Source organism: Humulus lupulus, chromosome X (assembly GCF_963169125.1).
Source record: "Humulus lupulus chromosome X, drHumLupu1.1, whole genome shotgun sequence".
Taxonomy (NCBI): domain Eukaryota; kingdom Viridiplantae; phylum Streptophyta; class Magnoliopsida; order Rosales; family Cannabaceae; genus Humulus; species Humulus lupulus.
In genome coordinates, this window is record NC_084802.1 from 3872928 (window position 1) to 3945016 (window position 72089).

A 72089-nucleotide genomic window follows, 5' to 3' on the forward strand; every position below is an offset into this window, starting at 1 on the left:
CATTATTGGACTGTTTTGGTATGTTGTTGGGAGTAATTTTCCCTATTTGCAAAGACCAATATGTAACAGTCATGAATTAATGGTCACTTTGACTGAAATTATAGAACATACACTATAGCATTATCTCCAATTTTACACTCATTCTCTTCAGAATTTTACAGCATTAGTATAAAAATAAAATCCATGATTTTTAATATAAAGCTACTATTAGTCAATAGCTAATATATGTTGTAAAGAGTCATGAATAAATGAGTAACTTTGACTGAAATTTAAGCCCTAGTAAATTACGAACTAATTTTGCCCCAAAAAATAAATGAAATAAAAGCTTATTTGTACTTTTATTTTGTGTTTGTTGGCACGTTGGTTTTTTTTTTAAACGAATTGCTCTCTAATTTTTCGATTATGTTACTTTGCCAAATGACATTTTCTTGATAATTTTTTTTTGTAAAATGGTCTATGCTGAGAATTTTTATTAGGTTATCGAATGTGTCTGGAAGACTCTACCAAATACCTATTTTTCGATTTGAGTATAAATAAGGGGTACCAGTGGTACTCAACACCATAAGTGTTGGTATAATGTAATTGGTACAATCTAATATCGAGTGCTACATATTTTAATTTAATAAATAATATTAAGTATATTACTAACCAATCATAAAATACTACTTTATATGGTGTTGAACATTTTTTTTAAAATTTATTTATTTAAACCTAACTCTCTTCAAGAAATTTACAACAAATATGATTATATATATTTTGATCCCTATTTTGAATCTATGTGTGTTGGCAAGTTATATAAAATGAAATATTTGAGACTAATAGGCCAAATATTTATATATATATATAAACTAACTTATCAATATTCAAAATATAGGACCAGCAGTCATAAAAATAAATATATTTAATAAATAAAAAATAAATAAAGAAGAGAAGAGAAGACAGATGCACAATCTAGAAGCTTTTTTCTTTGTATGTGCATAGGTCATTTTATTGCGTACTACACATCTAGAATTCTAAAAGAATATTTGGTACTATAGTCCGGTTTGGCAAGGTAGTGATCTTGACCTTTCAACATTTCAATGAAATTGCTTTACACAATCGATTACCAACTAAAAAAGAAATACTAAACAAAAATTGAATTTCATGAATAAAATAATTTCTGTTTTTTAAGATAAAGAAGAAGAAGAAGAAGAGGTTATTAAATTAGATATTTTTTTTTATAATTATTATTTGAAAGAAAGAAAGAAAGAAAGAAGAAGTCAAGAAGTAGGCCACTCTATTATTCAACATTCTAACATAAATGACAAGTACCCTTAACTAAAGTTTTGTGATTGAAAATATTGTTACTATAAAGATTAAACTATAATAAGATTATATATTATTATTATTATTATTATTATTATTATTATTATCATATAATCATATAAGTACAAAAGTAGTAGTTGGTGAAGAAAAAGTAGTACCATGAATGAGGTCTAAGCCTTCAATTATAAGTATACAAAACAAGCCACATATCTCAACCATTTCACTTTCTTCTATTTGTTTTTCTTTAAATGTTACAAAACTTAAGCTTGACAAGCAGCAATTAGTTTAGAGAAAAGATGGCATGGAATTGCATAATCCCAACTTGTTCAAAGGCCAAAAACAACAAGGTGGAATCAGCAAGAGAGGTTTCAAAGAAGCCTTCTTTCCAAAGGCTATCTTTTTCGGATTTAAGCGATCCAAACTCGCCCATGCTGGCTGACGATATATCGAACTCTCTCATTGGCTCGAATCTTCATGTTTTTTCATTAGCTGAGTTGAGAGACATAACCAACAACTTCGCGTGGAGTAATTGGCTTGGAGAGGGTGGTTTTGGCCCTGTGTACAAGGGATTTTTCGGCGAAAAGTTTAGGCATGGCTTGCAGCCTCAGCCTGTGGCTGTCAAGCTACTAGACTTGGATGGCTTGCAAGGAAATAGAGAATGGCTGGTTAGTATTACAAAACCCTTTTACTCCAATTTCCTTATAATGTTCATATGAAAAAGAAAAAAAGTCATGTTTTGGTCAATTATGTGTTGATGTTTTTTGTTCTTCTATTTTAGGCAGAAATCATCTTTCTTGGGCAGCTAAGGCATCATAATCTTGTTAAGTTGATTGGATATTGTTGTGAGGAAGAGCATAGGCTTCTTGTGTATGATTACATGCCAAGAGGAAGCTTAGAAGACCAGCTCTTCAGAAGTGAGTTACTCACTTTTTTCTGCTGATATATTGATTTGCAATCTAGTCCTTTCACTTTTTAAAAATAGCAATTCAGTTCTTATTGTTTTCTATCTTAATAGTTTTTATTGTTAACTTTTTATAGGGTAAAATTGGTATTTTTAAAGAAAATTATAAAAAAGCACTAATAATTTTGTGAAAAAATAAACTATAAGAATTTAATTGGTTTTATTTTGAAAACTCAAGAACTCAACTGCTTTTGTGTGTGTGTGTCAAAGAGTAGATTACCAAAAAGTGTAAAGCAAAAAGATATTTTATTAAAAACCCATTATTATATTTATTCTATTTTACCATTTTATAACATAATTTTTTATTTTATTTTATTTTTTGCCAAATTTGCAGGGTACTCAGCCACCATGCCATGGTCAACTAGAATGAAAATTGCTCATGGAGCAGCCATGGGATTAGCTTTTCTTCATGAGACAGATAAGCCTGTCATCTTTAGAGATTTCAAAACTTCAAACATTTTATTAGATGCTGTAAGTTTTTTATTTTTTATTTTTCATTTTTCAATATGTTGACATTATTTTACAATGCATAGAAAAATAGGTTTTGACATTAGTAATTTTTTTTAATTGATATTTCAGGACTATACACCTAAACTTTCAGACTTTGGACTAGCAAAAGATGGTCCTGAAGGAGAAGACACACATGTTAGCACTACACATATAGTAGGCACTAAGGGATATGCAGCCCCTGAGTACATCATGACCGGTAAAGTTTAATTTTTGTACAGGAGTTTCACTTTAAGCCATACTGGTGGAGCTGTCAGTGTTCTCGACCTTTGAACAGTTTTCGGTGTGATTTTTTTTTATGACCGTTTTTATTGTATCTATTTAGAGCATTAGCACGATTTTTAGAAAATTCTGAATAGTTTATTGTATCGAAAACTAAGTTCAAACATATTGTTGCTCGCGTGATTAATTTTTTTTATGTGCGTGGAAAGCAACATGTTTGAACCTAGTTTTCGGTACTGTAAACTATTCAGAATTTTCTGAAAATTTGCAGGATGCTTTAAACAACTACAATTTACACGGTCATAAAAAAATCGCGCCGAAAACTGTTCACGAGTTGAGAATACTGAAAAGCCACACCGATAGAGTTTAAAATGAAACCTTATAAGAGAATTCTCCTATAAATATATATATTTCATAACTTTAAAAATATAAACATAAATTGAGTAAATATTGAAAAGAGATATTTTATTTTAATGTTATTGTTTATAAAAATAATTTTTTTGTTGTTGGGTAAAGTAGCTTTCTTGACATATTGTCCAATATGTTTGAAAATGTTTCTAGTGTGTCAAAATTGCTATATTGTAAATAAACAATTAGTAAAACTAGACTCTTTTTTTTTGGCATTTTGTAAAAGAAAAAAAATAATAGTTATAAAATAGTCTTCTTTTGCAATCTTATTTTGTAAAATAACATTATAAAGCATTCTTTCCGACATAAAATCAAGTATGTCAAGAAAATTTCTCATGAAAAAAAATGTTAATTTACAAAAGAAATCTTTTTTTAAAATTTTTTTGTAAAGCACCACTAATAAATGTGTCACATTTTTTAAAACTTGACTAATTCAATTGAAACTTGTATAAATACAGGTCATTTGACTACCAAGAGTGATGTATATGGGTATGGAGTAGTTCTACTAGAACTTCTAACAGGTAAAAGGTCAATAGATAGGAACAGGCCCAGTAGAGAGCAAAGCTTAGTAGATTGGGCCAGGCCTTTTCTCAAGGACCCTAGAAAGCTTTACAAGATTATGGACCCAAAACTTGAAGGCCAGTTTTCAGCCAAGGGGGCCCAAAGGGCCTGTTCATTGGCCTACAAGTGCTTGAGCCGCCGGCCCAACTTTCGGCCCACTATGACAGATGTAGTGGCTATATTGGAGCCTCTTCTAGAGTTGGACGATTGGTTTTATGTGCCTTTTGTGTACATTGCACCACCTGATCATGATGAGAAAGTTTCTTCTGTAAAGGAAGATGTGATTGAAAGTAAGGGTGACAAAGATGGCAATGAAGATAATGGCGGTGGTGGTGGTGGTGGCGGCGGTGGCGGTGGTGGTTGGCGGCACCGGATTAGATCAACCATGTCATTTGGGAATTACTTGGATGTGTCCTTGTACAAAAACAGATTAGTTGCTTCAAACAATTGTGTAGAAGTTTAGTAGGGCAAAAAAGGAAAGTTCAAAGAAAGATAAGTGTAATTTGGTTTTGAGTTAGGTTATATAGTATCAAATTTATGGAAAAAATTAGCACTTGATGGATTTAATTAGTCAAGCTAAAGAGAATTATATTGATTGTTGACAAAAAAACCTACCTTGCTTCTAAGAAGTTTGGAAATTTATGATTCTCACTATTGAGATTGTAGCATAAATGCCTTTCGAGTTTTTCACAATTTGACATTTCTTCAGCTTCTAAGAAGAAAATATTGACAATCAAATCTGTAAGTTTTATATATAATAACAATTAAGTTCTTATTGTTTATTTTTTTCACAATTTTTTTATATTAGATACAAACAACATGCAATATGCACGTTTGTTTAGTTTTATTTATAGAATTTATTAATTATTTTTAAAAAATTTATATTAATGTCATATAAATTTTAAATAAATATCTTATTTTAATTAAATAATTTATTTATTTTTGTTTTAAATTTGAGAGTGACAACAAGAGATTATATATTATATGTTTAATATAATATTAAATATTATACGTGGATTTTAAATTTAAGTTTATTGCTAGTTTTTTTTTAAAAAAAATTTGTTGCTAATTGACATTATATTATATTATATATTTAATATGACATTATTATGTTAAGTGAGTTTAAATTTAATTAAATTTTATTTAAGTTATAAAATGTATGATTTTATTATTTTTAAATAATTATCATTGTAAAATATCTAAAAAATATCATATTTTAATTTGTTTAATTATTTATTATTTTTAAATAATTATCATGGTAAAATATCTCAAAAATATTACATTTTAATTTGTTTAATTATTTATTATTTTTAAATAATTATTATTGTAAAATATCTAAAAAATATCCTATTTTAATTTTTTTAATTATTTATTTTATTTTATTTAAGTTTTAGCATTTACAAACTACCATTAAATATAAGAATATTTCATTAAAGTTACCATTAAAAATAAAGCCATTCTTCTCAATTACTAAATTATATATATATATATATGTGTATAAAACTTTTTCTGAGTACTTTGGCTAAAAATAAAGCCATTTCATTACATATTTTTGCAAATTAGAAAGTTCCACAACCATTTTATGACAAAATCAATATAATAAAATTTTCTTATGTTTCTTTGAACTTGTTAACAAATGTATGTGCGTGTGATAATTTTCATTAGTGGATTGGCGAAATCATATCCAAATAAATTATAACTAATATGATGATATACAATTTCAACTCCATAATTGATTCAATACACTTCATTGGATATATATATATTTATATATAAGGGGCTATTATATTCGTTTACATAAATTTCCAAATAAGTAACAACATAGTCTTGTAAGAACAAATCAACAATAGCTTAAAGCTTAGAGATTTTTTCTTAAATATACATTTTTACGGTTTTCATTTTTTTTTCAAAAAAAATTACAGACTCAAGTTTTAAAAAATATGATTTTCAAAGTTTCATAATTACAAAAATATGATTTTTAGGAAAAATAACTAAAAATCACATTGAAAGCAACTTGAAAACAATTCATTGGATCGAAAAAAAAAACAATATATATCAGAACAATTAAAAATCAACTCCAAAAATACCTTAAAACAAGGTAAAAACAAAAATTAAAAAGAAGACAAAACCGTAGAAATGTAAAAATTTCCTTAAAACTGTAAAATTGAAAAAAATAATGTTTGTTCGTAAAAACGTAATTTTTTTTTAGCAAAAATAAGTATTTTATGTAAAAATCTCTAAAACTTAAGCAAATACAGAGTAGATTCCAACCAAAAGAAGAAAAGACGAAGAGGATGATAACCTTGTGACACATGGTGGAGTATCATAATTTAAAGAAAATATACATACACTATATAGGGAAATTTTATGGTGGAAGTGTCATTATTGTCCCTACTCGTAGGGAGGTCTCTGTTTTAATCATGTAGAAAAATTATAACTCTTTTTTTTTTTGTATAATACTGTGTATTGTAGTTATAGCAATCATCTTACCAATTTTTGAGAAATTTTAAATAATTTATCACGCCGAAAATAGAGTTCAAAATAACAAGTTATATACTTTAAAAAAAAACATGTGTACAATTGCCTATTTGAACTTTGTTTATTACATCATAAATTATTTAGAATTTCTTAAAAACTAATAAGATGACTGATATAAATATACCGTAAAAAATTTGGGTTATAATTTATTTATGTGCTAAAAATAAAATATTCCTACCAGTGAAGCCAAAAGTAGCTTCCCACTATAAAATTACCATGTATACATGTTATATTTTATTTTTTAAGATTGAAAAACTACCTCTCTAATTCTTTTTTATCACTTTTTTTTTTATGAAATTTTAATGTTAGTGTGCTTCCATTGAAATTTATTCAATAATTTTTTACATGTGACATTTTATTTTGGGAATTTACTTATTTGGTACCCTTTGTTTTTGGAAAGTATCATTCAGGTACGTTCTGTTTTCAATAATGCTCATATGATACTTCGTATTTTGAAAACATATATATATTGATAAAATTTTGTCAATATGACAAAACTGTCAGCAATTATATATAATTTGTAACTCATGTGCTTGAGAGTAATTGAATTAAATTGGTAAAATTTTATTAATTAAATTTGAGTTTAGAGTACCAAATATGTACGATTTTAAAATGCAGGATACCAAATATGTACGATTTCAAAATGCAAGGTACCAAATCTGCATTATTTGTAAACACAGCGTACCAAGATGATACTTTTCAAAAATACAGGGTACCAAATGGTTACCTAGCCTATAATTTACTCTCTAATGAAGTTTTAATGTTAGTGTGCCTCCAATTGCTAGGAGTGGTTGAAAAAAGATGAGTAAATTAGTATAAGATATGATCGACCAAACCATTAGACCACTCAACCCATTCACCATTCTCCTTTTGCAGTTTATGAATGGTATTTTGGCGCTTACAAGCCGAAGCAGCGGCATGGAAAAACTTGCTATTAAGGTCCCCAGCTTTGAGCCAAAGTTGCTTGGACCTTTGGCGCCAAAAACTTCCTTCTGGTATAAAGTCTCCATAAGATCAGCTTCTGCAACCTTAAATCTATGGATAGATTGTGTATCACGACGACTTTTCAACCTTCGAATGATATCCTTGTTCCGTTTTATCCTGCCTTTAAAATTTCATGTAATATCTTTTGCCCAAATCATCAAAGTGTGGCTATAGTGATCTATCTTATCATACCAATTTTGCCCTGAATGAGACTCCCATGAACTGCTAATAATCTGACCTCAAACAGGCTCTCTCAACCAAGCATTTTAAAAAATACGGACTCAAGTTTTCAAAAATACGATTTTCAAAATTTCACAATTAAAAAAATACAATTTTAAAGAAAAACAACTAAAAAATACATTGAAAGCAACTTAAAAACAATTTACTATATAAAAAAAACTAAAAAACACAAAAATAATATATATCAAAACAACTAAACATCAACTCCAATTTTTTTTTTAAATAACATGAAAAAAAAGACAAAACGGCAAAAATGTAAAACTCGCTAAATGTGATTGTGCTTTAATAGGAAGAAGGTTACTTTAAATCCAAATGAGCGCACATGTGCCTCTTCATATAAGATGAACTTCGAGGGACAAGATGGTCCCTGAAACCGCCTTAGCGGCGCGTCGCTGGGTAGTGTGCGCCGCGGTGCGTGTCTAGTAAGGAAGAGTCATGGGGCTCTTTGACTTGGGACAAGTCGCGGCTTTAATTGAGAAAAATGGTCGTAACAGGTTTTGAGTTATGGGGACTCAAACCTAAGGGCCCGGGACTGATTCTAAGAATTGGTTTAATAGAATTAGGGGTCCCGGAGGCTAGGACTTGGTCCAGAAGCCTTTAATCACTCATTATTGATGGAATTCCATATTCTAGTTGTGACTAGGTTACCGCTAGGGGATCAGAACAGGGATCATTCTCGATGGTCATTCTAATTTACTTAGCACTTGGACCTGAAGTAAGAAAATTTCACCCAATGTGTGTTATATGTGCTTAAGACTTGGCCGGATGATGGGACATGGTTAAGGTTATGCTTGGACTGTTTTTTTAAACATGTGAACTATGTAATGCATACCTGCGATATCTAGTGTATGCTTATCTTGTTATTTGGTTAAAAGCATTGACAATAACGCACTGAGTGCTGGTCAACAGGCCGGGGTGACTCTATAGTCACTGATACAGGGCAATGGGTCGTAGTGACTCTATAGTCACTGGTACAGGGCAATGAGTCGGTGTGACTATAGTCATTGATGCAGGGCAATGAGCCAGGATGTCTCTATTGTCACTTGTCTGGGTTGAATGCATGCACGAGTAGAGTTATTACTGCTCGGTATGCTAATTATGCTTCTTCAATGTGTTATTAACTACTCATGCGCATGTCTAAGTTTTCTTACTGAGTCTTGACTCACGGGTGCTTTGTGGTGCAGGTAAGGGCAAGGGTAAGCTGAACCAACCATGTGTTGGAGAGCTTCGGTGGCGGTGTGCATATATGCGGTTGCTCAACCACCATGGTCAAGGTTTATCTTAGAGGAACTAGGGTTGTACCCCTGTTTTGGCTCTTAGTTCGGCTTATCGTGTATTTTGAGTTGTATATACCCTTTTAATGTTTAATTTTAGGATCCCGTGTACAGACTGAAACTTTTTAATAAAAGTCAATGTTCCTTGACCAAATTTTTTAACCCTAATCCTTGAATTATATTCTAGCTACACGCTTATGTCCAAATGACTTGATTAGAAAGTCTAGCACTATTTAAAGTACAAAGTGTAACGGTCTTGGCTATCCAGGGCGTTACAAACTTGGGTTCATAGCTGCCATGATTTAAGGGTTCCTGAAAACTAGCTGGCCATGTACACTCTCCGCTAAAGATAAGCTAACCTCAGGGTTAGGTAATTATTGATATGATTATGTGTTTGCCTACTTAATTAATATATGAATGCTTTACCTGCGTGCTAGTATTGAGAGCACGATATCTGGACGTACTGTTGAAACATGGTTTATTAATTGATTCATGAATGTTATATATGTGTTATGATATTATTGTTGTGTTGTTGGGCTTTGTTTGTGGGACGGTTCTGGATATGAATATCGTGCCTAATGTTAAGTCCTTGACTGCAAACAGATTCAGAGGTTATGTACTCAGGGTAGTCAATTGGATCTGAGGCTAGAAATGATAATCTGGGTAAGAACCCTCCGGCTGCCCCTTGGAATTAGCAACAAATGGTTACAGATATGCAAGCAAGATTGCAGGGGCAAGAGAAAGAGATCAAATGGTTGAGACAGTAGGTTCTGTCAGGGAGCGCTTCTCCATTTGTTTTGCCAGCTGTGGCAACAGTTTTGGCTCAAACCTGGGATTAAAAACCGATGGGAATTAATGAATGAAACATTTCTGAAATATTACCCTCCAGTTTTTTAGGGAGGCTTAGACTCGTTCAAAGCTGAACAATGGATGGGCATGATTAGCTCCACCCTTGATTATATGGGAGTGATAGGCAATGATAGGGTGGTTTGTGCCATGTATATGATGTGGGGGATGCCCGAACGTGGTGGGAAATGGTATCCCAGACCCAGAACGTTATTATGATGGGCTGGGAAGAGTTCAGAAAATTATTTAATGAAAGGTACTATTATGATGTAGTTCGAATTGCAAAGACGAACGAGTTTATGAATCTGGTTAAGGGTAGTATTACAGTGACAGAATACGTCAATAAATTTGATGGAATGGCCAAATGTGCTTTTGATCTGGTACCGACAGATGTGGCTCGAAAAGAGCGATTCATTCAAGGGCTGAATTCTGAGATAGCCCAGGGCGTCAGGATCGCTCCAATACACGAGATTTCAACCTATGTTCATATGGTAGGAAGGGCCCATGCTATCGAGGGTGCAGGGAACGAGATATGGCGAAAAAGTGCATTAGGGCGCGAAGCCTAGATAATGGTAACTTCATTTGTAGAATTAGGTAGGGACGAAGGCCCTAGTGATCAGATAAGAAAGGCCCCCGACTTTTTTACAGTTTCAGGCCTAGATAGGTGGTCTCGGGGTGTTCAGATGGGCTGCCAAGACGTCAATGAGAATTGGAGGGATTATCCAAAATGTGTCAGATGCAGGAGAGGTCATCTGGGAGAATGTCGAGCAAACACATGTTTTCTATGTGGAATAGTTTGATACCTCAGGGGGGATTGCCCGAGGTCAATGAAAGAAGAAATAGAGAGGGCAGATAGCCTGACTCTAGCTCGAGTGCCCGCCTTGATACAGTCGGAGGCTGAGGCTAGTCCCTCAATAGCGACAGGTCAGCTTCCGAATTCTCAGCTTTTTACTATAGTACGGATGGGTTGTGGTATTAGGTATCTTATTGTATCTGGTAGAGAAATAGACATGTTGTACAGATTATGTGTTTATCATACTGTGAGATTTGGAACATTATTATCTATTGGGAATTTGTAATCTCCAAGAGACAAGTCAGAATATTACTAGTAGAGGATTAGTAGTAAGATTGCTTGAGCTGGTGTCAAAAACTTTGACATGAGTGAGTATAGATTGGTTTGCCAAGTATGGAGCAACTAGAGACTACATGAAAAGGACGGTGACTTTTGAACCTAAAGGTAAGGTTCCCTTTAATTTGTTGGCACTATGCATAGACCTCGTATATATCTAATAATAGTATTGAGAGCTAGAAACCTATTGTTGGGTGGCTGCACAAGATTCCTAACTAGTGTGGTAGGTACCATTCAGGTCGCGTTGGTGGGACCAGAAGAGACCAGATTTGCCTGCAGGTTATGGATGTGTTTCTAAAATATCTACCAGGATTGCCGCCACATAGAAAGGTATAGTTGTGGTTAAGTTGGTACAAAGGGCTCTAGTATCAAACATAAAGATATTGAATATTACTTTTCCCATAAAAGACTTTCACCATGTATATATACAAATTTGCAAATCAGGGGTTTAGAACCTCAATCTTGGGTGACAAACCCCAAAACCCTATCATCCCATAAGGGGGCGGTGGTTAAAATTGATTGTTAAGAAATATGGTTCAATTCTTATTTTTTGTATAGTAGTAAAAAAATTTGATTTATTTTAATTAACTTTATTTAATAAAATTTTAAGATTTTTTTTTGGACTTTGGAGATATAGATTTGAATTTGGGACATTCTTTTTGCTATAAAAAATGCAATATCACTATATTATGTCTGTGACCATATTTTTTTTACTTATTGAAAAGAATAAACTTATTATAACTTTTTTTTTTCCGAAAAGAAATATGTTAATATTAGAATAAGGCTAGACACACTTAAAATGCATACAAGCTAAAATTAAATTAATTTATAAATAATTTTATTCTTAATATTTATTGATTTTTTTTTTACTTGAGATGTTTTTGGGAAGAAAAAAAAAAGAATTAGTATTAGACTCCAATAGCCATATTAATATTTACACATTAAAATGATGACAAATTCAAATATAAATATTCACAAATTTAAAAGATAAACTAACAACAAAAAAAAAGTTCTAAAATCAGCGAAACAAAATTATTTATTACAATTTAGAAATTTAAAATAATTCTACACATCTCGATAAATTCAAAATATAACATTCTAAAAAATAAAATAATAAAAAAAAGCTTTAGGCTTAGGCGTTTGTATATGAAAAGTTACAAAAAAGCCAGAAAGTAACCCGACAAGAGATCGCCCTCCCTAAGTTAGTGCTATGGTGTAAAAATCTCGTGAATTCAATACTTTTTTTTTCTGTCTGCTATATATATATATATCAATTTAAAAAAATAAAATAAAAAACCCTAGTATATATATATATATATAAATACTAAACGATCTCAGCTACCCTTTCATACAATCATAAACGATCTCAGCTGCCCTTTCATAAAACCCTAACTCTCCCTCAAATGGACCACAAAAGATTAGTGTATAATGAGAGAATTAGGGAAATGCGAGTCATTGTAGAGAAAGAGCTGCAAAATATTGAGAGAGAACAAAATATGGAAAAACAGAGAGTTTTTCGTGCAGCACTGAATTCTTTTATTCGTATCTTGAAAAATCTCATGGAAAGTAACATATTAGCTGTTGAAGCTGTGCTATCTGTTGAAGATGGAGCACAAAAATAGATTTTCTGTGTAAGCTTTTTTCTTCTTGCTACTGTTTCTAATTTTAGCTTAAGATTATATATATATACATGTATATATATATATGTAAGTGGATAGTGTTGATTTTACTGATATTATAGTTTCTGAATATGAGTCGAATATATATATGCTTATTGAAGACTTGTTATTGTAATTCTCTTCAAATATTGTAATGTTGAACTTACTGATACTGTAGTGTAGTGCTGAATATAATGTTTTAGCACTACAGTATCAGTAAGTTCAACATTACAATATTTGAAGAGAACTACAATAACAAGTCTTCAATAAGCATATATATATATATAAATATATTCGACCCATATTAAGAAACTACAATATCAGTAAAATCAACACTATCCATGTACATATATATATATGTATAATCTTAGTGTAAAATTAGAAACAGTAGCAAGAAGAAAAAAACTTACACAGAAAATCTATTTCTGTGCTCCATCTTCAACAGATAGCACAACTTCAACAGCTAATATGTTACTTTCCATGAGATTTTTCAAGATACAAAGAAAAGAATTTAGTGTTGCACGAAGAACTCTCTTTTTCTCCATATTTTGTTCTCTCTCATTATTTTGCAGCTCTTTCTCTACAATGACTCGCATTTCTCTAATTCTCTCATTATACACTGATCTTTTGTGGTCCATTTGAGGGAGAGTTAGAGTTTTATGAAAGAGCAGCTGAGATCGTTTAGTGTATATATATATATATGGGATAAGATGAAAATTAGCAAGTTTAATGAGTTTTTAACTAAAATTACCTCCTAAATATTTTTAATTTAGTTCTACCCATTTTTATCACAGACAATTCCAAAAATACCCTTGACCACATGGTTCTCTTCTAAAAACAGTATCAACAGATTATAGGAGTATAATAAGTATATTGATTGAAATAGTGGATATTATAGTAAAACTTAAAAATTGTAGATAAAAAAGAAATATCTTACCTAAAAGTGGCTGCTGGATCTAATTTCTATTATATATATATATATATATACTAGGGTTTTTTAGTTTACCTTTTTAAATTAAATTAATTTATAAATAATTTTATTCTTAATATTTATTGATTTTTTTTTAATTTGAGATGTTTCTGGGAAGAAAAAAAAGAATTAGTATTAGACTCCAGTAGCCATATTAACATTTACACATTAAAATGATGACAAATTCAAATATAAATATTCACAAATTTAAAAGATAAACTAACAAAAAAAAAAAAAGTTCTCAAATCAGCAAAACAAAATTATTTAATACAATTTAGAAACTTAAAATAATTTTACACATCTGGATAAATTCAAAATATAACATTCTAAACAATAAAAAACTTTAGGCTTAAGCGTTTGTACATGAAAAGTTACAAAAAAAGCCAGAAAGTAACCCAACAAGAGATCGCCCTCCCTAAGTTAGTGCTATGGTGTAAAAATCTCGTGAATTCAATACTTTTTTTTTTTCTGTCTGCTATACATATATATATATATGTCAATTTTAAAAAATAAAATAAAAAACCCTAGTATATATATACTAAACGATCTCAGCAACCATTTCATACAACCCTAAACGATCTCAGCTGCCCTATCATAAAACCCTAACTCTCCCTCAAATGGACCACAAAAGATCAGTGTATAGTGAGAGAATTAGGGAAATGCGAGTCATCGTAGAGAAAGAGCTGCAAAATATTGAAAGAGAACAAAATATGAAGAAAAAAAAGAGTTCTCCGTGCAGCACTGAATTCTTTTCTTCGTATATTGAAAAATCTCATGGAAAGTAACATATTAGCTGTTGAAGCTGTGCTATCTGTTGAAGATGGAGCACAGAAATAGATTTTCTGTGTAAGCTTTTTTCTTCTTGCTACTGTTTCTAATTTTACCCTAAGATTATATATATATATACATAGGTAGTGTTGATTTTACCGATATTGTAGTTTCTGAATATGGGTCGAATATATATATGCTTATTGAAGACTTGTTATTGTAGTTCTCTTCAAATATTGTAATGTTGAATTACAATAACAAGTTTTCAATAAGCATATATATATTCGACCCATATTCAAAAACTACAATATCAATAAAATCAACACTACCCATGTACATATATATATATATAATCTTAGGGTAAAATTAGAAACAGTAGCAAGAAGAAAAAAGCTTACACAGAAAATCTATTTCTGTGCTCCATCTTCAACAGATAGCACAGCTTCAACAGCTAATATGTTACTTTCCATGAGATTTTTCAAGATACGAAGAAAAGAATTCAGTACTGCACAGAAAACTCTCTTTTTCTCTCAATATCTTGCAGCTCTATCTCTACAATGACTGACATTTCTCTAATTCTCTCATTATACACTGATCTTTTGTGGTCCATTTGAGGGAGAGTTAGAGTTTTATGAAAGAGCAGCTGAGATCGTTTAGGGTTGTATGAAAAGGCAGCTGAGATCGTTTAGTATATATATATATATATGGAAAAAGATGAAAATTAGCAAGTTTAATGAGTTTTTAACTAAAATTACCTCCTAAATATTTTTAGTTTAGTTCTACCCATTTTTATCACAGACAATTCCAAAAATACCCTTGACCACATGGTTCTCTTCTAAAAACAGTATCAACAGATTATAGGAGTATAATAAGTATATTGATTGAAATAGTGGATATTATACTAAAACTTAAAAATTGTAGATAAAAAAGAAATATCTTACCTAAAAGTGGATGCTGGATCTAATTTCTATTATATATATATATATATATATACTAGGGTTTTTTAGTTTACCTTTTTAAATTAAATTAATTTATAAATAATTTTATTCTTAATATTTATTGATTTTTTTTTAATTTGAGATGTTTCTGGGAAGAAAAAAAAGAATTAGTATTAGACTCCAGTAGCCATATTAACATTTACACATTAAAATGATGACAAATTCAAATATAAATATTCACAAATTTAAAAGATAAACTAACAAAAAAAAAAAGTTCTCAAATAAACAAAATTATTTATTACAATTTAGAAACTTAAAATAATTTTACAAATCTCGATAAATTCAAAATATAACATTCTAATAAATAAAATAATAATAAAAACCTTTAGGCTTAGGCGTTTGTACATGAAAAGTTACAAAAAAAGCCAGAAAGTAACCCGACAAGAGATCGCCCTCCCTAAGTTAGTGCTATGGTGTAAAAATCTCGTGAATTCAATACTTTTTTTTTTCTGTCTGCTATACATATATATATCAATTTAAAAAAATAAAATAAAAAACCCTAGTATATATATATACTAAACGATCTCAGCTACCTTTTGATACAACCCTAAACGATCTCAGCTGCCATTTCATAAAACCCTAACTCTCCCTCAAATGGACCACAAAAGATTAGTGTATAATGAGAGAATTAGGGAAATGCGAGTCATTGTAGAGAAAGAGGTGCAAAATATTGAGAGAGAACCAAATATGAAGAAAAAAAAGAGTTCTCCGTGCAGCATTGAATTCTTTTCTTCGTTTCTTCAAAAATCTCATGGAAAGTAGCATATTAGCTGTTGAAGCTGTGCTATCTGTTGAAGACGGAGCACAGAAATAGATTTTCTGTGTAAGCTTTTTTCTTCTTGCTACTGTTTCTAATTTTATCCTTAGATTATATATATATGTACATGGGTAGTGTTGATTTTACTGATATTGTAGTTTCTGAATATGAGTCGAATATATATATATATGCTTATTGAAGACTTGTTATTGTAGTTCTCTTCAAATATTGTAATGTTGAATTACAATAACAAGTTTTCAATAAGCATATATGTATTCGACCCATATTCAGAAATTACAATATCAGTAATATCAACACTACCCATGTACATATATATATATATATAATCTTAGGGTAAAATTAGAAACAGTAGCAAGAAGAAAAAAGCTTACACAGAAAATCTATTTCTGTGCTCCGTCTTCAACAGATAGCACAGCTTCAACAGCTAATATGTTATTTTCTATGAGATTTTTCAAGATACGAAGAAAAGAATTCAGTACTGCACAGAGAACTCTCTTTTTCTCCATATTTTGTTCTCTCAATATTTTGCAGCTCTTTCTCTACAATGACTGGCATTTCTCTAATTCTCTCATTATACACTGATCTTTTGTGGTCCATTTGAGGGAGAGTTAGGGTTTTATGAAAGGGCAGCTGAGATTGTTTAGAATTGTATGAAAGGGTAGCTGAGATCGTTTAGTATATATATATATATATGGGATAAATTGAAAATTAGCAAGTTCATTGAGATTTTAACTAAAATTACCTCCTAAATATTTTTAGTTTAGTTCTACCCATTTTTATCACAGACAATTCCAAAAATACCCTTGACCACATGGTTCTCTTCTAAAACCAGCATCAACAAATTATAAGAGTATAATAAGTATATTGATTGAAATAGTGGATACTATACTAAAACTTAAAAATTGTAGATAAAAAAGAAGTATCTTAACTAAAAGTGGCGGTTGGATCTAATTTCTATTATATATATATATATACTAGGGTTTTTTAGTTTATCTTTTTAAATTAAATTAATTTATAAATAATTTTATTCTTAATATTTATTGATTTTTTTTTTACTTAGAGATGTTTTTGGGAAGGAAAAAAAGAATTAGTATTAGACTCCAGTAGCCATATTAACATTTACACATTAAAATGATGACAAATTCAAATATAAATATTCACAAATTTAAAAGATAAACTAACAAAAAAAAAAAGTTCTCAAATCAGCAAAACAAAATTATTTATTACAATTTAGAAACTTAAAATAATTTTACAAATCTCGATAAATTCAAAATATAACATTCTAAAAAATAAAATAATAATAAAAAACTTTAGGCTTAGGCGTTTGTACATGAAAAGATACAAAAAAAGCCAGAAAGTAACCCGACAAGAGATCGCCCTCCCTAAGTTAGTGCTATGGTGTAAAAATCTCGTGAATTCAATACTTTTTTTTTTCTATCTGCTATACATATATATCAATTTAAAAAAATAAAATAAAAAACCCTAGTATATATATATACTAAACAATCTCAGCTACCTTTTGATACAACCCTAAACGATCTCAGCTGCCCTTTCATAAAACCCTAACTCTCCCTCAAATGGACCACAAAAGATCAGTGTATAATGAGAGAATTAGGAAAATGCAAGTCATTGTAGAGAAAGAGCTGCAAAATATTGAGAGAGAACAAAATATGAAGAAAAAAAAGAGTTCTCCGTGCAGCACTGAATTCTTTTCTTCGTATCTTGAAAAATCTCATGGAAAGTAACATATTAGTTGTTGAAGTTGTGCTATCTGTTGAAGACGGAGCACAGAAATAGATTTTCTGTGTAAGCTTTTTTCTTCTTGCTACTATTTCTAATTTTACCCTAAGATTATGGGTAGTGTTGATTTTAGTGATATTGTTGTTTCTGAATATGGTTCGAATATATATATACTTATTGAAGACTTGTTATTGTAATTCAACATTACAATATTTGAAGAGAACTACAATAACAAGTCTTCAATAAGCATATATATATTCGACTCATATTCAGAAACTACAATATCACTAAAATCAACACTACCCATGTACATATATATATATATATAATCTAAGGGTAAAATTAGAAACAGTAACAAAAAGAAAAAAGCTTACACAAAAAATCTATTTCTGTGCTCCGTCTTCAACAGATAGCACAGCTTCAACGGCTAATATGTTACTTTCCATGAGATTTTTCAAGATACGAAGAAAATAATTCAGTACTGCACGAAGAACTCTCTTTTTCTCCATATTTTGTTCTTTCTCAATATTTTGCAGCTCTTTCTCTACAATGACTGACATTTCTCTAATTCTCTCATTATACACTGATCATTTGTGGTCCATTTGAGGAAGAGTTAGGGTTTTATGAAAAGGCAGCTGAGATTGTTTAGGATTGTATGAAATAGTAGCTGAGATCGTTTAGTATATATATATATATATGAGATAAGTTGAAAATTAGCAAGTTAAATGAGTTTTTAACTAAAATTACCTACTAAATATTTTTAGTTTAGTTCTAGCCAACATTTTCATAATACATTTATTTATTATAAATCAAAGTTTTAATACATAAAATGTACAACTTTACAAATTTAAGAAATAGTAATGGAAAAATAGTGTTTAAAATATGATTTTATGTTTTTAATGAGATTAAAGAAAGAGAAACTTGAGTAGTCAAGTATTGGACCCAAATGTCATATAATTTTAATTGGGGATTTTTATAAAAATTAAGAAAGTTTGGCTAAAGGGCTTATTTGAAAAGAATTTTAGTATTTTGGGTCCAAGTGTAATTTTTAAAAATAAATAAATAAATAAATAAAATAAAATAAAATAAAATAAAAGGCTTCAGCCTTTCATTTTACCCGAGCCCCTCTCTCTCTCTCCTCAGAAAACCTCTCTCTCTCTCTCCCTCTCTCTCTCTCTCTCTCTCTCCTCTGCGTATTACTGTTGCCGACGACGCAGGAGTACTTTCCGGCCACCATTTTTAGCCACGCGCCGGACCGTTGGATTCAGAGGCCTCCGAACTATCGACCCACGCGGGAATCTAGAGCTCACTCGCCGATTAAACGCCTCAACCACTCGATTTAAGTTCGGCCACCCCGCGACTTCAAAGTTGCGATTCGGCCACCTCGGGCATCCGTTTGCCGATCCGTCACCACCATCGTGCTCCTCGTGTTGTGGGCTTCAAAACCCAATAACTTGTTCCTACATCTATCATAGTTGGGTGGTGGGCCCACCACGAGCCACCGCGATCCACCGTAGACTGACGGTCGAAACTTAGTGTTCGAGGTTCCGAAGTACGTTTTGAGTCTCAGAAAATCATCGTTTGACTTATTGTGGAACCCGATCATTTTGGTATAGTTTCTTTAACCTATATATTGTGATTTAATTGTGATTGATTAGAGTAATTGTTATTATGTGTATTTATGGTATATAATTATATATTATTGATATATGGAATATTTTCTGTAATTTACTGGCTGTCTGGGATTATATATATTTTTTATACAGGTTTTGATTTTGGAATTGTCCACTTTATAGCCGTTGTGCTGTCTAATTTTCTAGAAAATATTAGATATTAAATAAAGTATAAAAATACATATTTAATTGATTTTATATTAATATGGAAATTATTATGATTAAGTAATTTTAATTATTATTGTTATTATTTTGTTAAGTAAATCAAGAATACAGATTCATATATATATATATATATGAAAAGTATGATTTATAGTAAACCTATTATCTAACCATTATTATTGTATATTAATATTTGAATATTAAAATAATATCAAATATTAGTTTCTTACAGTTATTGATATTTGTAAGACCAGTGAAGTTTGGAGAAAGTATATTTATTATATCACTGGAATTGATATTATGACTAATTAATAATAATATAAATATTTATATTTATATTATTATCATTATATTGATTATTACAACTTTATGTTAAAAATATGATTTCTTTTATAAAATGACTATTTGAATATATACATCCATATACGTATTGCTATTGAAGTATTTTGTTATTAATATCGAAATAAGTTTAATTATAGACGATAATTATTATTTTTGTTGGGATTATTATTATTATTATCATAAGGGTACATTATCTTATGAGCAAGGTTTAAAGCATGGTTTTATATGAAGAGTTATTTGCATTACGTTGATAATAATTTATTATTATCATTTATATAGTTTCTGGTATTATTAATATACACTATCAATAGTGTATATTTATGATTTTGATAGAATTTAATAAATGATGTGCCTTGAATAGGATTTGTATGGATTTGATTGATTGACTCTTGGTGAGGAATTTTAAAATAAGCTAAGGACCTAAGGTAAGTAAATCTCACCTTTTGTGCTTAAGTGTAAGATGCATGACTACATTGATTGTGTACATCTGATGAGTTAAGTATGGTATGATGATGATGCATATGATAAGTATGTGAAGAATGGTTATATGAACACCATAAGGGTGTTGTGTGATATGTAATTGATGAATTCTGTGATATGTGAAAGATGTCTTACTTGGTTAAGAATGATATGAATTATGTGCAAGTATGTGTTCTTATGTTGATGGATATGTGGATTACTCTATGTTCATGATTTGTTATATGTTATGATATATGAAGCGTTTAAGTTTTTAGGCTGGAAACCTTAGACCTGAGCCATAGCTCTACGTTAAGGTATAACAACGCCACCAACCCAAAGCTTCATGTATTATGACTAAAGATGTTTTGAGTTATATGAGATGTGATACAATGCCTTGATTGAATACCATCAACATGAATCATGAACATGAACATTGGCATTTCAGCATCAGCATGTATGCATGGCATGTACAGTTATGTGATACATTATTATGTGATATAAGACCATGCATATGAATATGAGAAAAGTTATGAAATGCCTTGAAAAGTCTTATGTAAAGTTAAACATTTTAATGACACAAGGCTTAAGCAAAGTGATAATAAGATGTTTAAAAAGGGTGCCACTGTTTTGATGAAGCAATCAAGTAAGTTCAGTAAAGAAGACGGAAGTCTATAAGACTTATAGTGGCTGCCCACTAGTGTGGGCTAGGTCAGAGTTGACCATTCAGATATGTTTGCCATGTTTCCGTCTTTCTCCTCCATATGTGTAATAAGTATGGCAGCTATGGCAACGATGAAATGAGTGTTATGATGAGCCTAGCTGAGATGATGGCTAGCCGGAGGAGAACCCATGGGATTCTATATGATATGTGTAACAAGCCCTGCAGGCATTGGCTGAATCAAACAGTGTGCACAAGTGATATTGGGCCCATAAAAATGTGAAACTAAAAGAAAGAGCATAAAAGTAAAGTTTGAAAGTGCATGAGCAATAAATGAAATGCATAAGTATATAAGTCAGCATATTAGTATATGTGCACTACAAACTCACGACATTCATGTGTATGTGTATGCATGAGATTTGCTTACTGAGCGTTAGCTCATTATGTTATTTTCCAACATTTTTCCAGGTGTGGCTTTAGCTGTTGAGCAACTTGTGGAGCACGGACTCAGTAGCAATGCAATAATGGTTTAGAGTTTTCATATGGCTGCCTTAAATTTAAAGTATTCATACGTGTAATAATTTCTTCTAATAAGTTTATATAAAAGTTTAAATTTTTCTGTATTTCTTCGTATCATTTTATTTAATTCTTTTGGTCAAGTGCCTTACATACTCGTAAACCCTAGAATTATGAGTATGTGGCAGACGTACCCTACCTTAGGGACGTTACACATATGGGTTCAATTTTAATTATAAGGGCATTTTGGTAATTTGGCCCGTTGAGGGCGTGATTGTGTATTTTCATGCATGTGGGTGAATTATAAATAATACCACATGATATGCGGATTGGTTCGAGCCATTCGGCATGAGACGATCATGGAAATGCAAGTTTTCGGTCTAGTCAAAACGGGATTAAGTTCGGGGCTCTGGGTGAGTCTCGGGATGTTTAAATGATTAGAACATTGCCGAGAATTAAGGGTAACGGGATAAGAATTATTGGTATTTGAGAATATTGAGAATAACGGGAAATAGAAGGTGTTAATTATAATTAACGAGATAGGCGTGAAATGACGCTTTTACCCTTGGGGGTCTTTAGAAGCCTTTATTTAACCTAGGGGCAAAATGGTCTTTTCACCCCTAAGATTTATATCAACTCAAGGCTGTAGAAACCTTCAGATCAAAACAGAGCATCTTCATCATCTTTCTCCCTCACCCGTGCACCATTTCTCCTCTTTCTTCCTTTTGATTTTTGAGAACCAATTTGAGGCAACAAGCTAGGAGAGCAAGGCTTGAGGACTTAGGACCTTGGTTCAATCAGTGAGGGGCATCCAAATTAAGCTTGAGGTAAGTTCCAGCCATTAGTTTTATGGTATACTCTGTTTTGGCTTTAGACTTTCAGCTTGTGAATTCTTTGTGGAAAGTTGGAATTAATGGAGGTTTTGGTTGGTGTTAACTTGGGTTTTGATGAGGGTGTGTTGTAGAAGTTTAGGGGTTGAATTGGGTGTTTGGATGATGTTTGGGATTGGTTTGGAAGGTTGGTTTTAAGGAAAAACGCAGGGGAAGAAAACTGGTTCTTGTTGTTTTGCGTAAAGGGCCGTGGCACAGCTATGGTGAGCCGCGGCCTGCGTGGTTTTCTGGGGGAGATGAGCCTCTGTCTGAGGGGCGAGCCGCGGCGCGGCTAGGGAGGGCTGCAACCCACAGAGGCATTTTTGGCCAGAAATAGGTTTTTGGCTTGGGGATTCAAGCCTTAGGCCTCGGGATCGATCCTACTACCCGGTTTAGTAGGATTTGATGTCTCGGAGGCTAGGTTTTGGTTTGGAAACCTTTGTTTTCATTTTCATTGATGAATCCTATATCTTGGTTATAACTAGGTGATTGTTAAAGGATCAAAGAGTTGATTATTCTCAAGGGTCGTTCCTTTACTAATTCTTGCTCGAACCCGAGGTAAGAAAACTGCACCCCATGTGTGACTTGCATGTCTATTTATAATGCATGTTGGATGTTTAAATGTAAACATTGATAGCATAGTGAATGCTTAGCAATCTTGCTCATTTACATATGATTATTATTGAGGCATGCTGGAGAACTAAGTGTGATGCATGTGATGCTTGAGAAACATGTGATTAGGGCATGCCATGAATGACGAATATGAGATTGATCAGAGCTTGAGTCTCTATGTTTGTGCATGATCATAATTATGCTATCAATTGTTAAGTAAGCATGCTGAATGCATACGTTTGAATATTCGACATATGACATGTGTTTGGTGGCAATGCTTACTTATGCATGGTACTGACTCATTAGTCATAATTGGCAAAGGTGTTAGTATCAACTGTGAAGCTGTGACTCATTGGTCAGGTTCGACAGTGGTACTGGGCACTGGTCACACGGTGCTGACTCATAAGTCAGGACAGCCTTAGCGTGTTTAACGCAAGCCATCAAAGATTAGATCTAATCGATATCCTCATTGAATGACTCAAAGAGCATTAATGCCGGACCGACCTCAAGTTCGATGAATATTATAAGCGCTTGTGTGACTTACCCATCAATCACTCATCTGTTAAGTTAGAGACTTACCCATCAGTCTCTCATCTGTTAAGGCTAGTGACTTACCCAGCAGCCACTCTTCTGTTTAAGCTAGTGACTACCCATCAGTCACTCATTTGGTTAGAGCCATTGCAGGAAAGCCCAAGTAACGGTGTCGTTACACGGCTATGGGCACTGAGCCCCATAGTGACTTGTTTGGCAGTCACGCATTATGGTTTAACAAGACCTCAAAGTGATATTCACTCATCTGATCAGAGCTATATGCTCTGTATGATCATTTTGATCATCATATGCATGGCTTTGGGTGCTGAGCCCCGTAGTGACTTGCTTGTTGGTCACTTAGTATGTTTATCAGAACCTCAAAGTGTTGAAACACTCATCTGATTAGGATTGACTTGATAGTCATCCAATCAGAAGGGCAGGATTTCTTATCCTGGATACCCCAGCATTTTTTGAACTCATTTACATGCCCGAATAGAATTATGTTTGTTAGGCATGCCAGATATGATTTGATATCATGATATGACTGTTTATGAGCATATGAGTTTTCTTGCTGGGCTTCGGCTCACGGGTGCTTTGCGGTGCAGGTAAAGGCAAAAGGAAGCTGGACCATCCTTGAGTTGAAGGGCTTAGGTGATGAAGTGTACATATGTAGCTGCTCGACCAATACTTGGACGAGGTTTGAAAGAGGAACTAGGGTTAAACCCTATTTTTCCGCTTAGAACGACCTGTTGTAAATACTTTCTTGTAATAGACCTATAAATTATATTTTTGGGATCCCAATGTATATAGTAAACGTTCTAATGAATTGTTATATCTTAACTAAAAAATTTAATCCCTAAACCGCTAATCATACTTAGTTACACGTTTATGTCCAAATGACTCGATTAGCGAGTTTAGCACTGTTTGCAATGTGCACCGTAACGGTCCCTGGAGTTGGGGCGTTACAGTGGCACAATGTTAGGTGATGTTAAAATATCAAGTCCTCACATTAAGTCTCAACTCACTCAAACAGAATCAACAGAATGATAGTTACAACAAATTCAGCTCAGCCCAAAAATACCCAAAATAATAAAAACACCCTAAACGGACACCCGAGTGAAAAATTATGTGTCTTGCAAGAATTTCATCGAGCACCATCGAGCCACCATCGAGCAAAGTCATTTTTTCATGAAAAATCATGATTTTGAAGGCCACATCGAGCTGGCATCGAGCACCATCGAACCAGTCGATTTTCTGCAGATTTCAGAGTTTCAGATCTAAAAAAAAATCGCAAAAAAAACCCAAAAATTATGGCCAGATCTATTCAAAATACAATATTTAGTGTGGTGGTGGTGTTGGTGGTGCTGTGAGGTGAGAGAAAGTGAAATAAGAGAGAGAGAGGGGAGAGAAATAACAAGTGAGAAGTGAGGGGGAGATGGTAAGGGTATTTTGGGTAAAGTGCCAAAAAGTAGCATTATTTTGAAATATTTAATATGCCTAGTTTTTTTTATTTTTTAAATTATAGCCTTTATCAAGCATACAAACTGAAATTTCCCCCTATTTTATTGATTTTTTAATTAAATTAAATGATCTAATTGAGTTTATAAAAGGAGTGCTTAGAGAGAAATCATAAGTTAAGATTGTGAGATGAAAGACAAGCTTGACAAGTGACAAGTCAAATTTTCTGATAGGTTTTAAATTCTCTCTAAACACAAGTCTTTTCCTAAGTCTCTTTGTTATTTTCTCTTATTCTCTCTGTATTTATCTCATTTGTTGATAATTGCCCACACTAGTCTAGGTGATTCTAATGATACATTGGAAGATTATGAAGAAATTAGAAGAACAGTTCAGTTTCTTGAGAATACTCTGGGACAGAAATGATACAAAAGTTAGAGAAACTGAAGGAATTGCTCTTTCATTCTGCTGCGTATACTGTAAGTATTCTTATCTTTGTTTCTCTTTGAATTCAATTTTAGAAACATATTCTAGGCTATCTCATATTAATTTTTTTAATATCATATCTACATGAAAATAAATAAAGATCCTGTATAAGTTTTCCCAACACTGTGCTCGGGACATTGATGCTTGGAAAGCTCGGGACACAAGTAAGGAAATTGTTGTACCCGTACAGCAGAGCGAGGCCCTATAGTTTGTGTTGCAGGGCACGACCCTATATGATTGTGTTGCAGGGCGTAGCCCCATTGAATAAACATGCATTTAATATATCCATATAGTCCTTATAAGTTATAAATGGCCCACATGCATATCTAATACTCATAAACATGCATTTAATATATCCATATAGTCATACCAATCATGCACGCCACATAATCATGCATTTAACCATTTCAACATATATAAACCAATTATGCCTTCTTGACATACTAATCAAGGCCCAAAGCCTTATTAGCAATTTTGGGTTGTTACAACTATCCCCTCCTTATTACAATTTCGTCTTCGAGATTTATTCAAACACATCGGGTAATCAATCTCGTACATCTGACCGTAAATTCAGAGTCCAATTCTTTACCTTTTTTTTCTTCCTTCAATAACAGTCTTCCTAGAGTGACAATTTTGTTCCATAAGATCTTATCTTATAACTATAATTTCATTAGCCTTTCCTTGCACAATAACTCTGCTGAAACCCCAGGGTCTCCTTACCTCATCAACGGTGATTATTGTACATTTCCCGTCTTTTCATTGGCACCAGTAATACTTATAAGCAACCACCCACACTGTTATATTATTTTATAATATAATGTAATGTTATACTATATTATAATATAATGTTTTAGATTAAATAAATGTGACAAAGAGTGTCACATATTGTAACATATGATAGAGAGTTACAATATTTAGATATATGAGATATATCCAAATATGTAACATGTTTGGTGTTACAAATTTGTAACTTCCAAATATTACCATTTACTGTGTAAATTTGGTGTTAGACAATATTGAGATGAATTTCATAAAGTCATATGTGAAATGGCTGTTAAAAATATGATTTTAACCCCAATAACGTGTTTTGGGGGTTACAAAATCATTTGGGAGGGTTTGGAACCGTTTAGAAAAACAACACATTTTTAAACGCTGAAATTGGTTAGTGGCTACGGCCACAGAATGTTGGTGCCCGCGGCCTGTGGGACAGAGTGTAATATCTGTTTTCCCAGAAGGGCAATTTCGTAATTTTTATCCAACTATGTGCATTCTTGTCATTTTTTTTTTCATTTGATGGAATATTGGATATGCATGATTTCTAATGGCGATAAAATTCATGGTTTCTTATGTTTAAATATCTAAGAAATGATTGTAAAATCCCGGCACGTGCATAATGCCAAATAAATAATTAGACAGTAACACTAAATATCGTGATCAGAAGAAAGATGACAATTCCGGACCTTCCGACGATTCCAAACCTTCTACTAGTGGTAATAGTTGAATAGTTTAGTCTGGTAGTCGATTACAAAAATGCTTTGTGGTCTACAGTTCCTTTTTCGTAACTGTGCTATTCCCTTTGCTACAGAGAGTAGATTAGAAAATCGTTTATGAGAATGTCTTGTTCAATGTGTATACACATTGGTTTTTGAGTTTTTTTAATTTCTCTGTTTCACGACATAACATCTTGTAGCATACTTTTGGATGATTTGGTTTGCTTGCTTCATTTGTTGAAATACTCTCACTAAGAAGTATTCTGTATAATACTGTTATGATGATCAACAGTCAACAGAGGTAGGGAATGGAATTACTACGACGTGGATGGATATGTGGTTAACCCTAATTCACTGTTAAATGAGTCATGTTCAGACTAGGAATGTAAATGGGGCGGGTCTGGCCCGCCCCGCTTCCGCCCCGCCTCGTCCCGCGAAAATTTTGCCCCGTCCCGCCCCGATTAGTTTCTTGGAGCGGGGCGGGTCGCCCCACCCCGGCTTAATCAGGGCGGGTCTGCCCCCGCTCCATTTGCCCCATTTAACTTTTTTTTTTTTAGAAACATTAAATTATAATTTTAGAATTTTCCCCAAACCTAAATATTATTTTTTTATTGTAATCTTTATATTTTACACTTGGTATCAACTACACCATCAAATATTATATTTTGTTTTTTTATTTTAACATTTACAAAATAAATACAAGAATAATGATGAATTATATAAAACATATTTTTCTATATTTATAATTATTTCTAGTCTATATAGAATTAAAAATATTCTAAACCACATATAAAATATCAATTTTCCGTACTATGTATATAAGTTGCATGAGAGCATTGAGTTAGAGACTAAAAAAATAAAAAATTTAGGCGGGGCGGCCCCGCCCCGTTTAAATTCCTAGCGGGTCGGGGCTGCCCCGCCCCGCTTAAATTCATATCGGGGCGGGGCGGGGCGGCGAATTCCGCCCCGTTTTTACCGGGGCAAAGATGCCCCGTCGGGTCGGGGCCCCGTCCCGCCCCGCCCCGCCGCCCCATTTTGCCATCCTTAGTTCAGACAGATGTATCCACTTTTTTGGTGTAAAGAATGAATTAAATCTTGTTATACTCCCTAGAAAGTCTTGGTGAATGGAAAAAATCATACAAACAGTAATAAAAGAATGGAAAATACTGCTAGTAATAAAACAGTAAATGATCAATCACACAAACTAGTTCATCCTCAGTGTGAGATTTATATCTACTTACAACTGCTACTTTTCACTATAATGAAGAAGAAGAAGAAGAAAAAGAATATATAAATCTCACTCACAAATTTGGGACCCTATTATCTTAATGTCAATTTGTACGCAAGATGATCATCGTCTTATACAGGAAGGTTTCATACACCAGAAACAAAATAATAAGAAACCTTTCTTGAGAGAAATTCTCTGTTCCTATGATTTGTGGCAGCAGTATGAAAAAATAACTTTTTTCGGTGAACCAATTATTGTAAAATCAAGAAAGAAAATAAGAATAATTGATGGAAAGATTGAGCAAGAACAAAGACATAATAATAATAATAATAATAATAATAATAATAATAATAATAAAGGAATTAAAAGATATAGAAGTGTACGCCCTGGTTTTCACGCGGGCTGTTTAGCAGGACGAGCCTCGGACTAAACATGATTTAGTCCGAGGCTCCCACAGGCCAGAGGCTCTATTTCCAGGACGGGCCCTTTCTAGCTCGAGGGGGTCCTGTTTCCAGCTCGCACTTGTCGCCCCGGAGCTGGGAACAACATCCGGCGACCACGGACGGATAAGCTCGGGTTATGGATTGCTCCGGTAACGAGCTTCTCAGGAAGCTCTAACCCTATGGGAAGTCAACACGCAAGATAAACGTGCATATTCCTGCCATCACGTGTCCGATATCCCCCTGACTTCTCGGACACGCAGCAGGAACGTGCGTATTCAGACACCCACGGACGAGTTGGGCCGTGCGGCCCATTATCTCCTTCCATACTGATTAGACCACACTTGTGTGTCAGGTTTAGGAATTAATCATGAATATCACAGACTTGATATGACAAATGGTAAGGTCACGGGATGACCTCCCTACCAACTTCCAGGTGCCTTCTCCTATAAATATGGAGACCCTGGGAGTTGATAGGGGTTGGAAAAAATAGTCTTTGAAGAACTATATACTTTGTAAACCAATTACCCAGAGAATATCAATAATATTGACTAGTGGAGTAGAAGGATTTTAACCTTCGAACCACTTAAAAACGTGTCTTGAGTCACCTAGTTCTTTCCCCAAAGATTTACTATCTGTGACGGTTCTACTTTTAGTACTAATCTCTTTCTCTTCTTCTCTTAATTATCTGTTGCCGAAGAACCGCGTCAACAAGAAGAAAATCATAAAGAAAACTTAATAAAAGAAATAGTAATAGAGTTTAAAAGAAATCTTTAAATTGGTAAATAGAATTTATTAAATTTTTAGGATTCATGTTTACATTATGAGATTTAAAATAAATGAAATTTTGATCTCTTATCTTAACTATTTTATTATTTATGAAAATAAATAACAAGAGGTGTTCAAATTCAATAAAAATAAATTTATGAGAATTTGAAAAGTTTTGTTGGATCTATTGAAATTATAAGATAATTTTGGTTTAATGATATTATAAAGATAAATTCAAACAATTTGATGATTTTAATGAAATAAACAATTTAGTCAATACAATTGAGTCTCAAGTTTTTCTTATATCCTTTTTAAAAATAAAAGGATAATTCTTCAATATCATTTTTAAATAATAGATATTGATCTGTTATTAATTGTTTGATATTTATTTTTACTATTTTAGGTTGTTTGTTAATATATTCTAATAAATTTTTTATTTCTTTTTTATTGGGAAATTTTTCAATATTTATTAAAAAAAATTATATTTTATTATTTGTATTAGTTTTTTTTTTTAATATAGTCTATATCGTCTAATATTTTATTTTGAAACTCTTGATCTTTAAGACTAAGTTTAATAGTTTTATTAATCTTTATAAATTTTCTTTTTAATATTCTTATAATATAATAGATCTTATCTTGTATAAGATTTTGTGATTTAACTAACTTATTTATCTCACAATTTTTACTAGAAATATGATAAGTATGAAAATAATTAGAAGAATATTTACTGTTTTTATAGCAATATTTTTTAATTATATTATTTGTATCTGTTTTCATAAATTAATTTTATATTATTAAAAATTAATAAAAACTTCACTTCTTTTCTTTTTAAAAATTGTCAGCTTCAAAATTAGAAATTTGTGGTATAATAAATACGTTCTATGGTATCAAATGTAAACTATTGTAGGCTAATAATGTTATAATATATTCAACTATTGTAGGTTTGACTACTGTATAAGTACTTCTTCTTATATACTATAAAAAAGTGAGAATTGAAGGTTTGAAAATAACTAATAATCAGTAATATTTATGACTGTCTGATTTCTATTTTTAAAAATGTCACTTTTATTTTTATATACTGAGTTGACAAAGTTTATTGATATACTTTTCTATGTTTCTAGGTACGTTCATATATTCCTGATATTTTTAGTTTATAAGAATTTCTTATATATATAGTTTATAATTGATTATAAAAATTGTTGTTTTTATACATATGAAAAAGACTTAGGTTTTGGGAATAAAATTTATATTCATATGATAGTAGGGTGTGAATGAAATATTTTTACTGAAACTGCAATTCTTCTAACACCTAGTTGTGAGCTGTTTATAAATAGATGTTAGGATTGGTACGAAGGAAGACACAATTGGCAAGGCTCGTTAAGAGAGATTATAGTTTTATGATAGCTATGAAATTATTAGTGGGGCGGGTGTACGCCCTGGTTTTCCCACGGGCTGTTTAGCAGGGCGAGCCTCGGACTAATCAGGTTTAGTCCGAGGCTCCCGTAGGCCGGAGGCTCTATTTCCAGGACGGACCCTTGTCAGCTCGAGGGGGTCCTGTTTCCAGCTCGCATTTGTTGCCCAGGAGCTGAGAATGACATCCGAAGGCCACGGACGGGAGCAGCTCGGGTTACGAACTGCTCCGGTCACGAGCTTCTCAGGAAGCTCCGACCCTATGGGAAGTCAACACGCAAGATAAACGTGCATATTCCCGCCATCACGTGTCCGATATCCCCCTGACTTCTCGGACACGCAGCAGGAACGTGCGTATTCAGACACCCACGGACGGGTTGGGCCGTGCAGCCCATTATCTCCTTCCATACTGATTAGACCACACTTGTGTGTCAGGTTTAGGAATTAATCATGAATGTCACAGATTTGATATGACAAATGGTAAGGTCACGGGATGACCTCCCTACCAACTTCCAGGTGCCTTCTCCTATAAATAGGGAAACCCTGGGAGTTGATAGGGGTTGGAAAAAATAGTCTTTGAAGAACTATATACTTTGTAAACCAAATACCCAGAGAAGATCAATAATATTGACTAGTGGAGTAGAGGGATTTTAACCTTCGAACCACTTAAAAACGTGTCTTGAGTCACCTAGTTCTTTCCAAAAGATTTCATATCTGCGACGGTTCTACTTTTAGTACTAATCTCTTTCTCTTCTTCTCTTAATTATCTGTTACCGAAGAACCGCGTCAACAGCGGGCAAGAAGGAAAAAGTTCTCAGTTGAGGGTTTATGTAAATGCGTGCTCCTATGATAATCACAGACCATAGTATTGGCATAGAATAATATCTCGATCGTCGAGGTCTTGAGAGTGTAACATTACTGTACTTACTAAAGTTGTCGACATGTCTTAGTGAAATGTTGTGACACGAGGGACAAGCAGGAGGAGCATGCAAGATAGCTGGAACACCAAATCTCTGGGACTGCCGTGACCTCCAACAGAGGAGGAGAACAAAGAAAAGAAGGAGAAGAAGAAAAACTGAGAGGCAGAGGAGGAGGAGAATAATAGGTGTGGAAAAAAGAAAATCTTAGGAGAGGAGAGAGTGTGACTTTTTGTTAAAAATATAATAATAATAATAAAGACCAATAGGTAAATAGTGCAACCCAATCTGTCAAAGGTTGCCACATTATTTTAAACCAAATTGAATCTCAGCCCTTAGATGTGATCCCCTTTATGTATATACTAGTTAGAAGGAGCATGTGTTTCAAAGAATGCACACATAAGATTGTTTGATAGAGTAATCATTGGCATTTCTTCAAATTTATCCATAATAGCCAAGTAACAGAAATGGTATTGCTCCTAAAGGATAAAACTAGTGCTAATATTTATAGTAGGGCATGGACGAGGAGGACATGGACGAGCAATCACACCGGTGGGGAGGACATGGACGAGGAGAAGGAGACGATCTTCTGAGAGGTGAGATGGGAAGAAGATACTCTTGTGAAATGAGGCAAAGATGATAGGAGCAGAGAGAACAAGTGGTTTTATGATTTTGATTTTAGGTTTTTAGAAAAAAAAATCACAAAACTAAGAAAACGTAAAATGGTCGTTTTCTAAATTACAACACAAAATTAGAATTTTGATTAGAAAATAGTTTTCAAAAACAATATACCAATCATATATTTTGGTGGGTCTCACAAATTTTGAGTTTTTAAAATCATAAAATCAAATTAGAATTCATTACCAATCAGGCCCTTAATGATGAGTTCTATCAAGATTTTGTTAATTGAGTTGAGTTGATTTGATTTTGTTAAAGTTTGATTATCTAAGTTGATTTTGCTTTATTTGATTAAAGTTTTACTGCCTTATATATATTAGAGTTAGTTAGTTATGTTGTTTTATATTTTTTTTATTAATGTTTCATTATTTTTGTATTAAGCTAATTAGCTTAGCTGGTATTTTGGTCTTTATCTCACATGTATAAGAGGCTTGACCCCTATTTGTAAACCTACTTAAAGTTCGATTCAATAATCAATAAAATCATTCTTTCCCTCCTAATAATATATGTTTGCAAGGGAAAATTGAAGTTGTTGATTGAATATTATTGTTCACTATTAATGTATAACTAAGCATGAACATGATCTATAATTTAAGGACCCATTTTGAGTAGGCTTTTTATCCATATAATGTCCAACTTTAAGGCTGGAAGTTGCCTAAGTAAATAATCACGTAAAAGAAGAGAAAAAAAAGTTAATGCTATCGAACCAAATAAATAATGAGAACTGAAAAATAATTGATCAAGTATATTTGGGTATGAATTTTCCAATCATAATATGAAGGTAATGTTGGGTGACTTCTGTAAAGGATTTTGGGCCAATAACAATTTAAATTTTATGGCATTGTTGTCCTGGCTTATATGCAGTTATTTTAAAGTCTTCTAATGAATTCTCGGGTTCTTATGGACTTTTTTTTCTTTGAAAAAATTTGAGGAAATTTTCTTTTTTTCAATTTGTGAAAGTTTCAAAAGTTTTATATTAATATTTTATAAACCATTAAAAGTTATCTTGTGCTCCTGCTACCAAGGTGAAACACCACTATTTTGACGTGATAATGTTGTTTTTCGTCAACATAATTATATAAAGCACTGAATTAAGAATAATAAGCAAGAAAAGAAACTAAGAGGTTTTTTTATATTATTTAGCAGTTAAAATCTGTCTATTTCACAAATTACTTTTATTAAGTATTCTTTGTACAAATCTCAACGTGAGTAAATGACTTATACTCCGGACTATTCATATGCCCGTTTACAACAGATCTTCCCATAAATTTTGGGAAGTTATCTCTTTTTAACAATATCTAATTTAAATAGATATTTCCATACATAAATACAAGAATAATAAGAAAGAAAAGAAACAAGAGATTTTTTTACAAAATTCAACAATTAAAATCTGCTTAGTATTAAGCATTCTGCGTCTAAAGCTTCAAGAGAGAGAAAACAATTTCATAGAGTGTTCTTAATACAAATCTCAACGTGAATAAATGACTGATATTCCAGGCAATTTATAGGCCTGGTTACAACAGGTCTTCCTGTAAGTTTTGGGAAATTACCTCTTTTTAACAATATCTAATTTAAATAGATATTTCCTTAAATAAACACATTTAATAAAGAGAAATTATAAGAAATGGCCCAAAATAAAGCCATCAAGAAGTTAATGTCCTAATTTTTAAAATTGTAGATACATGACCCTTTTACATTGTTGATTACCTAAATTATCATTTTTTTATAATTTATTTATTTATTTAGGACTGTATGACTTTAATATAGTGGTATATGTATATTAATTTTGTTTAATTAGTTTTTATTTTAAAGTTATATTAATTTTTTTAAGTTTTTTACAGGTTGTTCGTATATTATTTTCCAATTAGTGTATATGTTTTTTGTGGTATGGTATATAATTTTTTTTTTATGATATTTAATTTCTATTTTATTATACATAATTGTAGTATATAATTTTATATCATGTGATATACATTTTAATGGTAGTATATAACTTTGTTAGCATAGTATATACATTTTTTAGTAATAATTTTGTAAGTTTTGATGGTATATTATTTTTCAACTCAGTATATATATTTTGTGGTATGGTATATCATTCAACAACCCATAAAAAACGAAAAAAATCAAAATAACTTTAAAATAAAAACTAATATACATATACCATAATATTAAAATATTTATAATAAAATAGTAATTTGTTAAAGGGTGTATTTTGTAATATGTGATATTAAATAGATGATTAGGCTATTTTACTACAAAATTAAAAATATTAACATTTACTTACTTTCACACAATATTAAGGGTCATTTTGCACCATGCCTCTTTAATAAATTAAATGAATGTAATCCCTCCTGGGCCTTGCTCCTTCGGCCCACATGCAAAACGGGCTCCTTCCCTCCTTGCCCAGTGAGCGATGCTTTTCAACCCAACCCAATCCGAGAGCTCTCCAATTCCTCAGCATTTCAGCAATAGTTTTTGGGGGGCATTTCAGCAATAGTTTTTGGGGGCTGAGTGCAAAATGACTATTAATGTTGTGTAAAAGTGAGTAAATGATCATGTTTTTAATTTTGTAATAAAATAGCTTAATTATTTATTTAATATCACATATTACCAAATACACCATTTAACAAATTACTATTTTATTCTAAATATTTTAATATTATAGTATATGTATATTAGTTTTATTTAATTAGTTTTTATTTTAAAGTTATTTTGATTTTTTTTTGTTTTTTTATGGACTGTTGAATGATATATGTTGTAATTCTTTCCTACAACACAGAACTCAGCAATGCACAACCACAAATGCAATAACTAATAAAACTGTTATTGATAATGCAGGAAACAATCAAACAATAAAATGCTACAGCAATTAAAGTCAGCAAAACATAACAATGAACAATAATGCAGTAAAGTAATCAAAGACACAAGAATTATACAGGTTCGGCCAAACCAAGGACCTACTTCCTGTTTACTCCCCTGAGTAGTCTCTTTTATTGATTTAAGAGATGAAATTACAAAGCTAACAATGTTAGGTGCATCACTAGTCTCAAACTTCTCCAAGAACTCAATTCGAGTTCTTTCTTGATCTTCTTGAAGTCAATCGACTGAACCCCTTCTTCACAGCTTCACAATCTCTCTATCTAGGCTCTCAACTCACTAATTCAATATGAATTACAGTACAATATAATGTGTATCCCGAGCCCCTTTTATAACTAAGACATAGAGACCGAAATGACTAAAATAACCTTGATGCACACTAACTAACTTTAACAACTAACTGTATAAACTAACAGTATGTTAGTTTATCCTTTTTACTGTGGATTACAATTCCACAAATTCCACCTTAATCCATAGTAAAAAGATCAATAGCTTCAAACTCAGGGAAGTGATCCAGCTTTCTTAAAGAGAGGTTATATTCAGTAGTTCCAAGCAATGTTGGAACTTACTGACTGAGAGAACTTTAGTACCTGCATCTGCAGGATTTTCTTCACTAGGTACCTTCCCAAGTTCTACTTCTCCTTCCTCTATCTTATCTCTGATCCAAAATAATCTGATGTCAATGTGTTTTGACCTCTCATGATAAACTGGATTTCTACAAAGATGAATAGCTGATTGGCTGTCCGAGAACACATTCACCTTGCCTGTTAACAATTGAATCTCATTCAATAATCCTTTGATCCAAACAGCCTCCTTGAAAGCCTCAGTGGTGGCCATGAATTCTGCTTCAGTTGTTGAGAGTGCCACCACTTGTTGCAACTGGACTTTCCAACTGACACAACATCCATTCAGTAAAAAACAGTAGCTAGTTATGGATTTCCTAGTATCTCTATTTGATGCATAATCTGCATCAACATATCCCTCAAGATATACCTTTGTTTCTGACTTGACAAACTGTAAACCAACTTTGGTTGTAGCCTTCAAGTATCTCAGCAGCCATTTCAACCCTTTCCAATGTTCTACTCCTGGATTGGACATGTATCTACTCAACACACTCACTGCATAGGCAATATCTGGCCTGGTGCTAATCATGGAGTACATTACACTCCCAATGGCTTCTGCATAGGGTACTTCCTTCATATCCTTTATTTCTTGATCAGTTTTAGGTGACTGATCTGTTGACAAATTAAAGTGCCCTGCTAGAGGTACATTTACCTCTTTTGAATCTGACATTTTGAACTTCTGAATCACCTTCTTCAGATAACCTTCTTGTGTTAGCATAAGCCTCTTTGCATTTCTGTCTCTAATGATATCAATTCCCAGAATTTTCCTTGCAGCCCCAAGATCCTTCATTTCAAATTCACTCTTCAACACATTCTTTAGTCGAGTTATTTGTTGCATATCCTTGCTCATTATAAGCATGTCATCCACATAGATCAACAAGAAAGCAACTGAGCTTGAATCCAAATCTGAGAAGTATAAGCAGGTGTCATACTTGGATCTTGTGTACCCCACTTTAGTCACTACTGAATTGAACTTCTTGTACCATTGCCTCGGGGACTGCTTCAATCCATATAAAGACTTCTTGAGCAAACACACTAGTTCACCCCTCTTTGATTCCACCTTGAATCCTTCTGGTTGGGACATAAATATGGTCTCTTCTAATTGACCATTTAGAAAAGCTGTTTTTACATCCATCTGCTCAATACTCCATTCAAACTGAATAGCCAAAGCCAGCATTATTCTGATTGTCTTCATCTTGACAACTGGTGAGAATATCTCAGAGTAGTCTGCTCCCTCGACCTGTGTGAACCCTTTTGCTACAAGCCTTGCCTTGTAAACCTTTGGCTCCTTCTCAGTTATTCCTTCTTTTACTTTAAATACCCATTTGCAGTCTATAATCTTCTGTCTTTCAGGTTTGAATACCAACTTCCAGGTGTTGTTTTCTTTAAGTGAGTTCAGTTCTTCCATCATGGCCTGTTTCCATTTCTGAGAATCTCTGCTATTTATTGCTTCTGAGTAGCTTCTTGGTTCTGGTTCTGTTGACTGGTTTGCAATAGAAAGTGCATATGCTATGATGTCAGCCTCTATGTATCTTTCAGGTGCCTTGACATCTCTTTTAATCCTGTCTCGAGCTAGCTGGTAATTACTTAAGTCTTCTTCTTGAGTTTCAGTCTCAATCTCAGGTTCAAAACTCTCCTGTTCATTCAGTTCTATGTTGGGGGGTTCCACCTCAATCTGAACACCAGCTTTGCTTGGTAACTTGTTACCTGAAACATCAGAAACAGAACCTTTCTCATTTCTTTTAAAGGGAAAATCTAACTCATTAAAAATCACATCTCTACTTATTAAAATCTTGTTAGTTTCAGTAGAAAGTAACCTGTAACCTTTGACCCCAACTTGGTATCCCATTAAAACACATTTAATCGATCTCTTACCAAGTTTGTCTTCAACACTATGTGCATATGCTGCACAACCAAAGGTTCTGAGATGTGCAAGAGATGGTGGTCTTTTACTCCACAGTTCCTCAGGAGTCTTCAGATTAATTGCTCTACTTGGACTCCTGTTTATTAGATAACAAGCAGTATACAAAGCCTCTCCCCAATATTTCTTGGGTAAACCAGATTCAAGTAAAAGACATCTCACTTTATTTAAAAGTGTTCTATTCATTCTCTCAGCAATGCCATTTTGCTGAGGAGTTTTGATTACTGTCCTATGTCTTTGCATACCATTTTTAACACATAAATCAAAGAATTCCTCATTTATAAACTCTAGTCCATTATCAGTCCTAAGTGTTTTTATTTTTAACTCAGTTTGAGTTTCAACATAAACTTTTCAGTTTTTAAACTTGTTTAAACACTCACTCTTATGTTTCAATAGTAGTACCCACACCTTTCTACTATAGTCATCAATAATGGACAAGAAATACTGGTTACCTCCTGGAGTTTTAATCCTGCTTGCACCCCATAAATCTGCATGTATGTATTCCAGCACCTTGTTTGCTCTATAATTGCTGTGAGAGAACTTTAGTCTATGTTGTTTACCCTGCACACAAATCTCACAGAAAGGTAGGTTAGCATGATTATAATTCTGTAACAAACCTTGTTTAGACAACTCAACTAAACCTTGTTCACTTATGTGCCCCAATCGAGCATGCCATAATTTTGAATCTGTTTTGCATTTGCTAACAGCAGCCGCCTGTGCAGGAGGTATGGTCTTTCCATCTAGGAAATATAATCCAAGCCTCTTAATGCCTTTCATGACCAATAATGACCCTTTTGTAATCCTCATAGTCCCTTTACCAGTTCTATACTCATATCCTTCATCATCCAAGGTGCCTAAAGAAATCAAGTTTCTTTTTAAATCTGGAATATGCCTGACTTTGTTTAAAACCTTTATTGTGCCATCTGCATTTCGAATAGCAATATTTCCAATGCCAACAACTTGACATTTATGATCATTGCCCATCATAACACTCCCACCATCTATCTCTGAGTAGTCCATAAACCAGCTTCTATTTGGACTCATGTGGTAAGTACAACCACTATCTAGAATCCACTCTTCATGGTCTCTAAGACCTGAACCTGTGCATGCATCTCCATTGCTCAATTCTGTATTCTTTCTTTGTATGTTGATTACAGCAAATACATCTCCATCTGAGCTGTAAATATCATTAACTACTGCATTCGAATCATTGCTCTTGTTTTCTTCTTCCTTGTCCCTTTTCTTTTTGTTTCTTAATTCCCAGCAGCTTTTGATCAGGTGTCCTACTTTGCCACAATGGTGACATCTTCTGGTCTCTTTTGATCTTGATTTTGATCTTGAATTCCTTCTGTTTCTTGAGTTGTTTCTCCATGGTTGTCTGCCTCGAGTGATCAAAGCCTCATCTATCTTTGACTCCTGTTTTGCAGCCTTCTGCCAGTTTAATTCAGCATCTCTCGATCTGAGAGTGCTCATCACATCTTCAAGGGTCAAGGTATCCCTGCTATACATTATAACAGTCTTCATCTCCTTGAATTGTTCGGGTAAACCATTCAGAACAATCACTGCTTGATCTTCCTCTTTTATGACCTCTCCCATGTTAGTCAATGATAGAACAATCTTGTTCAAATCATCTAAATTCTGTTCAAGTGAAACAGTAGCATTCATCTTGAAACCATAAAATTTCCCTTTCAAGAAGATCTTTGTTGCAGTGGACTTTGCCATGTACAATTGATTCAATTTGTTCCAGATTCCTAGAGCCGTTTTCTCTCCAATAACTTGCCTCAGTACATTGTCTGCCAAATTCATGATGATTGCTGATCGAGCTTGTTTCATCACAGTGTCAGTCTCCTTCTTCTTTACTGCATCAGTTTCTTTCTCAGTGACCTCTTCCAATGCTGAATCGAGTTTTTGGTAGATCAATATGGCCATCATCTTTTCTTTCCACAGACTAAAGTCCCCTGATCCATCAAATTTCTCTAGGTCGAATCTTGTTGAAGATGAAGCCATCTTTATGAAATTCTTGAATCTTCACAGCTGAGTTCTTTTCTTTTCTTTGAATCTTGAACCTGGCTCTGATACCACTGTTGTAATTCTTTCCTACAACACAGAACTCAGCAATGCACAACCACAAATGCAATAACTAATAAAATTGTTATTGATAATACAGGAAACAATCAAACAATAAAATGCTACAGCAATTAAAGTCAGCAAAACATAACAATGAATAATAATGCAGTAAAGTAATCAAAGACACAAGAATTATACAGGTTCGGCCAAACCAAGGACCTACTTCCTGTTTACTCCCCTGAGTAGTCTCTTTTATTGATTTAAGAGATGAAATTACAAAGCTAACAATGTTAGGTGCATCACTAGTCTCAAACTTCTCCAAGAACTCAATTCGAGTTCTTTCTTGATCTTCTTGAAGTCAATCGACTGAACCCCTTCTTCACAGCTTCACAATCTCTCTATCTAGGCTCTCAACTCACTAATTCAATATGAATTACAGTACAATACAATGTGTATCCCGAGCCCCTTTTATAACTAAGACATAGAGACCGAAATGACTAAAATAACCTTGATGCACACTAACTAACTTTAACAACTAACTGTATAAACTAACAGTATGTTAGTTTATCCTTTTTACTGTGGATTACAATTCCACAATATACCATACCACAAAATATATATACTGAGTTGAAAAATAATATACCATCAAAACTTACAAAATTATTACTAAAAAATGTATATATACTACCACTATACTACCACTATGATACAAAATTATATACTACCACTATCTATAATAAAATAGAAATTAAATATCACAAAAAATATCATACCACAAAAAACATATATACTAATTGGAAAATAATATACCAACAACCTATAAAAAACTTAAAAAATCAATATAACTTTAAAATAAAAACTAATATACATATACTACTATATTAAAGTAGTACAGTTCTAAATAAATTATAAAAAAGGAAAATTTAGGTAATCAAATGGTCATTTATCTACAATTTAAAAAAAATGAAGACATTAGCTTCTTGATGGCTTTATTTTGGGTCATTTTCTATAATTTCTCTAGTTTTTGCACCCCATGTGCATTGTTTAAGCCCCATGCTCAAGACTTGCAACAACTCATAAGACCATTGAGTATGGGGATAAAGAATCAATTCCATTAATAATAATAATAATAATAACTTATTGTTATTGTTATTCAGATTTACTCATTTATTAGGGATATAAGCATTGTAAATAAGATATAGCAAAAATAAAACAAGAACTGCTTCTTTCTAAAACAAAAACAAAATGACTCCACTTCCTGAGGCGACATGTCCACTCAAAGTCTAGCACGCATGACTCCACTTCCTGAGGATGCTCTTGAATAGTTTGTGGGATCATCAACACTCTCTGCCGCCTTTTCTTTAGAGGACTCAGTGGAAACTAATTCAACATCTGCAATGGGTGGAGGATCATCATCGACGACAGGGTTGAAAGGAGCAACAGAGGAGACTTAGAAGAAATCAGTATAAGAATAAGAATTTAATAAAAAGATTGAGACTAAGAATGATACCAGTAGTACTCAGAGGCATACCACTAATCATTTGATCAGCCTTAGACCTGCAAAATTTATATTAACATGCATAATAACTAAGATAAAGAAAATTACACAAATGAAAACAGTGAAAGACAAGACAAAAGGTTAAAAATAATTGTGTATAATATATTCAGTGTTTTTTTATCATCCTGATTTCAAAATATACACATACAGACAAACTCTTGTGTATAGAAACTATAATAGCTTCACTGCAATACTTGCTATATGTTGAAAAGACAAAAAAAGGCTTGATTCAAAATAATATATTATTGGGAAATTTGCGGCATAAATACCCATTTTGTTCATTTTGTTGCTAATAAGTACCTAATTTTTAAAAATTGCGGCATAAATACCCATTTTGTTCATTTTGTTGCTAATAAGTACCCAATTTTTAAAAATTGCGGCATAAATACCCATTTTGTTCATTTTGTTGCTAATAAGTACCCAATTTTTAAAAATTGCTGCATTAATACTCCAAATTTCACTTTTTAGACTCTGTCGTTGGTACCCACTTAACAGAGTTACTATTAAAAACACGTGTACTGTCCTGATAATTCTTCTTTTTTTTCACCTAAGTAATTAAGAAAATACAATAAGTACCATCAATAATGTGTCTAGCTTTATTTTTAGCCCGATAAAAAGTCCAAGAGGAAACTTTAGAGTACTTACTAATTTTTATTTTAATTAGTTTTATGTATTTTCTTAATTAATTAGGTGAAAAAAAAGAAGAATTATCAGGACAGTACACGTGTCCTTAATAGTAACTCTGTTAAGTGGGTACCAACGGCAGAGTCTAAAAAGTGGAATTTTGAGTATTAATGCAGCAATTTTTAAAAATTGGGTACTTATTAGCAACAAAATGAACAAAATGGGTATTTATGCCGCAATTTTTAAAAATTGGGTACTTATTAGCAACAAAATGAACAAAATAGGTATTTATACCGCAAATTTTCCTATATTATTTGAGTAGTCAGTCACTCAGTGCACTAAATTGACAAAGTCAAAGATATGCAAAACTTCTAGTACAAACCAAAAATGAGATATGCAAAACTATTTGACTAGGCTTAGATCATCAACATGTATGAATTAACAAGTAAATTCAATCTATAATTAGTCTTAAACACATACATTGCAATAAGGGAAATCAGAACCTATTGCAGTAGTCAAAGTCAACAATGCAAAACCAACAAAAACAAAGGGCAAATCAAAATCCTGTTGTATGAATTAACAAGTAAATTCAATCTGTAACTAGTCTTGAACACAACATACATTGCAATAAGGAAAATCAGAACCTATTGAAGTAGTCAAAGTTAAGAATGCAAAACCAACAAAAACAAAGGACAAATCAAAATCTAGTTTTCAAACAGAACAATCATTTACAAAGTCACACTTACATTGTCATTAAAACATTAAGGGAAACAGAGAAGAAAGTGAGGAAATTCAGATCTAGAAACAATTTTCTATTTTTCAAAACTGAAAAACAAATGGCAAGAGGAGCAAATATGTCAGACAAACATTGCAGAAGTCAAGTTAAGAATACAAACAGGGAAGAAAGTGAGGAATTTGAGATCTAAAACCTCACATTTTGTTTCTAAAAACAACAATTTTCTATTCTCAATTATGTTAATATCAAAAACTAAAATCTAAAATTGAAGTTGTATACGTAATAAAAACTCACTCGTCCTCCCCAAACTCAAATTTTTTTATCTTCTTCTGGCTTCATCCGATCCCGATCATCTTTATCTACATTGACCACCCACGATGGAGACATTTACTTAACATTGAAATTGAACAACACCAAACCACAATAGTCAGAAAGAAAGGAAATCGTGAGTTACCGCACAGGCGAACAAGGCCGGCGTCAATCCTGTAAACAGTCAGTTTTTAACAAATTACAACAACAACAAAAGCAATTAGGTCAATTTTCAAAACCTAAAATCTAAAATTGAAGTTGTATTCTATTCCCAATCAATTAGGTAAGCAAACTCACTCCGCCAAACCGCGCTCCATCTCCATCTCAAACTGTGCACGGACAAAAGCCTCAAAGGTATCCGCATCTGCATATATCATATCTTTCCACGAACTCATACCTACATCAACCACCCACGGACACATTAAATTGAAATTCAACGATACAAAAACCAGAAGACGATCCAACAAAATCAATCGTCACTTGCCGTCGGCTTTGATGATTTCCAGTGGCGATTCAGTGAGTTAGGGTTTCCGAGTTTGGAATTCTTTCTTTTCTAATCTTCTTTTCTTTCATTCTTTCTTTCTTTCTTTTAAAGCTTCTGTAACAGAATCTGAGATTCTATAGCCTTAATTTTTGCATTAATTGATTTGTTTTCTCCGATTACTAAAACAGAGGAATCATAGCTAATGTGAATATACAAATATACTGATTCTTTCTCTAACTTATTATTTATTTCCTTTTTTGGATATAGAATATAAATATATATATATATATATATAAAAGAAAATGCCACGGAATTGAAAGGGAGACCAATTATATCTCAAATTAATTAAATCAAAATTATTTGACCATATTAAATGTCCCGTTCTCTATGCAAAATTTTTGTTGATTGATTTTTATATGATCAGACAATATCGTAATATAAACTAATTAGCTAGGGAAATGAGATCAGAATGAATCAGGTGATTTATAGTTATACACACAGGATTTTGTATTAATATAAAATATAAGAGTTGAATTTCTATGTGGGGAGAGAGAGGGAGAGAAGAATGGAGGCATTATTCGAGAAGAGAGCGGAGAAAGAGAGAGAGTGAATTTTGTTGATGACAATGGCAGTAGAGAAAAGTGTATGCAATCATGATTTTTCAAATCATTATTCGACATGATTTTTCAAATCCACACCATAATGTTCGATGCGATTTTTGTAAAATATATAATTTTTTATTCGGGTGTTCTTTTAGGGTGATTTTTTTTTAATTTTGAGTATTTTTCAAGATCTACACGTTTGACATGCTCATATGTACATTTGAGAAGTTTAAAACTTGAAAATATACCAAAAGATATCTTAAACATGAGGTATGTTTGCACTTTTGTATTTTTTACAAGTGTTGCACTTCACAAATGTGCATATGAACATGTCAAACGTGTAGATTTTGAAAAAATACACAAAATAAAAAAAACACCACAAACGGACACCCGAGTAAAAAATTATGTGTCTTGCAAGAATTACATCGAGCACCATCAAGCAAAGTCATTTTTTCATGAAAAATCATGATTTTGAAGGTCACATCGAGCTGGCATCGAGCACCATTGAACCACCATTGAGCAAGGTCGATTTTCTGCAGATTTCAGAGTTTCAGATCTGAAAAAAAAAAAAATCGCAAAAAAAAACCCAAAAATTATGGCCAGATCTATTCAAAATACAATATTTAGTGTGGTGGTGGTGTTGGTGGTGCTGTGAGGTGAGAGAGAGTGAAATAATAGAGAGAGAGGGGAGAGAAATAAGAAGTGAAAAGTGAGGGGGAGATGGTAAGGGTATTTTGGGTAAAGTGCCAAAAAGTAGCATTATTTTGAAATATTTAATATGTTTAGCTTTTTTTTAAATTATAGCCTTTATCAAGCATATAAACTGAAATTTCCCCCTATTTTATTGATTTTTTAATTAAATGACCTAATTGAGTTTATAAAATGAGTGCTTAGTGAGAAGTCATAAGTTAAGATTCTGAGACGAAAGACAAGCTTGACAAGTGACAAGTCAGATTTTCTGATAGGTTTTAGATTCTCTCTAAACACAAGTCTTTTTCTAAGTCTCTTTGTTATTTTCTCTTCTTCTCTATGTATTTATCTCATTTGTTGAGAATTGCCTACACTAGTCTAGGTGATTCTAAGGATACATTGGAAGATTGTGAAGAAATTAGAAGAACGGTTCAGTTTCTTGATAATACTCTGGGACAGAAAGGATACAAAAGTTAAAGAAACTGAAGGAATGACTCTTTCATTCCGCTGCGTATACTGTAAATATTCTTATCTTTGTTTCTCTTTGAATTCAATTTTAGAAACATGTTCTAGGTTATCTCATTTTTTTTTAATATCAGATCTACATGAAAATAAATAAAGATCCTGTATAAGTTTTCCCAACACTATGCTCGGGACATTGATGCTTGGAAAGCTCGGGACACAAGTAAGGAAATTGTTGTACCCGTAGAGCAGAGTGAGGCCCTATAGTTTGTGTTGCAGGGCACGACCCTATATGTTTGTGTTGCAGGGCGTAGCCCCATTGAATAAACATGCATTTAATATAACCATATAGTCCTTATAAGTTATAAATGGCCCACATGCATATCTAATACTCATAAACATGCATTTAATATATCCATATAGTCATACCAATCATGCACACCACATAATTATGCATTTAATCATTTCAACATATATAAATCAATTATGCCTTCTTGACACACTAATCAAGGCCCAAAGCCTTATTAGCAATTTTGGGTTGTTACAACTATCCCCTCCTTATTACAATTTCGTCTTCGAGATTTATTCAAACACATCGGGTAATCAATCTCGTACATCTGACCGTAAATTCAGAGTCCAATTCTTTACATTTTTTTTTCCTTCAATAACAGTCTTCCTAGAGTGACAATTTTGTTCCATTAGATCTTATCTTATAACTATAGTTTCATTAGCTTTTCCTTGCACAATAACTCTGTTGAAACCCCAGGGTCTCCTTACCTCATCAGCGGTGATTGTTGTACATTTCCCGTCTTGTCATTGGCACCAATAATACTTATAAGCAACCACCCACACTGTTATATTATTTTATAATATAATATAATATTATACTATATTATAATATAATGTTTTAGATTAAATAAATGTGACAAAGAGTGTCACATATTGTAACATATGATAGAGAGTTACAATATTTAGATATATGAGATATATCCAAATATGTAACATATTTGGTGTTACAAATTTGTAACTTCCAAATATTACCATTTATTGTGTAAATTTGGTGTTACACAATATTGAGATGAATTTCATAAAGTCATATGTGAAATGGTTGTTAGAGATATGATTTTAACCCCAATAATGTGTTTTGGTGGTTACAAAATCATTTGGGAGGGTTTGGAACCGTTTAGAAAAATAACACATTTTTAAGTGCTGAAATTGGTCAGTGGCCGCGGCCACAGAATGTTGGTGGCCGCGGCCTGTGGGACAGAGAGCAGTGGCCGCGGCCACAGGTGTAAATCTGACCAATTTTTCAGTTTTTTTAATCTTTGTTGAACGGCTCAAAAAACCCAAATAACTCTCAAATCTCATTTTTAATTCCATATTAATCCAATTAAACATTGGTAACAGCCATGGGGGTTGATGGAATTTGAAATTCAAATGGTGTCTCTAAACTCTATAAATAGGAGCCTATAGCTCACTTGAAAGACACAACTTTTCTATCTGTTAGAGCACTTAGCTAGAAACACCTTGAGGCTTGATAATTCCATAAAGCATTTCGTATAATCTGTGAGAGATCCCTTAGTGCTTGAATAAGGGGGAAATAAGCTTTTGGACAAAGGTTTTAAACCTTGTTCAAGTTAGTGATCCCCAACACTCCTCACTTTGGTAGTGTGAGTGAGAGTTGTTTATCTTTTGTTTCTTGTTCCTTTCTTTTATTCTATTGATTTTCTTCTTTTCTTCTTGTTCTATTTACTTGTATTTTTGTTTAAGAGTTGTAATCATTTTATTTCTTTTGTTCAAATGCTTCTAGTTTATTTGTATCTTTTGTTATAGAGTTGTATTTTCTATTTCTATCATCTTACATCTCCTTCTCCTTTTATTTGTATTTTCAATTATAGAGTTGTAACACTTTATTTAATAAATCCTTGTCGATTGTAATATTTTTGCATAGGGTTGTAATTTTCTTACCATTTCCATTAAGACAAATACTATTTTTCCTAACATTCAAAAGCTTATCCCTTGTTTGTTTCAATGGAAGGTGAGACCATTAAGATAATGAATCAAGACCCAGTAAGGTTGGATAGGTTTGATGGGTCCAATTTCACTAGGTGGCAAGACAAGGTGAGATTCCTTTTGACCACTCTCAAAATTGCCTACATTCTAGAATCCACTATAGAACCTCTCCCAACGCCATCCGACAAGGACACTCCCGAGGAGGTGGAGAAAAGAAGGAAGAGGGAGGAGGACAATCTCCTTTGTAGGGGTCATATCCTCAACACCCTTTCCGATAGGCTTTATGACCTCTACACTGAGACCAAATCAGCCAAGGAGATATAGGATGCACTTGAGACAAAGTTCAAGGCGGAAGAGGAAGGTACCAAAAAGATTTTGATATCTCAATACTTTGATTTCAAATTTTTTGGTGATAAACCTATTCTTCCTCAAATTCATGAATTGCAAATAATTGTTAACAAATTGAAAGTGTTAAATATTGAGCTTCCCGAGGCCTTTCAAGTTGGTGCTATAGTGGCTAAATTACTACAAACTTGGAAGAGCTATAGGAAAAGAATCCTTCATAAAAATGAGGATTATTCTTTGGAGGAAATCCAAAAGCATATTCGAATCGAAAATGAATTGATATGTAGAGATAAACGTGTGAATGGGTCTAATGGAGAGACTTCCAAAGCAAATGCGGTGTCACAACCAAAACATCCCTAAAACAAAGGGAAAAAGGGTAACAAGAAATCCTTGGGTCCAAAAACCAACCCAAACAAGTTTAAGGCGCGAGAAAGGTCTTTGCTTTGTGTGTGGGAAAAATGGTCACTATGCTAGAGAGTGTAGGCATAGAAAAGACCAACAAGGACCTAAGGTGAATGCAACTCAAGAGGTAAACATAGTTGCTACCCTTAGTGACGTGAATGCGGTCCAAGGCAAGGTGAAATGGTGGTGGTATGATACATGTGCCACCGTCCATGTCATCTATGACAAACCATTGTTCAAGACCTTTGAAGAGTCAAAGGGCAACCATGAGATTCAGATAGGCAATGAGGGCAAATCCAAGGTATTTGGCAAAGGTAACATTGAAGTATTTTTCACCTCTGGCAAGAAAGTTACATTAGTAAATGTACTTTATGTTCCCGAAATGAGTAGAAACTTAGTAAGTGGAGATTTGCTTGGCAAGCCCGGCATTAAAGCCGTTTTTTAGTCCAGTAAAATTATACTTACCAAATCAAATGTATTTTTTGGAAAGTGGTACTCTTGTGAGGGTATGGTTAAATTGTGCACCAATGATGTAATTTTCAATGTTATCAATAAAAATGCTAATTCCGCCTATATTGTTGAGTATGATTCTCTAATGACCCAACTATTTCTAAGACCTTGGACCATTAGATCTACTATACATAGCTACTATTTTAGGAAAGATACATAAGAAATAATATAACTTTATTAAATCTCAAAATATTGTATCAATTACATAATAATAGAAATTATGGCATGGGTACCCATTATTTAAATCATAAAACATAATTTTAAACTAAAGAAAATTGTTTACAAAACTAAATGCGGAAAAAACATGATTTAAAAGAGTAAAAATAAATAACTTCATCATCTATCGACACGCAGTCCACACATTCCATCCATCCTCAACACACAAGCCAAGCTACCAAGAATCCTTCCGCCTTCCATATTCATTTTCCTGCATCACACTAAAAATAAAGGAATGAGCCTAGTGCCCAGCAAAGAAAACCTACTAAAAACATACATCATATATCATAAGCATAAAACTACATCATAAACATAAACTATAAAACATATGACTATAAAAATATATACCATATATCATAAGCATACGCTATAAAACATATGGCTATAAGAACATATACCATATAGGACTACAATATTAATGGTCATTAACTCATTAACATGGCATGCGATAAACCATCTAGGTCTCATGTCTAATATCTGAGGTAGGTTAGATCACATGGTAGTATATGATAACCAATCTAGGTCCCCTGTTTAATATCTGAGGTAGGGTAAACCATAACTCTAAACCATGAAAATGATAAACTAATCTTGAGACTTGCTATCTAAGCAAGTCATATGCCCAAGGACTACAAAACATAGCATACATATACTTATTATAGCATAAACATATCATAACATAAACTTATCATAACATAAACATAGCATAACATATCATACAAACATACAAGATCTATCCTATTTTCCTTACCAATATACCAGGATGATGAGAACAAAGTCGGGATTTTGGAACACTCCTAAAAACCATTAATATAGAGGTGAGTATTCTAAAAGAAAGAGATGAATGAACTAAATACCACCGAGAATATTCTTACCGGCAAGAAACCTCAAGTTCGAAGAACTTAGATGCCTAACCAAGAATAGAGAATACGAGTTAGGATTTGAGTAGAAAAACTATAAGAACAATACAGAAAGGAACTAGAATAAGGAATACCTTGAATGCTTCTATGACCGAACTATACCTCGAAACTGAAATACACTATAACCTTACTTCCCAAGTGTTTATTAAGCTTATAATGATTAAGCTTATAATCTCAACCCAAGTGTTTATCACTCTATAGTCTCACTAGCACCTGGAAGGTTCTGATTAATGCTTGAAGAGTGAATGAAAAGGCTTGGTGCTAGGTCCTATTTATAGAGTTCTAGGAATAAAAATCTTCTTTTTGGCTTTGAATAAAAATAATGAATTTAATTGAAAATATTTGAATATCCTTCAGCCAAAGGCTTAGGACTTGGTCAAATTGTTCGGAGAGATTTAAGGAGTCAAAGCTTGATTTTTAAAAAAAAAAAAAAAAAATCAAATAGAATCATAACTTCTAACTCCCTAAATCTCGTAACTCTAAACTAACCTACAGTAAAATCAACATATCTGTAGCTGTAAGACTCTGATTTAGAATATCTTTATACCATTAGAAATCTAATTAAATTATCTACAACTTTTTAGAAACACTATTTTTCTAAATTTATAAAATTACTGGGTCAAAAATAGGTCGGAAGTTACAGTACCCTAAAGTTACGAAAAATCTATTTAATTATCTAAATCACAAATAAATGAAATATCTAAATCACAAATAAATAAAATTGTAACAAATGTCAAGCTCCTAACAAATTCTGGTGAAGACTAAGTCTTATATTTCCCTTATTTTATCATTAAAATAATAATTCCTTAATAATCATACATATGACAAGTGTCATATTCCTATTAGTTATATCCAAACCTTAGGACTAACTATGCTCATGACAAGTGTCATATTCTTATTGGATCTATCTAAACCTTAGGTTATAATAATTATCACATTAATAACCAACAATATTAATCAAACCTTATGTTATAATTAATATTCTTAAACTATAGGTTAAACTTATAAAATCCATAACTATTGCTAGGAGTTTCCAACTAAGTCCCGGCTTGAACCAAAATCCACAGTAATGAACATACTATAACTAATACTAGCTATTACGACTACTACTACTACTATCTAACTAGCTAAGTAAATTCTGGGACTCTACAGATTCTTTATTTTTGTGGCATCTTAGACTATCACATTTAGGTTTTTCTACCATGAAAAGAGTAGTAAAATGTGGTATAATTGCATGCAATATTAAAAACTATGGTAAATGTGAAACATGTGTTAAGGCAAAAATGATTAAGAAACCATTTCCTAGGGTAGAAAGATCATCTAATTTACTAGATTTAATCCATAGTGATCTTTGTGAATTAAATGGTGTTTTAACTAGAGGTGGTAAAATGTATTTTCTTACTTTTATAGATGATTTTAGTAGATATACCTATGTGTTTCTTTTAAAGCATAAAGATAAAACTTTTGATGCTTTTAAATTGTATAAATTAGAAGTTGAAAATCAACTAACTAAAATTATTAAGGTGCTACGAAGTGATAGAGGGTGTGAGTACTTCTTTAATGAATTCAATTCATTTTGTGAAGAAAATGGTATAATTCATTTCTATACGTTATTAAAAAAAAAATTAATTTGAAACAATATATTTATATTAAGTTATTTCATGTATTAGTGGAACATAATTTAAACTAAAAGAGACCTCAGCTAGGACATCGCTAAATTTGTATGTATCAAATTAATGTGATACATACAAATTTAGTGATATCGTAGCTGAGGTATTTTTTAATTTAAATTATGTTCTATTATTACAATAAATTACGTAATATAAATATATTGTTTTAAATTAAAAAAAAATTGAGAGCACATCCCTTGGATTTGTTTTCTAACTAGTATATATATACATACGTTCATAAAACCCTAAAAAAATTTGCCTGCACTCTTCTCTCTCCATCCCTCGCACAAATGGAACACAAAAAATCACTATATAATGGGAGAATTAGAGCAATGCAAGTGTTTGTAGAGAAAGAGAGACAAGATGTTGAGAAGGAACAGAATATGGAGAAAATACGAGCTCATCCTGCAGCACTAAATTCATTTCTCTGCATCTTAAAAATGAATTTAGTGTTGTACAATGAACTTATTTCTTCTCCATATTTTGTTCCTTCTCTATATCTTGTAGCTCATTCTCTACAAATACTTGCATTTCTCTAATTCCCCCATTACATAGTGATTTTTTGTGTTCCATTTGTGCGAAGGAGGGAGAAAGCAGAGCGCAGATGAGAACTTTTAGAGTTTTATGAAGGTATGTATATATATATATATATACAATTGAGAAAGCACATCCAAGGGTGCCTCTTCACTAGTATTATTATTATATAATTTTCTCTCCTTCTTATTCTTTTCACTCGCACTCCCCCCCCCCCCCTCTCCCTTGCTGACGGTCTCTCTCAAGACTAGGGTAATTTTTTGTTGTCAAATTATTTTAGGGTTTATGTTTCTATGTGGGTTGATTATTTACATATTTTTGTTAGAATGGATAATCAAGTCGCTGCATAATTTATTGGAGAGAGGTTCAAGCTTACACTCGATGCAGAGTTAAGATTTGTGCTGGAGGAGATTGTAGAACATAAAGGCCAAGGGAATCTTTCTCTCCAAGCGAAACACAACAAATTTTAAAAAAAATTATCTAGGTGTTATTGAGAGTTATGCTGAACATAAGTTAGACAGTAACACTAAAGATCGTGATCAGAAGAAAGACGACAATTCTGGACCTTCCAAAAATTCCAAACATTCTACTGTTTCTTAACTTCCCAGGCCACATGTGCCCTCAAAGTCTAGCACGCTTGACTCCACTTCCTGAGGATGCTCTTGAATAGTTTGTGGGATCATCAGACTCATTAACACCCTCTGCCTTTTCTTTACAGGACCCAGTGGAAAGTACTCCAACATTTGCTATGGGGGTTGAAAGGAGCAACAGAAGAGACTTAGAAGAAATCAGTATAAGAATAAGAATTTAATAAAAAGACTAAGAGTAAGAATGATTTTTCTTTGTTGTATATATATATATATACAACAGAGAAAGCACATCCAAAGGATTTGCTCTCATTCATTTTATTTTATTTTTTTAAATATTTTTTTTAATTTGAAACAATATATTTATATTAAGTTATTTCATGCATTAATGGAACATAATTTAAATTAAAAAAGACCTCAGCTAGGACATCGCTAAATTTGTATGTATCAAATAAATGTGATACATACAAATTTAGTGATATCGTAGCTGAAGTATCTTTTAATTTAAATTATGTTCTATTATTACAATAAATAACTTAATATAAATATATTGTTTAAAATTAAAAAAAATGAGAGCACATCCCTTGGATTTGTTTTCTAACTAGTATATATATACATACGTTCATAAAACCCTCAAAAAATTTGCCTGCACTCTGCTCTCTCCATCCCTCGCACAAATGGAACACAAAAAATCACTATATAATGGGAGAATTAGTGCAATGCAAGTATTTGTAGAGAAAGAGATACACGATATTGAGAAGGAACAGAATATAAAGAAAAAACGAGCTCATCCTGCAAGACTAAATTCATTTCTCTGCGTCTTAAAATGAATTTAGTTTTGTACGATACACTCATTTCTTCTCCATATTTTGTTCCTTCTCAATATCTTGTAGCTCATTCTCTACAAATACTTGCATTTCTCTAATTCCCCCATTACATGTTGATTTTTTGTGTTCCATTTGTGCGAAGGAGGGAGAAAGCAGAGCGCAGATCAGAACTTTTAGAGTTTTATGAAGGTATGTATATATATATATATATACAACTGAGAAAACACATCCAAGGGTGCCTCTTCACTAGTATTATTATTATATAATTGTCTCTCCTTCTTATTCATTTCACTCGCACTCCCCCCCCCCCTCCTCTCTCTCCCTTGCTGACGGTCTCTCTCAAGACTTGGGTAATTTTTTGTTGTCAAATTATTTTAGGGTTTATGTTTCTATGTGGGCTGATTATTTACATATTTTTGTTAGAATGGATAATCAAGTCGCCACATAATTTATTGGAGAGAGGTTCAAGCTTACACTCGATGCAGAGTTAAGATTTGTGCTGGAGGAGATTGTAGAACTTAAAGGCCAAGGGAATCTTGCTCTCCAAGCGGAACACGACAAACTTTTAAAAAAATTATCTAGGTGTTATGGGGAGTTATTCTGAACAGAAGTTAGACAGTAACACTAAAGATCGTGATCAGAAGAAAGACGACAATTCTGGACCTTCCGATGATTCCAAACCTTCTACTGTTTCTTGACTTCCCAGGCCACATGAGCTCTCAAAGTCTAGAACGCTTGACTCCACTTTCTGAGGATGCTCTTGAATAGTTTGTGGGATCATCGGACTCATCAACACTCTCTGCCTTTTCTTTACAGGACTCAGTGGAAAGTACTCCAACATCTGCTATGGGGGTTGAAAGGAGCAACAGAGGAGACTTAGAAGAAATCAGTATAAGAATAAGAATTTAATAAAAAGACTGAGACTAAGAATGATTTTTCTCTGTTGTATATATATATACAACAGAGAAAGCACATCCAAGGGATTTGCTCTCATTCATTTTATTTTATTTTTTGTAATATTTTTTTAATTTGAAACAATATATTTATATTAAGTTATTTCATGTATTAATGGAACATAATTTAAATTAAAAGAGACCTCAGCTAGGACATCGCTAAATTTGTATGTATCAAATTAATGTGATACATACAAATTTAGTGATATCGTAGCTCAGGTATCTTTTAATTTAAATTATGTTCTATTATTACAGTATATAACTTAATATAAATATATTGTTTAAAATTAAAAAAATGAGAGCACATCCCTTGGATTTGTTTTCTAGCTAGTATATATATACATACGTTCATAAAACCCTCAAAAAATTTGCCTGCACTCTGCTCTCTCCATCCCTCGCACAAATGGAACAAAAAAAATCACTATATAATGGGAGAATTAGAGCAATGCAAGTGTTTGTAGAGAAAGAGATACACGATATTGAGAAGGAACAGAATATGGAGAAAAAACGAGCTCATCCTGCAGGACTAAATTCATTTCTCTGCGACTTAAAAATGAATTTAGTTTTGTTAGATGAACTCATTTCTTCTCCATATTTTGTTCCTTCTCAATATCTTGTAGCTCATTCTCTACAAATACTTGCATTTCTCTAATTCCCCCATTACATAGTGATTTTTTGTGTTCCATTTGTACGAAGGAGGGAGAAAGCAAAGCGCAGATGAGAACTTTTAGAGTTTTATGAAGGTATGTATATATATAGATATATACAACTGAGAAAACACATCCTAGGGTGCCTCTTCACTAGTATTATTATTGTATAATTTTCTCTCCTTCTTATTCTTTTCACTCACACACCCCCCCCCCCCTCTCTCTCCCTTGTTGACGGTCTCTCTCAAGACTAGGGTAATTTTTTGTTGTCATATTATTTTAGGGTTTATGTTTCTATGTGGGCTGATTATTTACATATTTTTGTTAGAATGGATAATCAAGCCGCCGCATAATTTATTGGAGAGAGGTTCAAGCTTACACTCGATGCAGAGTTAAGATTTGTGCTGGAGGAGATTGTAGAACTTAATGGCCAAGGGAATCTTGCACTCCAAGCGGAACATGACAAATATTTAAAAAAATTATCTAGGTGTTATGGAGAGGTATTCTGAATAAAAGTTAGACAGTAACACTAAAGATTGTGATCAGAAGAAAGACGACAATTCTCGACTTTCCGACGATTCCAAACCTTCCACTGTTTCTTGACTTTCCAGGCCACATGAGATCTCAAAGTCTAGCACGCTTGACTCCACTTCCTGAGGATGCTCTTGAATAGTTTGTGGGATCATCAGACTCATCAACACTCTCTACCTTTTCTTTACAGGACTCAGTGGAAAGTACCCTAACATCTGCTATGGGGGTTGAAAGGAGCAACAGAGGAGACTTAGAAGAAATCAGTATAAGAATAAGAATTTAATAAAAATACTAAGACTAAGAATGAATGAATGAGAGCAAATCCCTTGGATGTGCTTTCTATACAACAGAGAAAGCACATCCAAGGGATTTGCTCTCATTCATTTTATTTTAAAAAAATATTTTTTTTTTAAATTGAAACAATATATTTATATTAAGTTATTTCATGTATTAATGGAACATAATTTAAATTAAAAGTGACCTCAGCTAGGACATCGCTAAATTTGTATGTATCAAATTAATGTGATACATACAAATTTAGTGATATCGTAGCTGAGGTATCTTTTAATTTAAATTATGTTCTATTATTACAATATATAACTTAATATAAATATATTGTTTAAAATTTTAAAAAAATGAGAGCACATCCCTTGGATTTGTTTTCTAGCTAGTATATTTATACATTATTTCATACAACCCTAAAAAAATTTGCCTGCACTCTGCTCTCTCCATCCCTCGCACAAATGGAACAAAAAAAATCACTATATAATGGGAGAATTAGAGCAATGCAAGTGTTTGTAGAGAAAGAGATACACGATATTGAGAAGGAACAGAATGTGGAGAAAAAACGAGCTCATCCTGCAGGACTAAATTCATTTCTCTGCGTCTTAAAAATGAATTTAGTTTTGTACGATGAACTCATTTCTTCTCCATATTTTGTTCCTTCTCAATATCTTGTAGCTCATTCTCTACAAATACTTGCATTTCTCTAATTCCCCCATTACATAATGATTTTTTGTGTTCCATTTGAGCGAAGGACGGAGAAAGTAGAGCGCAGATGAGAACTTTTAGAGTTTTATGAAGGTATGTATATATATATATTTATATATATATATATACACAACTGAGAAAACACATCCAAGGGTGCCTCTTCACTAGTATTATTATTATATAATTTTCTCTCCTTCTTATTCTTTTCACCCCCCCCCCCCCCCTCTCTCTCTCCCTTGCTGACGGTCTCTCTCAAGACTTGGGTAATGTTTTGTTGTCAAATTATTTTAGGGTTTAAGTTTATACGTGGGCTGATTATTTACATATTTTTGTTAGAATGGATAATGAAGCCGCCGCATAATTTATTGGAGAGAGGTTCAAGCTTACACTCGATGCAGAGTTAAGATTTGTGCTAGAGGAGATTGTAGAACTTATAGGCCAAGGGAATCTTGCTCTCCAAGCGGAACACGACAAATTTTTAAAAAAATTATCTAGGTGTTATGGAGAGGTATTCTGAATAGAAGTTACACACTAACACTAAAGATCGTGATCAGAAGAAAGACGACAATTCTGGACATTCTGACGATACCAAACTTTCTACTGTTTCTTGACTTTCCATGCCACATGAGCTCTCAAAGTCTAGCACGCTTGACTCCACTTCCTGAGGATGCTCTTGAATAGTTTGTGGGATCATCAGACTCATCAACACTCTCTGCCTTTTCTTTACAGGACTCAGTGGAAAGTACTCCAACATCTGCTATGGGGGTTGAAAGGAGCAACAGAGGAGACTTAGAAGAAATCAGTATAAGAATAAGAATTTAATAAAAAGACTAAGACTAAGAATGAATGAATGAGAGCAAATCCCTTGGATGTGCTTTCTCTGTTGTATATATATATATACATATATACAACAGAGAAAGCACATCCAAGGGATTTTCTCTCATTCATTTTATTTATTTTTTAAAATATTTTTTTAATTTGAAACAATATATTTATATTAAGTTATTTCATGTATTAATGGAACATAATTTAAATTAAAAGAGACCTCAGCTAGGACATCGCTAAATTTGTATGTATCAAATTAATGTGATACATACAAATTTAGTGATATCGTAGATGAGGTATCTTTTAATTTAAATTAGGTTCTATTTTTACAATAAATAACTTAATAAAAATATATTGTTTAAAATTAAAAAAAATGAGAGCACATTCCTTGGATTTGTTTTCTAAGTAGTATATATATATACATACGTTCATAAAACTCTAAAAAAAATTGCCTGCACTCTTCTCTCTCCATCCCTCGCACAAATGGAACACAAAAAATCACTATATAATGGGAGAATTAGTGCAATGCAAGTATTTGTAGAGAAAGAGATACACGATATTGAGAAGGTACATAATATGTAGAAAAAACGAGCTCATACTGCAGGACTAAATCGATTTCTCTACATCTTAAAAATGAATTTAGTTTTGTACGACGAACTCATTTCTTCTCCATATTTTGTTCCTTCTCAATATCTTGTAGCTCATTCTCTACAAATACTTGCATTTCTCTAATTCCCCCGTTACATAGTGATTTTTTGTGTTCCATTTGTGCGAAGGAGGGAGAAAGCAAAGCGCAGATGAGAACTTTTAGAGTTTTATGAAGGTATGTATATATATATATACAACTGAGAAAGCACATCCAAGGGTGCCTCTTCACTAGTATTATTATTATATAATTTTCTCTCCTTCTTATTCTTTTCACTCGCACTCCCCCCCCCCCCCCCACCCCCCTCTCTCTCCCTTGCAGACGGTTTCTCTCATGACTAGGGTAATTTTTTGTTGTCAAATTATTTTAGGGTTTATGTTTCTATGTGGGCTGATTATTTACATATTTTTGTTAGAATGGATAATCAAGCCGCCGCATAATTTATTGGAGAGAGGTTCAAGCTTACACTCGATGCAGAGTTAAGATTTGTGCTGGAGGAGATTGTAGAACTTAAAGGCCAAGGGAATCTTGCTCTCCATGCGGAACACGACAAATTTTTAAAAAAATTATCTAGGTGTTATGGAGAGGTATTCTGAATAGAAGTTAGACAGTAACACTAAAGATCATGATCAGAAGAAAGACGACAATTCTGGACCTTCCGACGATTCCAAACCTTCTACTGTTTCTTGACTTCCGAGGCCACATGAGCTCTCAAAGTCTAGCACGCTTGACTCCACTTCCTGAGGATGCTCTTGAATAGTTTGTGGGATCATCAAACTCATCAACACTCTCTGCCTTTTCTTTACAGGACTCAGTGGAAAGTACTCCAACATCTGCTATGGGGGTTGAAAGGAGCAACAGAAGAGACTTAAAAGAAATCAGTATAAGAATAAGAATTTAATAAAAAGATTGAGACTAAGAATGATTTTTCTCTGTTGTATATATATATATATATATATACAACAGAGAAAGCACATCCAAGGGGTTTGCTCTCATTCATTTTATTTTATTTTTTAAAATATTTTTTTTAATTTGAAACAATATATTTATATTAAGTTATTTCATGTATTAGTGGAACATAATTTAAACTAAAAGAGACCTCAGCTAGGACATCGCTAAATTTGTATGTATCAAATTAATGTGATACATACAAATTTAGTGATATCGTAGCTGAGGTATTTTTTAATTTAAATTATGTTCTATTATTACAATAAATTACGTAATATAAATATATTGTTTTAAATTAAAAAAAAATTGAGAGCACATCCCTTGGATTTGTTTTCTAACTAGTATATATATACATACGTTCATAAAACCCTAAAAAAATTTGCCTGCACTCTTCTCTCTCCATCCCTCGCACAAATGGAACACAAAAAATCACTATATAATGGGAGAATTAGAGCAATGCAAGTGTTTGTAGAGAAAGAGAGACAAGATGTTGAGAAGGAACAAAATATGGAGAAAATACGAGCTCATCCTGCAGCACTAAATTCATTTCTCTGCGTCTTAAAAATGAATTTAGTGTTGTACAATGAACTTATTTCTTCTCCATATTTTGTTCCTTCTCTATATCTTGTAGCTCATTCTCTACAAATACTTGCATTTCTCTAATTCCCCCATTACATAGTGATTTTTTGTGTTCCATTTGTGCGAAGGAGGGAGAAAGCAGAGCGCAGATGAGAACTTTTAGAGTTTTATGAAGGTATGTATATATATATATATACAATTGAGAAAGCACATCCAAGGGTGCCTCTTCACTAGTATTATTATTATATAATTTTCTCTCCTTCTTATTCTTTTCACTCGCACTCCCCCCCCCCCCCCCGGCTCTCTCCCTTGCTGACGGTCTCTCTCAAGACTATGGTAATTTTTTGTTGTCAAATTATTTTAGGGTTTATGTTTCTATGTGGGCTGATTATTTACATATTTTTGTTAGAATGGATAATCAAGCCGCCGCATAATTTATTGGAGAGAGGTTCAAGCTTACACTCGATGCAGAGTTAAGATTTGTGCTGGAGGAGATTGTAGAACTTAAAGGCCAAGGGAATCTTGCTCTCCAAGCGGAACACGACAAATTTAAAAAAAAAAACTATCTAGGTGTTATGGAGAGGTATTCTGAATAGAAGTTAGACAGTAACACTAAAGATCGTGATCAGAAGAAAGACGACAATTCTGGACATTCCGACGATTCCAAACCTTCTACTGTTTCTTGACTTCCCAGGCCACATGAGCTCTCAAATTCTAGCATGCTTGACTCCACTTTCTGATGATGCTCTTGAATAGTTTGTGGGATCATCAGACTCATCAACACTCTCTGCCTTTTCTTTACAGGACTCAGTGGAAAGTACTCCAACATCTGCTATGGGGGTTGAAAGGAACAACAGAGGAGACTTATAAGAAATTAGTATAAGAATAAGAATGTAATAAAAAGATTGAGACTAAGAATGTTTTTTCTCTGTTGTATATATATATATATATACACACAATAGAGAAAGCACATCCAAGGGATTTGCTCTCATTCATTTTATTTTATTTTTTATAATATTTTTTTAATTTGAAACAATATATTTATATTAAGTTATTTCATGTATTAATGGAACATAATTTAAATTAGAAGTGACCTCAGCTAGGACATCGCTAAATTTGTATGTATCAAATTAATGTGATACATACAAATTTAGTGATATCGTAGCTGAGGTATCTTTTAATTTAAATTATGTTCTATTATTACAATAAATAACTTAATATAAATATATTGTTTAAAATTAAAAAAATTGAGAGCACATCCCTTGGATTTGTTTTCTAACTAGTATATATATATACATACGTTCATAAAACCCTAAAAAAATTTGCCTGCACTCTTCTCTTTCAATCCCTCGCACAAATGGAACACAAAAAATCACTATATAATGGGAGAATTAGAGCAATGCAAGTGTTTGTAGAGAAAGAGATACAAGATATTGAGAAGGAACAGAATATGGAGAAAAAACGAGCTCATCCTGCAACACTAAATTCATTTCTCTGCATCTTAAAAATGAATTTAGTGTTGTACGATGAACTCATTTCTTCTCCATATTTTGTTCCTTCTCTATATCTTGTAGCTCATTCTCCACAAATACTTGCATTTCTCTAATTCCCCCGTTATATAGTTATCTTGTGTGTTCCATTTGTGTGAGGGAGGAAGAGAGCAGAGCGCAGATGAGAACTTTTAGAGTTTTATGAAGATATGTATATATATATATATATACAACTGAGAAAGCACAACTAAGGGATTTGCTCTCATTCAATTTATTTTTTAAAAAAAATATTTTTTTTTAATTTGAAACAATATATTTATATTAAATTATTTCATATATTAATGGAACATAATTTAAATTAAAAGAGACCTCAGCTTGGAAATCCCTAAATTTGTATGTATCAAATTACTTTGATACATACAATTTTAGCAATATCCTAGCTGATGTCTCTTATAATTTAAATTATGTTCTTTTGTTACAATAAATAACTTAATATAAATATATTGTTTCAAATTAAAAAAAAATGAGAGCACATCCCTTGGATATGTTTTCTAACTAGTATATATATACATACGTTTATAAAACCCTAATAATTCGTGCCTGCACTCTGCTCTCTCCATCCCTCGCACAAATGGAACACTAAAAATCACTATATAATGGAAGAATTAGAGCAATGCAAGTGTTTGTAGAGAAAGAAATACTAGATTTTGAGAAGGAACAGAATATGGAGAAAAAACGAGCTCATCCTACAGCACTAAATTCATTTCTCTATTTAGTGTTGTATGATGAACTCATTTCTTCTCCGTATTTTGTTCCTTCTCATTCTCTTGTAGCTCATTCTCTACAAATACTTGCAATTCTCTAATTCCCCCATTATATAGTGATTTTTTTTGTTCCATTTGTGCAAGGGAGGGAGAGAGAGCAAAGCTGAGGCGAGAACTTTTAGGGTTTTATGAAGGTATGTATATATATACTACTGAGAAAACACATTCAAGGGATGTGCTTTAATATTTTTGTTAAATAATTTTTTTTTAATTTGAAACAATATATTTATATTAAGTTATTTCATGTATTATTGGAACATAATTTTATTATTATAAGTATGGATATTTGCGGCAGAAGTACCCAATGTTTGGGTTTTGTACGCAGCATAGACCCAATGTTTATTTTTAGTGGCAAAAGTACCCAAAGTCAGTAAAACTGTAATTCCGTCAGCCTCCTCCGTTAGGTCCGTTTCGTGATGACTGGACCAACACGTGTCACTTCGTGATTGGTCCAACTCAATAATATTTTAAAAATAATTATGATTTGGACCAATAAAAACGTGACACGTGGCTGCCTAACGTAGGAGACTGGCAGAATTACAGTTTTACTGACTTTGGGTACTTTTGCCACTAAAAATAAACATTGGGTCTATGCCGCGTACAAAACCCAAACATTGGGTACTTATGCCGCAATTATCCCTTATAAGTATATAATTAATGTGATACATACATATTTAGAGATATCCTAGTTGATGTCTCTTTTAATTTAAATTGTGTTCTATTAATACATGAAATAACTTAATATAAATATATTTTTTCAAATTAAAAAAAAATAATAATAAATAAATAATTCTTTAAAAATAAATGAGAGCACATCCCTTGGATGTGCTTTCTCACTAGTATATATATACACACCTTCATAAAACTCTAAAAATTCTCGCATCCGCTCTTCTCTCTCTCCCTCCCTCGCACATATGGAACACAAAAAATCACTATATAATGGGAGAATTAGAGAAATGTATGTGTTTGAAGAGAAAGAGCTTGAGGATATTGAGAATGAACAAAATATGGAGAAGAATGAGTTCATCGTGCAACACTAAATTCATTTTTTTGTGTCTTAAAAATTTCATTGAAAACAACCTAGTATTTGTTGAATCTGCGGAACAATAATCTGTTGAAGTTGTGGAGCAAGAATCTGTTGAAGCTGGAGCACATAAATTGTTTTTTAGTTGTGTAAGCTATTTTTCTTCTTAAATTTTTTTTAACTGATATTAAATAGTGAGAAAGCACATCCAAGGGACAAGCTCTCATTTATTTTATTTTTTTAATTTGGAACAATATATTTATATTAAGTTATTTCATGTATTAATAAAACATAATTTTATTAAGTCATTTCATGTATTAATGGAACATAATTTTATTATTATAAGTATATAATTAATGTGATACTTACAAATTTAGTGATATCCTAACTGAGATATCTTTTAATTTAAATTATGCTCAATTAATACATAAAATAACTTAATATAAATGTATTGTTTCATATTAAAAAAAATGAGAGCACATCCCTTGGATGTACTTTCTCACTAGTATATATATATACATACATTCATAATACCCTAAAAGTTCTCACTTGTGTTCTATTCTCTCTCCCTCTCTCGCACAAATGGAACACAAAAAATCACTATAAAATGGGAGAATTAGAGCAATGCAAGTGTTTGTAGAGAAAGAGCTAGAGGATTGTAACGACCCAACTATTCTAGACTTTGGACCATTAATGACTACTATACTAATCTTAAGAAAACGTACATATGAAATAACCATAACTTTATTTAAAAACTGTAAAGTAAAGGTTAAATACATAAAAATTCATTTAGGATATGGGATCCCATTGTTTTGAAAACAAAACATAACTTAAATAAATTGGTTACAAAATTAAGTACGGAAAAATAATACATAGAAATCATAACTAAAGGACTTAAAAACTTCATCTTTGAATTGAACGCGCAATCCACCGATTCCATCTTGCCTCAATACACATCCTCAAGCTGCCAAGAATCTTTCCGCCGCCGTAACTATTTTCCTGCACATATAAACATAAAGGAATGAGCCTAATGCCCAGCAAGGAAAAACTACTAACCACATAAACATACACATAAAATCATATCATAACATATGCTAAAAACATATCATAACATATACTATATAAGACTATACTTGTTACACCCAGATTTCGAGCTATGCAAATTATGACCTCGAAAGTTGGATCCGCAAATAAGCGGACTCATAAGGATGGAATCATGCTCCAGGATTGTATGTCGAGCTTACAGGATGTAGACGACCTCGAGTATGGTGACCTCGAAGTATTCATGATCTCGAAAGATAGCTCCGGGAACACACTCATCTTCAGGGACGACTTCGGATCAGGGGTCCCGAGCTCGACGCACGTATGATCTCGAAAGCCATGTGGCCTCGGGAGATGTTTCTAGCTCGATAGATGACGGGAAACCTGGGAGGCTAAAGCCTTAGAGATACGCGATAACCACCTTGAATATCTACAAGTGTTATAAATATGAGATGTAATCCTTATTTATTATTGTAAATCCCCTAGAATCATGAGATATTATTTGGTCAGTTATACGTCCCCTGATCTTCAGGAGACGTTTCCTTTTATATCTGATTATAGGCATTTAAAGCCATTTATTTTATTTACACAAAAAGAGTAACTACCCAAAATATGTGGGATAGTATTCTGCAGCCTTCCCTATAAATAGAGAGGCCATGTACCATTGTAAAGGACCGAAATCCTGATCCTTGAGAGAAAACTCTGGAGAATTCATTCTTGAAGAATTCCTAGAGATAATCTTGAGTTTAATAACAAAGACTCGTGGACTAAGCAGATTTAACTGCTGAACCACGTAAAAATCGTGTGTTTACATTGTTTTATTTCAATTGGCCATTTTCAATTATTTTTTACGTGCTCTTCTTTCACTGTTTGACGAAAAGCGGCGTCAACAATACTAATAATGGCCATTATGACATGTGATAAACCATCTACGTCCCCTGTCTAATATTGGAGGTAGGTTAGATCACATGTAGTGTATGATAACCCATCTACATCCCCTGTCTAATATTTGAGGTAGGGTAACTCATAACATAACATATAAACACATAAACTTATCATAACATAACATATCATACAAACATACAAGATCTAGCCTATTTTCCTTACCAAAAATACCGGGATATGAGAACAGTTTTGGGACTTTGGAACACTCCTAAAAACCATAAATGAAAGAGTGAGTATACTAAAGAGAATGAGATGAAAAGAATGGAAGAACTATACCATTAAGAATATACTTACCAAAAACCTTGTGTTCAAGAACTTAGATTTCCTATCCAAGAATAAAGAATAAAGTTAAGGGCTGAGTAGAAAACTATAAGAACTTGAAGAAAATAATACTAAATGAAGTAGAGTTTTGGAATACCTTGAATGCTTTATGACCAATCTAAACCTTGAACCGAAATGTGTTATAAACCTTACTTCCCAAGTGTTTGGTAAGCTTAAAAATGATTAAGCTTATAATCCCCAACCCAAGTGTTTACACTCTCACAATAACCTAGCAACTTGCAGCCTCTGAACTTAGCTTGATGAATGAATGAAAAATGCTTGGTGCTAGGTCCTATTTATAGAGTTCTAGGAATAAAAATCTTCTAATTATAATCCAAATTTAAATTTAAATTTAAAATAGAATCCTAAGGAATAAAAATCTTCTAACTTTCTAAATCTCGTAACTCTAAACTAACCTATAGTAAAATCAACATATCTGGAGCTGTAAGACTCCGATTTATAATATCTTTATACCGTTAGAAATCTAATTAAATTATCTACAACTTTTTAGAAATAATATTTTTCGAAATTCATAACATAACTGGGTCAAAAATAGGTCAGAAGTTACAGTACACTAAAGTTACGAAAAATCTATTTAATTATCTAAATCACAAATAAATAAAATTGTGAGTCTAAATATCTAAATAAATATCATGCTACTAACAGATTCTGGTGAAGACTAAGTCTTATATTTCCCTTATTAAAATAATGACTCCTTAATAATCATGCATATGACAAGTGTCATAATCCTATTGGCTCTATCTAAACCTTAGGTTATAATAATCATCATATTAATAACCAGCAATATTAATCAAACCTTATGTTATAATTAATATTCTTAAACTATAGGTTAAACTTATAAAATCCATAACTATTGCTAGGAGTTTCCAACTAAGTCCCGGGTTGAACCAAAATCCACAGTAATGAACATACTATAATTAATACTAGCTATTACTACTACTACTACTATCTAACTAGCTAAGTAAATTCTGGGACTCTACAAGGATATTGAGATGGAACAAAATATGGAGAAGATACGAGTTCATCGTGCAACACTAAATTCATTTTTTTGTGTCTTAAGATTGAATTTAGTGTTGCACGATGAACTCGTTTCACCTCCATATTCTGTTCCTTCTCAATATCTTATAGCGCATTCTCTACAAATACTTGCATTGCTCTAACTCTCCTATTATATAGTGATTTTTTGTGTTCCATTTGTGTGAGGTAGGGAGAGAGCAGAGCGCAGGCGAGAACTTTTATGGTATTATGAAGATATGTATATATATATACTAGTGAGAAATCACATCCAAAGGATTTGCTCTCGTTTATTATTATTTTTTTTTAAATATTATTTTAATTTGAAACAATATATTTATATTAAGTTATTTCATGTATTAATGGAACATAATTTTATTATTATAAGTATATAATTAATGTGATACATACAAATTTAGCGATATCCTAGCTGAAGTCTCTTTTAATTTAAATTATGTTCTATTATTACATTTTATAACTTAATATAAATATATTGTTTTGTTGATCCCAAAAGAGGGTGTTTTAATATTTAAACTCGCAAGTGCACGAATCATTTCAGAATATAATGTTCATGTAAGTACGAGGTCGAACCCATGGGAGTTGACTAACATCAAAAGAAACTATTTCAAACAAAGCAAGAATATTCTAACCTAGTTCCAAATATTTGATGAGATTTTGTTTTAGAAAAATAAAAGACAAGTAATAAAAAGATTTAAGATTAAATAGAAAAATGGTTTTCAAATGAGATATGTAAAATAAGATTATTAAGATATTATAATCCACAAAATGCAAGTTCAATAGTATTTATAAGTATATTGATTCCCAAGTTTAGATATAGTTGAAATAAATCACACTATATTTTTTTCAAAATACATTTTCTATTCAAGCACAAGTTACTTTTTCAAAAAGGTATGATTTTTCTTCACTTATATAAGATATAATTTCTAAGCATTAGTTGTGTTACAACCTAATGAAACTACAAAAAAAATCAAAGAGATTATGTTTAGGCAAAATATGATACTTATGCTCTAAGAATTAGATGTGAACAATTTAATGAAAAACATTTAATCAAAGAATATCATATTTTTGCATAATGAAGAAGTAAGTGTAATATGCTTTAACAATCAATGATAGATGAAAAAAAGCATATCTTTGATAGAAAAATCCATAAACAATGTTGCACAAATGAGAAATCAACATACAATAAAAATACTATCTAGTTACATTTTGCTTCATCATCATCTTAATAATCTTTGAAAAAGATTAGAAGCTCATAACTAGATTGAAATAAAAATTACAAAATAACATACTTGACATGCTCTTCAAAATATGAAAATGGTAGAGAGAAAATAGTGAAAAATATGAAGTGTAGAAGATGTTGAAAGATGAAGAAGAGCTCCCCAAATGGTCTTACAAGACTCTATTTATAGGCAAAATATGGAGATTAAATTAATCAAATTAAAATAAATAAATTGATTAATTTAATTGTGTTGGGAAGTGGTAGGATAAATAGAGTAAGTGTAAGAGTATTGGAAAGATGAAATGTTTGGTTGGGTAAAATATTAGTGAAAAGCTAGGGTAAAAAAATGAATTAGAAATGTTTATTTAGGTAAGAAAAATAGGGAAGAGTGAATTGATATTTGAGTGAAAAGAAAAAAAACATTAGGAATAAAAACTTGATTTTTTGGTATTTTTGTGGCTGTGGCAGGGTGGGTTCAGCTGGGCCGGAATGTGGGCTTGGGCCTGTGTTGGCGAATTGGGCCACGGCTGGTGGACTGGCAGCAGTTGAAGCTATTTGGTTGGAAGCAACGGGCAGCCAGGCGGCATCTGGAGAAGCTGCTGGATGCTTGGGTGTGTGATGGAGCATGTGGACTACGGCTGGTGGCATGATGAGCTGAAGGAGAATTGGAGTAATTGCTTGCTGCTGGGAGGACTTCAGGAGGCACGTGGAGATTGAAGCAGCTATTGAAGGCATCATGTGATGTTGGGCTTCGGATGGCAGGCCCAACGGCTGGGACATGGGTTTGGTTATGGCATTTCGAAAATGCCATTTTTTTTCTTTCTTTCTTTACTTTAAAAATGCCACATTTCTTTTATTTTTCTTTATTTTCAAGAGCAAAAATGTCATAAATTTTCCTACAAAATAAATATAAAATAAATCATAATAAAATATTTTCAACTATAAAATAAATCAATTTAATTCTTTGAAAATATTAATTATAACTTAATTTATATTTAACATTTAATTTCAATAATACAACATTTTTTACCACTAACTAACAACAATAATTCAAATAATTAACTATAACATTTTACAACAAAATAACTATAAAAACACACAAAAATATATAAAATCAAAATAAACCTAATAAATTCAAAATTACTTAAAAACTTAATAAATCAATTAAAAACTCAAGAATTAAGCAACAATTAGCACATAAAAAGTGGTAAAGTAACTCTATTTTGTAGAGTTATCATGTTTCAAATTAAAAAAAAAATGAAAGCACATCTTTTGGATTTGCTTTTTAACTTGTATATATACATACCTTCATAAAACCCTAAAAGTTATTACCCACGCTATGCTTTCTCCCTCCCTCGCACAAAAGGAACACAAAAAATCACTATATGATGGGAAAATTAGAGCAATGCAAGTGTTTGTAGAGAAAGAGATACGGGATATTGAGAAGGAACAGAATATGGAGAAGAAACGAGATCATCGTGCAACACTAAATTCATTTTTTTGTGTTTTAAAAATGAATTTAATGCTGCACAATGAACTTGCTTCTTCTCCATATTCTGTTCCTTCTCAATATCTTGTAGCTCATTCTCTACAAATACTTGCATTTCTCTAATTCTCTCATTATATAGTGATTTTTTGTATTCCAATTGTGCGAGGGAGGGAGAGAGCAGAGCGCAGACGAGGACTTTTAGAGTTTTATGAAAATTTGTATATATATATACAACTCAGAAAGAATATCCAAGGGATTTGCTCTCAATCATTTTATTTTATTTTTAAAAATATTTTTTTAATTTGAAACAATATATTTATATTAAGTTATTTCATGTATTAATGGAACATTATTTAAATTAAAAGAGTCCTCAACTAGGATATCGCTAAATTTGTACGTATCAAATTAATGTGATACATACAAATTTAGCGATATCCTAGTTGAGGTATCTTTTAATTTAAATTATGTTCTATTATTACAATAAATAACTTAATATAAATAAATTGTTTCAAATTAAAAAAAATGAGAGCACATTTCTTGTATTTGTTTTCTAACTAGCATATATATGCATACGTTCATAAAACCCTAAAAAATCTTGCGTGCCCTCTACTCTCTCCATCCCTCACACAAATAAAACACAAAATATCACTATATAATGAGAGAATTAGAGCAATGCAAGTGTTTGTAGAGAAAGAGATACATGATATTGAGAATGAACAGAATATGGAGAAATAATGAGCTCATCGTGCAACACTAAATTCATTTCTTTGCATCTTAAAAATGAATTTAATGATGTATGATGAACTCATTTCTTCTCCATATTTTGTTCCTTATCAATATCTTGTAGCTCATTCTCTACAAATATTTGCATTTCTCTGATTCTCCCATTATATAGTGATTTTTTTTGTTCCATTTGGGCGAGGGAGGGAGAGAGAGCACAGCCTAGGCGAGAACTTTTAGGGTTTTATGAATGTATGTGTATATATATACTATTGAGAAAGCATATTCAAGGGATGTGCTTTAATTTTTTTTTTAATTTGAAACAATATATTTATATTAAGTTATTTCATGTATTATTGGAACATAATTTTATTATTATAAGTATATAATTAATGCGATACATACATATTTAGAGATATCCTAGTTGATGTCTCTTTTAATTTAAATTATGTTATATTAATAAATGAAATAACTTAATATAAATATATCGTTTCAAATTAAAAAATATATTTTTAAAAAAAAATTAAAAATAAATGAGAGCACATCCCTTGGATGTGCTTTCTCACTAGTATATATATACATATCTTCATAAAACCCTAAAAGTTCTCGCCTGCGCTCTCCTCTCTCTCCCTCCCTCACACAAATGGAACACAAAAAATCACTATATAATAGGAGAATTAGAGCAATGCAAGTGTTTGTAGAGACATATCTATAGGATATTGAGAAGGAATAGAATATGGAGAAGAACGAGTTCATCGTACAACACTAAATTCATTTCTTTGTGTCTTAACAATTTTATGGAAAATAACCTAGTATTTGTTGAAGCTGCGGAGCAATAATCTGTTGAAGTTGTGGAGCAATAATCTGTTGAAGTTGGAGCACATAAATAGTTTTTTTAGTTGTGTAAGCTATTTTTCTTCTTGATTTTTTTAGCTACACATCTAAGGGATTTGCTCTCATTTATTTTATTTTCTTAAAAAAATATATTTTTTAATTTGAAACAATATATTTATATTAAGTTATTTATGTGGGAAAAACTCATTGCATGATCCTCTTTTATTTTCATGCAATTTACATATTATCAAACAAACATGCAAATTCCTAGAACATGCTCCTATGAAATTGATACAAATACAGAGTAAAGTAAAAACTTACATTACACAGCGGAACTGGAACAACTCCATCATTCAATCTCTCTAACCCTTGATTCATTTCTGTAACAGAGTATTATCAAGAGATTGAACAAGATCAGCAACACAGTCTTCCTCACCAAGCCTTTGATCAACCTAGAACTAGTGTGGGCTGATTCTCAACACATGAGATAGAGATCTAGAAAAGAAGAAGAGAATGTGGCTAAGAAAGGATTAGAGTGTCTAGGTTTTCACTTACCCAAATCAACTGAGACTGACTTGCCTTTTAAAATCCTAGATATCATATTCCTTATATAGGCAACTTAATGAGATTTATTTAAATTTAAATTAATTAAAAATAATAAACAAAAATAAAAGCCTTGGGCTGCCATAAATGGACTTGGGCCCAATCTCTATGTTTTGAATTTAAATCCCAACTGGGCCTAAATTCAAAACCTTTTGTTTATTTATTTATTTTTAATTAATTAATTAAATCCTTATTCAAATTAACTAATTATAATTTGAAACTTGATTTAATATTATTTATTTATATTTATACCAATTTATCAATATTAATAAATTTACCCAAAGATTTTCTTTTATTCTCTAAATCTCATATCTCTGTAAATTTTCCAAAATTGACCTAGTCAACTTTAAAAATCTTAATTGATAATTAAATCAATTAATTGAGACATTCTAGATGATTTACTCAAAGGTGATGCGCGGACCATGGATCCATGAAATCAAGCTCCAACAAGTTACCGTGAATTTATTTACGAATAATTTCACTACCTTATTAATTCCTCGTGACTCCACTATAGACTCGGAATTGAACTCTTAAATTCATAGAACGTGTTTTCAAAACCATAAATACGTTATCCATTGTTATAACCATTACAATCAGTCAATCCTCTATCGATGACTTACTAACGAGCTGGGTACAAATTACCGTTTTACCCCTCATCAGTATTTTATCCTTAACTCCCACTAAGTTCCTTATAAATGATATTTCCGTGAACTTAATCACAGAACTGAGATCTCAATCATTTAACCTTTTGAACAAAGCAATTAAGGAAATCATATTTTCATTTCTCATACAGAAGTTATAGATTTCGTATCTATGAATAATACTCCCACTCAATTACACTAATAAATC

At 32.2% G+C, this 72089-nt stretch overlaps 1 protein-coding gene and 2 long non-coding RNA genes across 3 annotated transcripts; 2 read left to right on the forward strand and 1 right to left on the reverse strand.

Annotated features, from left to right (window-relative positions):
• The first annotated feature begins 1515 nt into the window (after window positions 1–1515).
• Window positions 1516–4746, forward strand: LOC133804117 (serine/threonine-protein kinase RIPK). The gene is made up of 5 exons (XM_062242269.1): window positions 1516–1970; window positions 2084–2219; window positions 2601–2737; window positions 2846–2972; window positions 3862–4746. Exons 1-5 carry the CDS (start codon window positions 1602–1604, stop codon window positions 4425–4427), a joined length of 1335 nt encoding a protein of 444 aa, XP_062098253.1. The 5' UTR covers window positions 1516–1601; the 3' UTR covers window positions 4428–4746.
• A 14271-nt stretch (window positions 4747–19017) lies between these two features.
• LOC133804291 (uncharacterized) lies at window positions 19018–21797 on the forward strand. The gene is made up of 3 exons (XR_009878403.1): window positions 19018–19497; window positions 20426–20489; window positions 21650–21797. It is a non-coding gene; the product is annotated as an uncharacterized LOC133804291 (long non-coding RNA).
• A 19362-nt stretch (window positions 21798–41159) lies between these two features.
• Window positions 41160–43773, reverse strand: LOC133804654 (uncharacterized). Its single transcript, XR_009878564.1, has 5 exons — window positions 43594–43773; window positions 43442–43470; window positions 43282–43346; window positions 41580–41626; window positions 41160–41461 (listed from the first exon to the last, which is right to left on the reverse strand). It is a non-coding gene; the product is annotated as an uncharacterized LOC133804654 (long non-coding RNA).
• Window positions 43774–72089: the final 28316 nt, after the last annotated feature.

Coding starts and splice junctions, on each gene's coding strand:
- LOC133804117 (XM_062242269.1), top strand. CDS start 1,602: ATGGCATGGAATTGCATAATCCCAACTTGTTCAAAGGCCAAAAACAAC. Junction 1,971..2,083: donor AAGGAAATAGAGAATGGCTG/GTTAGTATTACA, acceptor CTTCTATTTTAG/GCAGAAATCATCTTTCTTGG. Junction 2,738..2,845: donor CAAACATTTTATTAGATGCT/GTAAGTTTTTTA, acceptor TTGATATTTCAG/GACTATACACCTAAACTTTC.